The 53,970-nt window shown below is 45.0% G+C and overlaps 1 protein-coding gene across 3 annotated transcripts; it reads left to right on the top strand.

Annotated features, from left to right (window-relative positions):
* The first annotated feature begins 6,722 nt into the window (after positions 1-6,722).
* Positions 6,723-50,144, top strand: LOC142785089 (uncharacterized). 3 transcript variants are annotated; one of them, XM_075883497.1, is made up of 16 exons: positions 6,723-11,058; positions 11,424-11,590; positions 16,047-16,130; positions 19,972-20,081; positions 22,068-22,302; positions 23,645-23,743; positions 25,253-25,330; positions 26,235-26,350; positions 27,973-28,031; positions 30,015-30,066; positions 32,890-32,954; positions 43,988-44,091; positions 44,896-44,952; positions 45,585-45,690; positions 46,502-46,560; positions 49,353-50,144. In XM_075883497.1, the coding sequence occupies exons 3-16, from the start codon at positions 16,080-16,082 to the stop codon at positions 49,410-49,412; spliced, it is 1,251 nt and encodes a 416-aa protein (XP_075739612.1). In that variant the 5' UTR covers positions 6,723-11,058; positions 11,424-11,590; positions 16,047-16,079; the 3' UTR covers positions 49,413-50,144. The 3 variants fall into 3 exon arrangements, with proteins under 3 accessions (XP_075739612.1, XP_075739610.1, XP_075739611.1); XM_075883495.1 differs by lacking the exons at positions 6,723-11,058; positions 11,424-11,590 and having other exon boundaries at positions 14,804-16,130; XM_075883496.1 differs by lacking the exons at positions 6,723-11,058; positions 11,424-11,590; positions 25,253-25,330 and having other exon boundaries at positions 14,804-16,130.
* Positions 50,145-53,970: the final 3,826 nt, after the last annotated feature.

Genomic DNA, 53,970 nt, shown 5'->3' on the forward strand with positions numbered 1-53,970 from the left:
GCTGTGAACTACTTCACAACGTTTTTGATTGATGCTGTAACAAAATGCATCCCACAAACAAATGGACACCTTGGAAAACGATGTGTGCCATGGTGGAATTCTGAATGCCGAAACGCGCGCAAACAGCAAAACAGAGCTTGGAGGCTGCTTCGGAACTCACCGACAGCCGAAAATCTTGAAACCTTCAAGAAAATAAAGTCTCAAGGCAGGAGAACGCGTCAGCAGGCCAGAAGAGAAAGCTGGCAGAAGTTTTTATCAGGGGTTAATTCATACACACAGGAGGCTAAAGTCTGGAACATGGTCGGGAGGATAGCAGGAAAACAAGTATACACACTTCCACTCGTAAACACTCAGGGTGATACCTTGGAAGATCAGGCTAACTTCCTCGGTGCACACTTCGAACAGGTATCCAGCTCGTCCCACTATACTGAAACTTTCCAAAAATGCAGAACAAGAATAGAAAAGCAGAAACTCGAACACAAATCCACTAGATACGAGGCATATAACCAAGCTTTCAATCTAGCTGAGCTCCAAACATCTCTAAACTCCTGCAGTACTTCTGCCCCAGGTTCTGACCGTGTGATGTATGAAATGTTAAAAAACCTACCAAACGAAACCCGAAAAACCTTACTTTGTTTGTACAATGCTATTTGGTCTTCTGGCACTATTCCTACCTCCTGGAAAGAGGCTATTGTTATTCCCATTTTGAAAGAGAGCAAGGACCCTTCTTTACCCTCGAGTTATAGGCCTATAGCACTTACAAGCTGCTTGTGCAAAGTCTTCGAAAAAATGATAAACTGCCGACTTGTACATTTTCTTGAAACAAATAATTTGCTCGACCCATTTCAGTGCGGGTTTCGAGAAAGTATATCCACCACAGACCACCTTATTCGTATCGAGGCACAGATCAGAGACGCGTTCGTCCATAAACAATATTTCCTCTCTGTGTTCCTCGATATCGAAAAGGCTTATGATACTACATGGCGTTACGGAATTCTAAGAGACCTGTCCAACCTTGGTGTGCGCGGAAGAATGTTTCATATAATCAAAAGTTACCTGTCAAACCGGACATTCCGTGTCCGTCTGGGCAGTGTGCTCTCCCAAACATTTGTCCAGGAAACAGGCGTGCCACAAGGTGGTGTGCTTAGTTGCACACTTTTTATTATTAAAATGAATTCTTTGCACTTGTCCATTCCCCGCAATATGTTCTATTGTACATATGTCGACGACGTTCAGCTTGGCTTAATCAAGTCATGCAACTTGGCCATGTGTGAGCGGCAGGTTCAGCTGGGCTTAAACAAGGTCTCCAAATGGGCAGATGAAAACGGATTTCGACTTAACCCACAAAAAAGCACGTGTGTCTTGTTCTCTCGAAAGAGAGGCATGCACTCTGAACCTGACATTCGACTGAACGGCCAACGTCTGTCCGTCAAAGCCGAACATAAATTCTTAGGCTTAATCTTGGACAACAAGCTGACCTTCGTTCCGCACATCAAGAATTTAAAAATAAAATGTTTAAAACCCATAATTGTTATAAAAGTGGTGTCACGTACTACTTGGGGTAGTGATAGGCAATGCCTCATAAATCTGTATCGAAGCCTCATTCGCACCCGCTTAGATTATGGGGCCGTTGTCTATCAGTCTGCAACTCAAAGTGCTTTAAAGATGCTGGACCCCGTGCACCATTTGGGCATCCGCCTTTCTACGGGTGCTTTTCGCACCAGCCCCGTAGAAAGCCTTTACGTTGAGTCAAATGAGTGGTCGCTTCATCTGCAAAGAACCTACATGTCCTTTGTTTACTTCTTTAAGGTGAAAGCAGACAAGGAGCACCCCTCATACTCTACAAATAATGATTTGTCGAGCTCAACTCTGTTTCAAAACAGGCCTTCGATGAGGCAGCCCTTCTCAGTTCGTCTGAAGTGTCTAGCTCAAGAAACTGCAGTGTCACTTGAACACAGTTTAATGGCTCCTGTAGCATACCCACCACCGTGGCAATGGCAGACTATAGACTGCGATGTGTCTTTCCTAGAAGTTACAAAACATGCACCTACTGCCCATATCCGAACATACTTTTTGGAACTTCAACACAAATACACACGTCCTGAGTTCTTCACAGATGCCTCCAAGACTAACTCCTCTGTGTCCTACGCTGCTGTCGGCCCATCCTTTTCGGATGCTGGCCCTCTACATCCACGCACAAGTATCTTCACAGCGGAAACTTACGCGATACTTGTGGCAGCTAAACACATAAAACAATTACAAATACAAAAAGCAGTAATTTATACAGACTCCCTCAGTGTAGTAACGGCTCTGCACACTCTTAAAAAACACAAAAACCCAGTCCTTGTCTCACTTTACTCCATTTTATGCACACTCTACACACTCAAACAACATGTTGTAGTGTGCTGGGTGCCAGGGCACCGTGAGATTCAAGGCAACGTGAGGGCGGATCAGCTCGCTGCATCCGTCCATGAGAGCACCGCCATTACATCCATATCAATCCCGGCCCTTGATCTTAAGCCGTCTCTCAAACGAAACCTCCGGGACTACTGGCAGAGCAAGTGGGATACACACACACAAAACAAACTACACGTTATTAAGCCACACCTTGGTCGTTGGCTGCCTGTATCGAAATCGCGTCATACAGAGGTAACACTAACGAGACTCAGGATAGGACACACATACACGACACACACATATCTGTTGTCTGGTGGCGATCCACCATTATGTGACAGATGTGGTGAATCCTTAACCGTCCTTCACATGTTAATTCAGTGTAAACACTTAGAAACTCTAAGAAAACAACATTTTCCAATACTCTACCGACAACATATACCTTTACAACCTGAAATGTTTGTCGGTAGGGAACCACTTTTTAGTCATAATTCATTGTTAGCGTTTTTAAAAGAAATTCACAGCTTTCATGTCATATACCCGGGCATACCGTAGCATGACCTCTCCAGAGAGGTTTTTCCTGCGGTGGCTACACAAGAAAGCACATGCCTCACGGCCCTTGGACGCAAGGGTTTGAACGAGTGAGGCACTTGTGCTAATGCCATACATATCCACCATCGTCTTTTATTATCACCAACTTTTTTCATCTGTTCACATCACACACACCTTTCACGGCATGGTCATGATTTTATTACTTGTATGTTTTTACCCGCCTTACTGCGAGGAATTTTATGGCCCTTATACAGCCGCTTATCACAATCATTGTCCATATTTTTAGTAAGATGAACTGGCGCTCTTTGGTCGTGAATCGGCCCTTGCGCCATAAAACATCAAACATCATCATAGGATGTCCTCTACAAACAAAGTCCCGCTGCACCACGTGCGGCATCTTCCTTTGCATAACATCTGCCTGATACTGCTGAAAATTTTCACAACAGGTAAAAGTGCTTTTCAGAGCAAAGGATAAATCTTGCTTCAAGGTGAGCATTGTTTGTTTCTTACTCTTTGAGGCCCAGTGTGCATTATATAGTACACACTGTTGTGCTAAAGCTGTTTGTCATACAGTCACAATTTTTACTGTTATTATATTGTATGTGTACGCATTTCCAAACTGTGTTTTGATTGCACCTGTGTCGCAACAATTTTGCATGGATCTGAGAAGGAGCAGTAATTAGTACTTTTTGCCCCCCTGAAAATTATCTGTGGCAGAAAGCGAATTTGTTTTATCTCGACCTCGTACTTAGCACATACTTACGACATGTTCGATTTTCGCCCACTTTGATTCCTTTACATTTGCATCATACCAAATATAATCCAGCTAAATGAGTGCAAATAACACCTCCTTCCTTGGCTTTATTGTCTGTTGGTTTTCACAAAGATCTGTGTCTATAGAAAAATAGTGAGCTCTTCAAATGTTGTTTTTTTCGTTTGCAGAGACCATGAACTTCAACGTAATTATCACCTAATGAAATAACATCATTTTATTCAGCGCAGTCGGTAAACTATCTTTTAAATTACCTTGCAACCCATTTTCACTTTTAGAAAACAATTCGATGATCTATAATGCTATATTTGATGAAGGTGGCAGTGTTTTCTGTATAATGCGTATTATAACTCACTATCGAGTGGCATTTCATAGTTCTTCATCATTGATATCATTGATATTGTTGTTGTCGCTGTTGCTGTGGTCGTCGTTTTCCCGAGGTTTAATCATGAAATTTTCTAACTGAATGGAATGAGCGTACTCTTTGAAAATTTTGGATGTCGAAGTAAACACTATGCACTTCCAGATTGGGTATGCAAATAAGAACATTTCTGTTGAAGTCGACTTGATAAATGAAGAAACTTTACTTCAATAGACAACATTCTAACAAATGTTTTTTTTTTTCTAGCCGAATCATCTAGAACACTCAGAACTAGCAACTTTCTCTATTTACGCTCGTAAAACTATTGTTTACCGTAATGAACCAGCGTTAAGTAATTCTGGACAAATTCTGAAGCAAATTTTTCTGATCATTACGAACCGAATCGCACATCTCAATTGACATGAGCCACAAATTTAATCCGCTTATATACAGGTCTCACTGAATGCAAGGGCGCTGAACTGTCTCTTTCAAGCGCTTTTTTTTTTTCAATGGCATTCCACGGGCGTGAACAATGCCTTTTCTTACGTGTACAAGAGCACATATATTAAAAAACCTGACTTCCTGTGCGAATAGCTACGTTTATTCATATCACCATTGTTTGTGGCTATAGCTACGTAGCCGTATCAGCACTCTGATAATTTTCAGAGCAAACGTTCCACTACGCTGCGTCATACGTCGCGTCGCAAGACCTTGTGCCACGTGAGCGCGAGCGACGGGAGTGAAGGGGTGGCAGTCGAGACTTCACGCCACGTGAACGGCTGCGGAGAAGTTTGGCAGCTGCGCTCGCTATGAGCCTCGCCGCTGCTGCAGTTCTACTACACTATACCGCTTTGTTACCGCCTGACTAAGCAAAAGTTTATAGGATGTTTCTTCAGCGTCTGGTCGCCAACTGCTCAAGTCTTGCCGTGGACAGCGGACGGCTGGACCACCTGTGCGAGCGCTTCAGCTAGAGAGAGGCGGAATCCAGTGGTGTGGTGGATATAGCTAGACGGAAGACCACGAAATCTAGGGGCAAAGATGCCTGCTGAAAGACCGCCGAGAAGGAAGGCCAGATTAGCACTTAAGAAAAGAAGCTTGGCAAGCCAGAAGCGTGTCAATTTGAAGCTACTCTGACCACCAAGCCGAACATAGATATCACTCGTTATCACTAGATTTCGAAGAAATAAACTTCAACTGTATATAAAGATAATTAAAGCCGGGTGAGAGGTATGTATGTGTACGTGTTACTTCTTTGGAAATAAACATTCATAGTGCATCAAGGCCACCGCTTGTGTTTATCGCTTGCTCCGCGCAGCCAGCTACCTGTCCGCCATATTCAACAGCCCCCGAGACCCATGCGACAACTTCTACGAGTTCACCTGCGCTGACTGGCACGCCACCTCCAGCGACCTCCAGCAGTACGACAACGCCGACGACGGCGTTACGGGATTCGTTGAAGAAATGGCCACGACGGTGCTCAACGGTAATGCCGTAAACGTGCTATTTTAGGCGGTATCATCTTTAATTTATAAGCTAGGTGTTCGAGGCTCATTATATTACTGACGCGGACGCATTCTCAACATTGGCAAAATGAAACAAGGCTCATTTTTGTATAAATTGTAGCCTAGTAAATTTCCCTCACTTCTCATGATTTTCATTCTCAAATTTAGTGCATCCGTATGTGGACGCGTCAGTTGCGCAGTTTATCAGCGACAACCTTCGTAAGTCTCTCGGAAGCACGCCTCTTACGCGTACGCGCGCTTCACCTTTCCATTTATCGCAAGTGGTAGACCGGCCGAACTGAAGCCCTTATTCAACACCTGGAATGCCTGCAAACATACAGGTTTGTTACTCAGTTTGGCAGTCGAGGCACAATTATTGTGAGGAGGCAGAAAATGTGTGCCAACATTCGAGTTCTAAGCCCAAATGTACCCAACAAAAGTTGGTGCAGTATCTCACTAGTAGAGCCAAGCCTCAAAAAGTGCGGAATGGGTCAGCCATCTTGACTTCTCGTTGTTTCTGTCTTTCTACCTCTGTTTTTAACTTTTTTTATTTTCCAGTTTTGCCATTTTTAATATTTATTTGCATCAATGTCTATTTTTCTACCAACGTTTATTGTTTTCTTTCTATTTCTTGATTGTTTCCTTTTCCTTATATTTTTGTACGTGCCTTTCCCTGCATTACGCCAAGCGACCACGTCAGGTACGACAGCCTGGGGAACTAAAATGATCCGCACTTACAATTCTGCGCACGGAGCGTAGACCCGTACACTCTGTTAGGATGCGATCACGTGTTTCCCTGGCCGTCTTTAATACCCCTAGGCACATATTATCTATAGAGCAGGGGCTCTTTGAAATCGACACGTATTGTGTTTCCTAGATGCTTTTATGCCTCGCTTGTTTGCCTGCGTGGAACTCTTGCAAATGTGAACTCGCCATTCACAGAATCCTTATACCCGAATCGGTTGGTCCCTTTTAGTTTTCTTGGGTGTCTGCAGCATTTAATAACGTCCTATGACACTAACAAAACACAATATAATAAACGAATAAATCAAGTTACGTCCATTAACTTCTTTGACCGTCCTTTTTTACTGCTTCAGACACTCAGTACGGCGGAAATATCACGCATCATTGTTTGCAGGTGTCGTGACGGATAGCGATCTGAGGAGCGCCTTAGCTTCCCTCGGACTCAACGTCAGCAAAGCCGCTTCCGTCACCGCGAGTGACGTATTACATGCGGCTGGTACCCTGCTGTACAATCTGGACAACGCGTCCATTCTCTCCGTGGAGCTCGTCTCGAATCCTTGGAACGCAACGCCGAAGTTAATAGCGGTGGGCGTCTTCGCCTTGGGCATACTCCTTCGAGCTCATTTTCACGTTTTAAAGTATGCGTTCGGTTCTTATCCTCGCTATATCACTGCTAGCGCACTGAACCTGCCGGCGACTTATAGCCTCAGCACCACTCTGTCGTATATCAGCGTAGGCATTGAGTGTCTAGTGCACTGCGCAACGAACACTAACAAGCTATAGCGGCCATTCTAAAGAGCCAAAAAACGCAATAAAATGCATCGCACGTTGTAGTCCCTCTTGCGCTCTAGGAACAAAGGACACAGTGAATTGTGGAGCATACCAGAGAGGCATTTATTTGCGCTTTTAAGATGTTTAGCCCACTAGCCAAAATATGCAATAATAGTATGCCAATGTAACACACTGCGCAATCACCATACCTAGGAAATGAGCGACTAAAGTTCACCCGGCTGGAAATGTTGATGCCCTTGTATTTATATTTATGTGCACCGTTAGACAACACCATGTCGTCTAAATTTCCGTAACCCTCCACTCCGGCATTTCTGATACTCATAATATGGCTTGCGGACATTATTTACGGAAGTTCTCACTCTGGCCAACAACCCGTGCCTATATCGGTCATAGGTACCCTGAGAACGACTGCGTCTTTTCTGCACTGCTTCATAAGTATCGCGGCCCACAGCTTAGCCCATGGTTAAGTAAACTAAAACCTACGTTCTCGTGACCTTAGGCTTATGTTGATCATGATTGCTGACACGCGGCGATAAAAAGGAGCAGAGAAGAGAAATAGAAGGAGGTTGGGCGTGAACAATGAATGATAAGGTGGAGTTCTTGCTTTACGGCTAAGGTCTCGACAGCGTATACCTGTGAACCGAAAGGTGACCGCCGTATCTTTCCTTCGGTTATACCTGGTTGCGCGGCAGTCTTTTGTGCTCACCCCCCTCCCAGGCCGAGTGAAAAAGGCTTTTTCCTCACGGCCCCGCATGTACTCACCGTCAAGTGGCGCCACCCACGGAAACAATCGCACCATCTCGGCTCGGCCCGTATTGCCCGGAAATTGCGGCTTGCCGGACAGGCTAGCGCCATCGCAGTGGGCGCATTTTCTTCGATAAGATAACGGCTCTTGGGTTGCAGCTAGTTTTCTCTAGCGCAGAATTGCGTAAGTGGGTTGAGGCGGAACAAGTGAGGCAAGGGGATGAACGTTGATTGATTTGTGGGGTTTAACGTCCCAAAACCACTATTTAATTTTGAGAGACGCCGTAGTGGAGGGCTCCGGAAATTTTGACCACCTGGGGTTTTTTAACGTGCGCCCAAATCTGAGTACACGGGCCTACAACATTTCCACCTCCATCGGAAATGCAGCCGCCACAGCCGGGATTTGATCCCGCGACCTGCGAGTCAGCAGCCGAGTACCTTAGCCACTAGACCACCGTGGCGGGGCAAGGGGATGAACGTGCGGCTGAGTGAGAGGTGAACAAAAAAGCAGCTAAGAAAGTGGAGCAAATCCTTCAGCTGAAGCTAAAGCTTCAAGAAGGAGCTCCGAAGGTAGATGCAACAGCCCATTCTAATTGTGTGGTTCAGCCGGATAGTTGTTCTCCAGTACATCGTCCGTGAAAATGACTTCCATTGATGAGCGGATGCAAGCGTTCCCAATACTGAGGGTCAGCTTGTTGTCCACGATTTTTAAATTTTAACATATATATGCGTAAACTTATAGTGCATATGGGCACACAGAAGAATCAAGTGAGGCATCTCTTTCGTTTTTTTGTGTCCTTTTCGTCATATCCACCATCTTTGCTGATCTGCAAAAATCACTGTAACATACCAAGGGCTTATCTGTAACAATATTCAGAGCTTGTATTGCATTTGTGAGAGAAATTTGTTTAAATCCGGAAACTCGCGTGCTAAGATTTGTCACGACATATTACTCAACTGAATTTCAGGAATTATTCTTAATGGACAGCTTTTTATTGGTGTAGGTGGTTAGGAACAAAGCCAGATCACAGAGAAAGCTAATGTAAGGGTGGGCAGATTATTGTGGCATAGCAGCTACCGTATAATTACGGTGTGCGTAAGCGTAGACAATAGAGCTCACACGCAACAAGGCTTGCGTGTACGCACGCAAGAAACATTAGGGAGTTTTAGAATACCGTTTGCAAGCGCTGTGGGCGTAGTGGGCGCCATACGAGTTTTAGCATAGCGTTTGTCCTGCTGCGAACTGCAACGCACGATCGCAGCGACACCGTAGCCTCGAAGCCAGCGCTTGCGGGCCACATGCGGGCCGCCATCACCGCACGCAATATCGGATTTTTTTGCGTGCGGTCCGCGAACGCGAACGCCGACTTGCGTTACGATGCATGCGCAGTGGCGGCAGCGACCGCACCGCAAGCGCTCGCGGTGCGCTATTCTACAACTCCCTATTATCATAAGCAATTCTAGTTGGCCTCTTCGGGCACGCTATTAATGCACTCGTAAGATCTATGATCGAGCCACTTGGTATTACAGAATGTGGTCATCTTGCGGCAATCACTCATGCGATCTATGCTATATGCCGCTAACGCCGCTGTGGTATCGCAGTTAAGGTGCTGCCCTGCTAAACAAGACCATGCGAGTTCGATTCCCTGCTACAGCCACATGATTTCAGTGAAGGTTGGGTGGAATGAGTGCCCGTGTGCATTTTTTAAATCGTTTTGACCAGAGGGTCAAAATTAACCCGGAGTACACCACTACAGCATGCCTCGGATGCGTATTGTGCTCCTAGAACGTAAAACGTAAACACGAAAGTGTTTTATGCTGGTGTCCACAAAGATTTCAGTGAAGTACTTTCGTCAGAGAAATCACGTCCAAAATATTGCGCACACGGTCATAAGACAGAAAACGTTCCGTCAGTTGGTGTCGAACCTACGACCTCTTGGTCAGCGACAAGAGCTGCCGGTCATGCTATCCACTGCACCTCAATGGCATGCTTTGTACGCTTTATAGATGCGCCCTTTATATCTACCACTGCCCTCTCACAGTACTATTGGTAAAGTGTAATAATGCATCATGACCGTGGAATCCACGACTACTTCCTTTAACACGTCGTTTCTACGTCTCCACCGTATTTGGCGCGTTTTCAATAGGAGTAGTGAATTGTTTCAATGCTTTTAATACACTGCCAGGTGGCCACCTTACCCAAAGCGTCGGAGTCACTCATAGCCTCCATACATAGCCAAAATAGTACTGCAACGCATAGAGCAACGCACCTGCTTCACCCGGATGTAACTCCACGTTCCCCGCTTACGCTTGCCACGAAAAAAAAATATAAAAAATCGTGGCTGGTCAACACCGAAGACAACCTGCGTAGCGTTTCAGTGTAATCGAGCAGTGACGTTCAATACCACCAGTAGGTGACCTTATCCCAAGTTTTGCGAACAACCAGTCGTGCTCTTTTGGCTGTCACACCTCTCTCTTTGGTTCTGCTTTCGCTGAGTAACTACTACAGCTACCGCAGGCATCCGAGACCAAAAGTGCATGTTTAATCATTAATCACTCATTATTCATAGACGTTAGCTGTCGGGATGCAGATCTATCACTATAAGTGCCAACGTGGATGTATTTGCAAAAAACAGGGCTTTAACTGTCAAAGAGCAACAGATATATAGTATTAGTGCTCTAATATCAATGTACTCTGTAACGATACGTTTTACTTTCGTGTTATACCGATTCCGATGACGTACGGAACAACAATACTTTTTCTCTATTACATACTGATTTGGGTCAACTGTTTCCCCTCGTTCACCACCCGCAGATTTGTTAGTTTACCAATGGGTCATATGGTGCGCGTGGCGTGTAAGCAGAATATGAGGCATGCTGGAAATAATCAACATTTTTTTGTTATGTGGGCGCCATAGATGTACAATGCTGTAAAATATGTGACAAACTGAACAGTCGACCGTGAACTGGAGAACTCAGACATACATGCATTAGCGCCCGGTGGTGGTGGAAAAAACTTTATTGGTTATTCAGGAGCAGGGGTAGAAGGGGAAAGAGCGAGTAGGTGGGTCACTATTCTAGGACTCCATTGATCCTCGAGACACGCTCCGCCTGGTCCGAGAGGCCTCTTTGGACCTCCAGCCCTGGCCGAGCGAGGAGGTTCTCCCATGGCTCCCTAGAGTAGGCTCGTAACCCAGGTGAGTCTGTCTCATGTGGTATTGAGCTCTGATCGTAAAGAAAATGATGGCTTCTAGTCTTTTCTTTGACCGAGCTCGCTCGCCTGCAGGTTTTCTTCTTCTTGTGGGATGAGCGCGGGAAACTCAACAATGATTTTATAAGTGCCCCTATGCATACCTTGAAAACTCTGGCTGTAAGCGTCTCTTCAAGTTAAATACGTCTGCATTGTTGGTCTTCCCCTGCGAAAGCTTTGTTGTATATATTTGTGGCAAAAAACTTGTCTGTGCAAGCTAATATTTGTACTCCCATTCCAAAAGTTTTCAGGCTTGAAAATCACTATGCGACTATCTTCACTTTTTACGTGTTCGTCTATGCTTTTCCGCAGTTGTGAGAGCCGGACATCTTCGTGAGCCGCGTGGCAGTCCAAGTGGAAGCCAGCAAAAAGCAACTCTCGGCTCTGGCCTGCAAATTTTCAATGCGTGGGCGTATTTGGGTGAACGAAACGACACCCTCTGCGAAGCTGTGGCGGACATCGCGTTCGCGCTGGCTAAGGTTGTTCACTTTTCACTTTTCTTGCTTTTCTTTTCATAAGTGGTCTTCTAAACACCTTGGTGTGCTTCAGGCACATATTGATTGATTGATTGATTGGATGATTGGTTAATTGATTGGTTGGTTGATTGGTTGATCGATTAAAATTATAATTTGTTTTAGAAAATAAGAACGTTCTATGCATTCTACTGCGCTGAAATACAAACAGCTACATATTTGGTTATCGAAGTAAAAGTTTTGCAGAAATTACCAACGTTTGTCAATTCAGCTGTTCCAATTATAAAGCTGAAGCGTCTTGTCCTAACTACTGCAATGAAATGGGTAGGATTAACTTGTTGTTATAGAGCTTAACATACGCCTACTAATTAGCATTACTCAAATGCAACTGTTTGTTGAAATGATTAGTGCATATCGTTTTTGGCATTCTTGTTTTTGCAATCAATTATCATTTTTTGGTTGGAAGCGTTTGTTAAAATTTAACTGTATGATTAAGCTTTTCTATATGCACTGCTATTCACGCCGTTATTTATTTCCTAAGAGAACACTCGGCATGCATTCGTCTAATGGCACAAATATGAGCATGCAAATGTTATATATGCTGCTAATTTCACCTCTCAGACGATGTTTATGGTTTTCTTTCCGCTTGCTCGCGGGGTAGCACGGAAACATCTGTTCGCACAACTGGCTGTCTTCACTTTTCATAGCTTGCACGTGCGGTCAATGACGCGCAACATAGCTCCAACATAGCGACATAGAAGACGTCGTGGCAGTATGATCGCGTGGCAAGTAACCCACTTCAATGAGATAGCCACGTCACTAGAACGTTATTGGTCCAGACGCGAAGCGCAAGCCATAAGAAAGTGTGCGTGTGCCTCCTCTCGTCCAGTCCTTGGAATGTCCGCTCGATGGCAGTGCTTCTATATGAGGAATATATAATGAAAATATGCTAGACGGTGGTATTTGGAGTGTTGAATAGGTGGACGAACGGACACACAGACAGAGGCATGGACGGACGCATGGATGGCTGCACAGACGGATGGACGCATGGACGGATGCAGGAGCTGATGCATGGACGAAAGCAGGGACGGACGCACAGATGAACGTGCGGACGCACGAACAGACGCACGCACGTACGGGCGGATGGACGCACGGGTGGCCACACAGACGCACGCATGGATCGACGGAAGCAAGAACGAATGGACTGACGGATGCTTCGCCCCACTATCCATCATTTACTGCGTGGATATGCTACCATTTTTTTGGAACGCCAGAAGCTGCTGCTCGTGCTGCTCGCTTCAATCTCCTCTGTTGTGCTGCCGGCTATTAATAGCGACATTAGCTTCATTTCCAAACAAATGGCAGCATATCCACGGGGTGAATGATGGAGAGTGGGGCAAAGCATCCGTCCGTCCATTCGTTCTTGCTTCCGTCCGTCTATGCGTCCGTCTGTGTTACCAACCGTGTGTCCATCCACCCGTCCATGCGGGCGTCTCTTCGTGCGTCCGTCCCTGCGTTCATCCATGCATCCGCCCCTGCGTCCGTCCATGCGTTCATCCGTCCGTGCAGCCATCCGTGCGTCTGTCAATGCATCTGTCTGTGTGTCCGTTTGTCCATCTAGTCAACACTGAAGTACCAACATCTTGCATCTTTTCATCATATATTCCGCATGTAGAAGCACCAGCATCCCGCGGAGTTTCCAAGGACTAAACGAGAGGTGACACACGCACACTTTCTTGCGGCTTGCGCTTCGTGTCTACTTCCCACCTTTAACCACCTCGAGTTCATGGTATATACTAGCTCACTGTATTAATGATACTGCAGCCCAAGGCTCGCTAAACTTTTCTAAAACCAAGAAGGTTACGCCCAGCGAGTATAACGTAGCAACCCTTATTTGTCAGATAGTGGTCAATGTACATGCCAATGGCTGCTAATAGGGATTAAGAGGTAGAAGAATTCGGCTTTTAGTTAACGCGCACACGGCGAATTTTTTATTGTTCAACAATGCACAGGAGAAACCTCCTACCGGCCCCACTTGCCTATGCATTGTATTACGTGTTACCCTGGTATGCTGTTAAATCCAAGTGGGAATATGTGGCATCGGGGTTTCGGTACCGGTTTCAGAACTGGTTCAACGGCCCCCAGGTAGCGCACCACCATTGTACATATTGTCCATTAAATAGTAAAGAGAGTTTCCGCCCGGGTATCAGCTGTGTCACTTCTCTTTCGGGCCGCGCTTCGGGCGGCTTGCCGATTGGTTCTCCATGCGTCGCGTCCGACGCACGATAGAACAAAATTATGCGCTTCGAGGCTCTCTTCTTTAAATTTGAACTCCTTTTATCCGCCATAATACAAACGTTTATCAAACGAGAGCTTCTATCACTAAAACTTCCGGGCTTTCTTGAAAGCCTTGCTATCTTACGGAGTAGTCCAGGTTTTATAAGATTATATTGTCGCGTTCTAAACAAAGATGACGTTCACGCAGTCCAACTGCCGAAAGGGGTCGGCACAGTGCAGTCAAAAGAAAGAAAGTTGCGTGAGAACCACTGCGTCTTCGTCTGCCTCTTTCTTGCCGGCAGCCCCGCAGCGGTGGTCTAGTGGCTAAGGTACTCGGCTGCTGACCTGCAGGGCGCGGGTTCGAATCCTGGCTGCGGTGGCTGCATTTTTGATGGAGGCGGAAATGTTGTAGACCCGTGTGCTCAGATTTGGGTGCATGTTAAAGAACCCCAGGTGGTCTAAAATTCCGGAGCCCTCCACTACGGCGTCTCTCATAATCATATAGTGGTTTTGGGAAGTTAAACCCCACATATCAATAAATCAATCAATCAATCTTTCTCGCCGGCAGAATAAGCGCGTGGCAATATGTATGCCATGTGGTTGGTAGTGACACTTGGTCTCCCGGTGCTGCAGGTAATGATTACCACCACAAACACAATCATTGTGCCGATGCTGAATAGAGCTATTTGATATGATCCGTGCCCTGTGTTCACGTCGCATAGCATGTGTGCACAATATCGTGCGTGCGATGTGCCGATTTGCCTCAGACCAAGAACGCTGAAATGTGCAAACAGTGGCCAGTCTAGCGCTGTCATTGGCTCTGTTCACATAACAACAATAGAAAAACGCTGCTACCTGTTTCACAGTGTGCACTTAAAACGAGAAAGACAGAAGGGGGGGGGGGGGGGGGTAGGAAGCAAATGTTGTCATAAGCAGAGAACTCGGTGGAACTCCTAGGATAGATGGATCAAACGTTGAATGCTTTTCTGCGAACTGTCTGGAGCCCCTCAGTCGACATCTTCGTGAGTGTACGGCCCGTAAGAGTACGGTCCACCAGCTGGAGTTGGTCATCCGAGCAGGTGACCTGAGGAACGGCCTCGCAAGGTAAAATGTGCTCGAAACGGGGTCTGTCACCAGGCGTTCGAGGCAGCTTCACTGTCTACACGCAGCGCATATGTCCAGGATTTCAAAAGAAGATAAACAATGTGTGTCCTCCCTTCACGTCCTCATTGTTTGTACTGCATATCATTTTAATTATGAATCACCAACTCGTTTCAACCTCAAACCTCGGCCACAAAGACAGTGGAAAAGGCCTTGGTTGCTTGACGAGGTGAGGCATTTCATCGTCGAAGCTCAATACTCGTGAATAAATTTGGCATCGTATGTTGACGCTGCTTCCAGATCCTGTAAGGCTGATCATGACGCATACCTTGTGAGTAAAATTCGGTTGTAATGCTGAATAACGGTTACGTATGGTTGAGACATGCGCTCATCTCTGAAAGCTAGGTTGTGCTTGTGACAGGCGATACGAGGACGTATGGTGTGGCAGCACGCTAGCAATAAGATTCGCATGAATGCGACCACAAAAGGGTATATTTAAACGAGTAGTTCGACTTTAGCGGTAAAATTTAAAACCTTGCACACCTCAGCGAGAGAGAATAGGAGAGAGGATAAGTGAGACGGGCTGGCGGTGCGTGTGCTGCTGCACTCCCCAGTGAAACACACTCCCCAGACGCATGAAAGATAATGCGCCGTACGTATAGACGTTGTCGCCTGGCATGATTAATGCTTCACTGTTATGCGCTCGCAAAAGTGCCCTTTGTGCCGCATTCAGGAGACTCCATATAATTCACTTCCTATGCTCCACCTAAAAAACTCTGGCTTTGTGTATATTATCAATTTGGTGGACTGGGCGAGTTAGTGAATCATGATAACTTATAATACGAGTGCGTAACGGTAAAGAAATACAAGGAGACAATGACAACCGTACGTATCTGTGCTCTTTTATCTTTGTGTATTTACGCGATCGTATTTTACCTACCAGCTTATCTAAACCCACGTTTCACTTTTGCCGCCAATTATGCAGGATTCGGGCAGAAGAAAGCTGAGCGTGGCCAATAGCATAGCTGTCTCCACATGTAAAGACTGTCCCCTGCATTTGTTTGCCTCTCTTTTCCTCTTACAGTTGTCACGGCTCGACCAGCATGTTAGCCAGCAAATGAACTTGCACTGGGTCGCCTCGCATGCTTACATCCGTATGTTCATACCGGTAAGGAAATCCTTCACCATTCGCAATAATCTGAAACTGCTGTTTGTATACCTCAGTACGTGTTTTTTTTTTTGCAGGCAACTGCGTAATTGCCACCAGAAATCGTGATTCCGACTTAACATTTTTTCAAAGTGATCTATATAACGTGACAAAATGGTGCCACTCGTAGGGCGGCGAACTAAATGTTAGTTCGTGCAAACACATGCACGTCTACACGCGTGACTTCCATTTTCCCATCCGACTAAAACTGAATCTCCTGCCCAACTTCAACTTCTTATCACTACCTTCGTGTCTATAGATATAATGGCTTTGAAAACAACACAGCGATTTCTTGATAGGTACTTTTCTCTCGCTCCGCAGTCGCTAAATTTCTCCGATTGTACTACCTGCGGTTACACAAACCTCAAATACGCCTTGCTTGAGTAGCATGCACATAACACTGCACCTGTACAAAGTATCATGACAATACAAAAGTCATCTGCTCGTTTCAATTTATCTAACTGTAGTCGCAACACTAGCATCACTGGAATGCAAGCTATTCTTAATCTCTCTTCTCTAGCCACCTCATCTTTGAACGGTTATGAGACACTAGAGCACGGAGTTGCATTTTGTGAAAAAATTAGGAACTGAACAAGCCAGTCATCTCGTCGAAATGCGACTATAGCACATATGTGGAATCGTTGGACGTTTCGTGCACGCATATATCTGGAAATTGGCAGAGTATACTAAATATCTAAACGACTGAGCATGGTCACCATTTCAAACTTGGCTACCGACAACTCCATATTTTTACCATATGAAAATGTGAGATCATTACTTAGGCAATGTGAAGAAATATCGCAGAATGTGTAACGTGATAACGGTAAAGATACACACGGCACACTGTCTGCCGCATACACTATCCCAAGATTTTCAGCAGTCCTCGCTCATATAAACTGGCTGTTTATAACAAAAGATATGGCGATAATTATTCTAGAGGTGGAGCATTTCTTGCTCGTGGATACGTCACGAGTCCTGCGTCCGCACTAACACTACGCATGCGCGACTCTCCTCCTTCCCTCTCTCCAACAGCTGCCCATTACTTTCCCCACTTCTCTTCCGCTATCCGCTAGCGCTCGCTCCCCCATTGCGCATGTGCGTCCCCTCGCCTCTCTCTTCTCTCCTACGCTCTTCCTCTCCGGCCTCGCAATGCCGACGCAGGGAGCGCCTGTCAACCTACGCTCACTGATAGAGTTTCCTAAAATCAACCAGAGGGAACTCTGCCGCTGCGATCGTTCAGCGATCATGGGAATGATGGGTAGTACACACATTTGCCTAGTTTTCGTACTTTCTGGCGGTGCATTGTACTTGTGGCTTCGTTTATTGCTGTGTTTCGGTTTCGTTTCGAAAGAAACAAGAAACGCTTTGGAACTTCGTGACTCGCTTAGAAAAGGTAAGCCTAGAAGAATAAGGTTGTAAAGCCCAACGGCTGAACATTTGCTGATTTTGGTTTCGTGAAAAAAAAACAGCTCTAAGTTACACGAACACACACGGAGCCAGAAGTGCGAAGATTAGACGAATCCATGTACTACCCATTATTCCCATGCTCGATCGAGCGCCGTGCGTTGCAGCTCCCATAGACACTAGCGCCAGAGTTCCCTCTAGTGTATATTTAGGAAACTCTATGCGCTCACTCTCCCTTCTCTTCTAAGCATTCCTCCACGCTGCGTCTCGCAATGCCGATACAGGCAGCATCTGCTAGTGAGTTTCTTGATTGAAAAAATTACAGCATATCCACGGAGTGAATGATGATGAGTGGCCGAAGCTCCAGAGATACATACGGAACCCGTGAATTCTTCGTGAATTTTGGCCAGTCGAACCGCATATCTAGGAAGTGAATGATAATCGAAAAGCTTTCTTCACCTGTCTGCATGCCTGCCTGTCTGCCTGTCTGTTTATCAAAACATCTAAAATGCAGCACGCGCCTCCATGCCATTTAGGGATCAATTCGAGTACTAGCGATGCGAACGTCATCTAAAGAACACTTCACGCACTAAGGATGGCTACGACAGACAACTACGGTGGACAAGCCTATGCCTTAAGGAGATTCACCCCTGAAAACGGACTGCTCATGCTGCACAACTGCGATGCTCCACATCACGTACCCCAAGGGGAGATGATGTAATTTTTAAAAGCAACGAGGGAAAAGCTCATTGTTGTTTGCGGTACCAACTACAAAGACATTTCATGTTGTCGGTACTTAGCGCACCTAAGAAATGTCCCGAAAAACAGGCTCACATTCACACAGGCATTTATTCAAGAAAAACACCCCACACAACTCCTTGTGTGTGTTGTGTTGAACGTGAGCGTGTTTTTCTAAGTTTGCCAAATTGTTCAAAAGACCTGTGGTATAAGGAGTCACCAGCTAGACTAAAGGAGAAGTTCTGATAAGTACTTTCAGCCACATTCACGGAGCTGTCGCCATGTCACGGACTGTGGCCTTCCTAGGGCTTCTTACAGAATGCAGGACTGCTATTCAAATCCACGTCAAGCTGACCTCTTAGAACCATCACCAGGCTTTAAAATGCTTCGCGTTCCACAGCGGACGTAGTCACATACATACTGTGGTGTCTATGTAAGTATTGCGAGGGAAACTCAGAATCCAGAAACTGGTAATATAACTCAATCATTGCACCGTGGTTGTACGAAGACAGGGCTGGATGCTACAACAGCGCATAACCTACAACAGTCCTGTATGAGTAATCATCCGGCGTCTTTAGTCAGCATTACTTGGTGTTATTCAATATTAGCCATCGTTTTCACAACCCTATACTCAACACAATTCAGCGCAAACGATTGTGGTAGTATGCAATGAAGATTTTTCTTGAAATTTTTTAACTTGGTGAGATGCTTTGTTAGACGGCAGTGCCTTCGAGATCAACAGATCAACCAAAATTCTTTTTACCGAGATTGCTCATCGCACCCATGCTACAGGATGCAGGTGCGAAAGAACCGCGTTTCAAACAGCACTTGCGCATGCCAGACACAGATTGCTCGTATGACTAGGAAAACAGGAATAACCGTTACATAGGCCCTCGGCTGTCATGGAGGGGATGCTGCTGAAGGGGATGTTATGGAGGGGATGCTGCTGTGGAGTGCATTCTATAGCCGTGAATCGTGTGCTGCAATCGGTAACACATGAACGCGTGTCACATAGTGTCGCCACTGACGCCTACGTATACACCAGAACGTAGCTCTGCACAAGGGACAGGATATCGCTGTCACATTCAACTTTTAAAGGCAAAGCTTAAAGTTTCGCCAATTCCTTACTATGGGCCACATCACGTGATACGTGAACGCCATCTACGAAGGTTCACTCATATGACGTGGTTTACGTGAGTGTTTTATAATATTGTTGATTTGTGGGGTTTAACGTCCTAAAACCACCATATGATTATGAGAGACGCCGTAGTGGAGGACTCCGGAAATTTTGACCACCTGGGGTTCTTTAACGTGCACCCAAATCTGAGCACACGGGCCTACGACATTTCCGCCTCCATCGGAAATGCAGCCGCCGCAGCCGGGATTTGAACCCGCGACCTGCGGGTCAGCAGCCGAGTACCTTAGCCACTAGACCACCGCGGCGGGGCTTTTATAATATTGTCTCCAAACATACTGTGCATGCGCCAAGCTTCGGGTTGATAGTAATAGGCGACGCTAATTGCACTGTTGTAACACCCGTCACATCTCCCGGATGCTTCATAAGATTCGCAGAACGAGCCGAAAAGTGTTTTCTAGCAGTAAGGTATTCGTTGTTTAAGACAATACCGCATAAATTATACGCTTTCTTTTTCTTTTGCAGTTCCTGTCCGTGATGAAAGGAGCGGAAGATTACATAAGTGAAGACGCCACGTACGTCGTAAAAAATATCTTGCAAGTTGGAGCCTTAAGAGATCTTTTGACGTCGAAGCCGTAAGTGTAGACCCTTTCCACGTGACGCCATCATCTGCACGCACGCTACTGCTGGAGACGCGCCAGCATAACCTTTCCCTAATAATCTAAATAACTTAACACTGATGTTGAAACTGTTTCACCAAGCAAAATATGTTGCATTTAAAATAACTGAATGCAGATGAGGAATACACATGCATATGTAAGCATGCGAGGCAGTTTTGCAATTTGATGAAAGGCCAGATAACATTACCAAACACAAATATTTATTTAGTTTGTTCAACTATGCATGACAAATTCAAGCAGTTAAACATGTTCATTTGTATCAGTAGCCAAAAAGGGAAGTTATATTCGCGTCATGTGCTTAAAAATAGTGAACGGTTATTTATGTAACCGGCTGACTCTAGTAAAGACTTGTTGAGCTGGGATCTTCCACAGTTAACACCCGTTTCAAGAGCTAACCACAACAGTGAAAAGAACAAGTTACACATGCCAGCGGGATGCGTGAAACATTTTCTAGAGAGTGCACTGGGCCGTAAATTCAGACGTAATGTTGCATGCATTGTATATCAGATAAGCTGGCGGCACTTGATCACCATTGTCCAAGACTGACACCGTTGCTTAGTTAACGCCCTCATCTCAGTAAAATTAAAATGTCGACCACACGTGCAGACTACATCCAAGAATATATGACGTTTCCAAGCAGAACATGGCTCATCTTACCCAACTTTTCAAAGCCACCTTTTCTATGGACTACGCCTTGCACACACACACACACACACACACACACACACACACACACACACACACACACACACACACACGAGTATCTTAGCTACTAGACCAACGCGGTGGGGCTGTGTGCGTGTGCGTGTGCGTGTGTGTGTGTGTGTGTGTGTGTGTGTGTGTGTGTGTGTGTGTGTGTGTGTGTGTGTGTGTGTGTGTGTGTGTGTGTGTGTGTGTGTGTGTGTGTGTGTGTGTTAGCTGTTTGAATTGGAGCGAAAATTCTGCGCAACCATGCTTATAAAACAGTCGGCCGTGGAAAGTTTGATCGGCTGACTGATTAGACTTACCCTTCAGTTTTTCACATACACCTGGTTTATCGTCTGGCGTAAAACAAACTACGCGATATTTTCGGGAGGCTACCTCGGCAGCCTCAGGGTGTCCTAATGGTGGCGCCTCTAAATATAATTGTATTTAAGTAATTTAAGGAATTGTTTTTATTGCGTTTCTCTGATTTCGTTCCTGTGATGAGTAGTTCAGAACGCGTAGTTTTTTCAGGCAAACACAAAGATAGCAACACATAATTCGACTGTATACGACCAAATATATAAATGTGCAAGTAGCAAACTGTTGACTGTTTAGGATTTCCCAGTGGTGTCAGTAATTTCAACCAGGGCAATGTGTTTATCGAACGTCACACTCACTGCGTGATACCGTATAAATCTGCACAGATTCATACTGCGAAACTGAATGGAAAGATTCTGGTATTTGAAGACATGATTCGAAAATATTTGTACTCTTAAGACCCTCTTGATTTCTTTTAAAGGCATGAGAAGTCTATTGTCAGATTGCCGGTGCGTGAAACACTTTTTACTCACTTAAACGCCAGGCGCGAAAATGCCACACACTAGTTTTATGAGAGACGCGCTTACTTGCCCTAATGAAGTGTTTTAAAATATTTTTTTAATTGTGGCTGGGTGGTGCGAGAAATTATTGGAGTGCCCTGTCAGCACTACCTATCGTCACTATAATAGGAATATCTGACAGCATTAGGTAGTCGATGACAGCATTAGGTAGTCGCCTAACTTCTCCGGCGTATTGACATTGAACAAAGAACATAAAATCAACACTTCACCCAAGCTACCCGGGGCATCTACACCATAAGCAGATCTAAAGAATAATTATAAAATTGAAATGATCCTTTGTTGTTTTCTTGATGGTGACATATTTTGCCCCATTACATTTCTTTTGCTCTCTTCTCATGTGGCCTTTCGGTATGGCTAGGCGTGAGGTGCTAGCGTACATGGCGTTCCACACGACCGTCTACCTGGCCCCCTTCCTACAAGGCAAGGAGGATCTCTGGGGCTTCGCTATGTTCATGCTGACGAAGACGCAACGGCCGCAACCAGTGCCCAAGTGGCGGCTCTGTCTGCGACTCGTGGACAGGCTCCTACCCGGTCCCCTTCTGGTTGCTATAGAGCTGGTAGATGCCAGCACGCCATTCTTCGCTGACATCATGGCACGTATCACAGATCACCTCGTGTTTCTGCAACTGCTGTCTCAGACTAAGGAAAAGTAGGGAAATTTATCGGTACATTCGACCGACTTATGGTATACTCGGCTGCCTGCTATCGCACTTCAACTCGACGGAGACATTGTGGAGCCCACTGTTGAGCGGATCAAGGGAAAGCGTGTTAAAGCCGAACTCGCCAGAGCAATTGAAGACTGTTAAAGGATACACGTTCCAGTGTCTTCTCTTGCAAACAAACAAGTTGCATAGGAACCGAGAAACCCACGCAGGTATCACCGCTGGAGCGTCATGTCAGCAACTTAAGCTGTGGCAACCCTATCATATTTCTGTCGGAGCCTTGTTGTCGAAACTCAGAAGGTCTTAGAACGCTCTGAACTAGCGAAAGATGGCTTGATGTAACCAATTAATGTTCATCATTGACGTAGTGCCGTGAAGAGAGGTGCCTCCCTTCCCCGAATTTTTTACTTTAATTTCGCTAATCAACGAGTTCAATAGCATTCATACATTTTCCTCAACAACCATAAAATGACGCATATTATGCAAAATTATATTAACCAAACATATTTTTTTAAAAAGGAGGAAAATATTCACTCTGTCCGCAACTCATTTTCATTGAGCAACATTAAAGTAGCTGGTGATCTCATGCTTGACCTTCTTCTTGTCACCATCTAGAAGTAAATGCTTCTGAAGAGTGAGAAACAAGAGAGCGTGCCGAAAAATACGCGCAGAGCTTTTCATAATAGTCGTGATCCTCTTTCGTTGTCGCGTTACGAAATTTCGGAAGAAACTGCGACCGTATTTACCGCATCAAAATGTGCCCTTCGAACTTGAACTTTACCTTTGTTTTGTATCTATTGATGATACCGATAACAGGAACGCAGAAAAAAAGTCACGTAATGACTTAACGAGCTCTGTGTATTTTTTTTTTGTTTCTTATAAGGACGTTAGCCGGAAATAAAGACAACGTATCGGCCAAGGAACGAATTATGCAGAATCACATGAACGAGGTTACGCTATTTTCTCACTGACTTACAAATGCCCGCGTGATCGTACATGAAGAGTGGCTGAATTTCCGCACACCTCTTTTCAAGAAAAATTTCTGGTTACGGCCTTGGTGTTGGAGAGCTGGATTGTGACCATGCTGTATACGACGAGCATCTTCAAAGCGCTCTGGAGCGCTCGACAACGAGCAGACGAATTTGCCACAAGACACAATATTTCTTAGCTTCATTGCAATGTGATAAATGACAACAGATAGCAATTTTTCTCTGCTATTTGGTCTTTCCTGTTTTTTTTTTCTGTCTCTCATTTGTCCACTCAACCCGTGCAGGCCGAGGTGATGATCGAAGAAGTGCGATCTTCTTTTATAGAAGAGGTCATGGCAATCGAACGCCTCGAAAGTTGGACCAAGCATATGCTGACAGTCAAGGTGAGTAGAGATCACTACACGCGAAGGTCAAAAGCAAGTTCCACTCGCGGTTCATTGCCATATATACTATGCCGGTAGTTTATTTTTCTTCATTGAATAAAATATCTCGCTACAAACTATAAGATGACGTTCGACTCCGTGCTATTCTACACTGCTGCAGTGCAGTTAGTTTTAAAACTGCACAAACAGAAATGTAAACTAAGTGCAGCCAAGTCCCAATAAATCTTTCAAAGAAAAAAATAAATAAATGTGAAGCGAGAAATAAACTCCTGTCTTTTTCTTCTTCAGTTTATGACTTGATTTTGCAAAACAATCTAATGACGTCATTTCAGCATCTCAAGCTTCGAAATATCTCAACCTAATATACTACGTTTCTTTTATCATAAATTTTAAGCTGTTGTTTTTGGAGGTTCTAAAAGTGGGCACCTTCCGGTAGACCTTCACCTCGACACCACGCACCATATTTAGTTTGTTATATATTTAGTCATAACTGTAGCTCCACTACAACAGAAGGGGGTTATAGAATGCATACATATCAAAGAATGTGAGACACTTATGAGACAACAAATGACACAATAATAAAATAACATACATGTATTAGTGAAACACAGCATGAAACAAGTTATCCTCTACGAAAATTTCTCCAATTGCGGCGGCCTAGTCCGGGTCACATAAAATCCCTCCATCTTAAAATTCCACTTACATACGTAGAATGTCGTAATGGCAATGCTGCCCGGTTATCACGCCTAGAATTATTTTCATGGGGGCAGCTGAACGCCTGTGAAAATTCGTTCTTACGTATTCCTGCTCTTCATAGCAGAGCCGAAAAATATTAGGTTCAGGAACCACACGGGCGGTATGTCACGCCTGTCTGTCCACTACCTCGTCTTACGTTGCTTCACTCATCGTGTAGGTAAAATTAGCTTACGTAAAACCACGAACACATACAGAGGAAATGGGCCTGGGCTCGTTCTGTGTCTTTAATTACTATACTGTGTGTTTCTCCGTCGTTCTTGCCCTGGTTTTCTCAGTATGCCTCGTTTGCCGCTTGCCCAACTGTAACCGTTACTATAAAGCAATCTTTGTTGCTATTGGCGAAACCTTCTCCGAGAAAGAGAGAGAAAGAAACAACCTTATTTAACCCATCTGAAGAGAAAGGGACTGCGAGAAGGTGAAGGATTCAACTCACGGTAAGTCACCTATACCAACTCAGCCCACCTAAGGATAGGTAAGAGTAAACAGTCTAATCAAGTGTGAGCGTCTAAGCTTGCCTTCTAGATCACATCAAGGCAATGGACATCTACTGCACATCGTCCCAGTGCTGAAAAATTGTTTTTACCGTCGTGCTCATTCATGTAGCGTTCCTGCACAAAAGCAATTAGGTGTCAATAAGGTGTTTCTATGATGGAATGCTGTTGATCACTGCAGCATGACGACTGTTCATTAAAAATCTACTAAAGGCCACATAGTAAAATTCAAGCGTCAATTTTCATTTTCTCGCACCTGCAGGCCCAGAGTAGTAGAATGCACACGTTCTTCATGGCGCAGTACGCAATCAACGTGTTTGTTAATAACGCGATGACACAGGTGAGCAGTATATTCAAGTAGTGTCATATCCTTTCGACATGAGCTTTGTAAAGCAAAAGTAAAGGGTATTCTCTTCCCATCTATCATCTATTATGAGAGTTTTGTAGTTGTTGTCATTAGCCTTCCTCGATTTACAGTCGGCAGAAAACTTGTGCTGATCATAAATACATTACGCTCTGTAGCTTTGTCTTTGTACATAGCACAGCAGTCAGAAGGATATATGGTGCATGTGCCACGCTATGAATTATTGCATGAAATATCGCTCTCCCTCACACGCTTGACTTCTCTTGGAATCCAGTCTATTGCTTTAATCACGAGCGGTAATCCTGCCTTCTCGCTCGCATTGCTGGGGCTAAAGCGACCAATGAGAGCGCACCGAAAGCGATTTCATAGGGTTATCTCGAAAACAGATCTTCAGAAAATATGACTCAAGTTTTCCTGCAGCCGCCATGAACTCTGGTCACGTGAACGGTCGGTTATTGCCGCGTAATATAAACGGAAAGGGTGGTAGCGCCGACTTGTTGTTGTTGTTGTCGTTGTCGTTGTCGTTGTTGTTGTTGTTGTTGTTGTTGTTGTTGTTGTTGTTGTTGTTGTTGTTGTTGTTGTTGTTGTTGTTGTTGTTGTTGTTGTTGTTGTTGTTGTTGTTGTTGTTGTTGTTGTTGTTGTTGTTGTTCTTTAGGTGGAGTCCGCTTATACAAAAAAGTGTGCACCGGTCTGCTTAACTGCAAGCAACTTAATAAACGCGTTCCCTCTTTCAAACATATCACTTTCAGTGCACAACGATGATGATCGTGATTGCAAAGACGGTCCTCTTCTCAAAGTTAGCTTCAATAATCATTAACGCTAGGATTAATGTTCCCGCATTTAGCTGCCCTGACATAAAAATGCGTCATGGGACTTCCAGATTCAAGAAGAGATACCGTGGAAGAAGGAGAGTCCCTTCGAATACTTCCTCAATGTCAGTGCCTTCATGGTGAAGGACTGGGCAAGTCCAATACGCCATCCTCTCATAGAGCAAAGGTGAGAGACCGCAATAGAGAGAACGTCCTGAATACGGCACTTGTTGATGGCTTATTTTGGTGGCATACTTGCAGGCATCGTTTTTCTCATTCGCGAAGATTTAACCCCTTTCTCTGTGCGACAACTTCGTCATTGTAGCTAATGATGGAATAAATCTGAACAAAACAATAAGACATGGTCTCAACTTCCAAGAGTTTAGTGATTTCACGCGACTAGATGTTTACGCTGGTATACGTTCATCGTATACCAACGTAAACACCTGCACAAATACAAAAAGAAGTCGCAGACAAAAGCACGATACCGATAAACTTCTGCTTTATTGCGTACGCAAGCCTGATACACTTATTACTGTGGACACTTTCACAGGTAACAAATGTGCTGTCATCCTCAGAGTTTCAACAAAAAGGAATAATTTAAGCAGGACGTAAAAGCGCTGATGTAATCAGGCTTTTAGGACATGTTTAACGCGCACTTTTCCTTTGAAGTGCTCCCTATTAAGTCACTGTTAACGCGATAGCGTTACAGAGCTCACTTCACAGAAACTCCGGCGTTGGCATCGGAGTTGAAGCCAGCGTCGGCGTCGTTAGTTGTGAGCGAAAAATCTCGTCCATGACCAAAAAATTTATAAAGATTCAAATGAAAGAAATATTAAAAAAATCACAGCATATTCAGGGAGTTCATGTTGATGAGTGGGGCGATGTGGCCGTTCGTATCTCGTCTGTGTCTGTGGATATGCTGGGCTGGCTACGCTGCCAGATGTACGTGGGATAGCCCTAAACAATCACCAGCTTCACCCTTCGAAAAATTGTGTTCAAGTGAGGACAGAAACAGTGTAGTTTATTCTACCAAGCGAGTGTTCTACAAAACATCCGCGCGTCTGCTTGTGAATGCAATGAAAATAACTTCCTTTGCTTCGAGATGCCGGCAAAGTAACTTTCATACTTTACAAACACACGCGTCCTGTATACATGCTTCACAATTCAACATCGAATAATGCAGTAGTAATGTGAGGTATCAGCTTACATTACCATGAAGCGTCAGAACATGTGGTTATCATAATGACCTCGTGGTCTAAAACTGGTCACCTACTACACAAAGCACACACGTCACTGCACCTTTTCCCGCGACCAGCCACTTAGCGGGTGCATGGCAAGTGGGAATGTTTTCGTCCACTTAGTGTTTGAAGTACGCACTATGGATAGAATACTGCTTTTGCGTTCAACTCCTAAAATCAAAGATTAAGCATCCCCATTTTTTTTACCTCGTTAGCTACGTGTAGAGACAATGTGCAGATGAAAATCGTCTTGTCTGTTTTATTGTCGGCGTCATTGCTGTTACTTATCATTATGATGATGATGATGATTTTGTTTGTGTTGTTGACATCGATGATTTTGTTTTATTGTGCCAGTCACTGATGGCATCGATGATTTAGTTTTATTGTTGCTCTTCGTGATAAAATTCATGATTCTGTTTCATTGTTGCTCTTGCTCCTCCTAGTTTTGTTGTTGCTGCTGTTACCGTCTACATATCAGTGAAAGTGAGCTTGGAGCACTCAGTACAAAACCTGAACCCTTGAATGTGCACCAAAAGACACACTGAAATGTTTTTCATTATAATTTCAGGCGAGGGCTCTCGCTTTTTGATTCCGATTGCCAATTCAACCCCCACAGGAATGTTGAAGGTAAGATCACTAATCTTTTCTAACGCTCCTCCACACACACGAAAATGTATCACATGAACATCGATCTATCATGACGCAGAACTGATGTCTTCATTAGCATGTTGCCATTGACACAAGGTGCTAAAGGATTACTAAAGAATGTATGCAGCTTACCTGAATAAAACGTAATTATTGACACTAGGCAAGAAAGTTAGAAACGCACGGGTTATTTAGTGAAGTCATGAAACTTCGTTCATTGTGAAGTACGAAATAGCGGCTCTAGTTCATGATGGCTTGATGCCTGGAAACGCTCAGCTCTGACGAGAAAAGAAATGCTCGCATGAACTTGTTGGGCGGAGGCGTTCATCCTGGACTTGCCTTGTTTCCCTACAGCACGAACAACAGGTGTACGTATCAGCAAGCACTACTGATAATGGTGGTGATAGTAGTAACCTGTCGACGTAGCGGTGAGCCATGACTACCCGCTAGAAAAGCTGCGCGAGCCACCTGCGTACTTTGTATAAAGCCTGCTAGCCGCGTGTTCCAGACACCCGCTTTACGCGGCGCATGGGTTTATTAAATGCGAAGCATTTCTCAGCGAACTTCCGTGACTTTGAGCGTGTCTGTCTATCTATCTATCTATCTATCTATCTATCTATCTATCTATCTATCTATCTATCTATCTATCTATCCGCATATGACCTTTAGGTCTCCTGGCTGTTTTAATAATCGGATCTATACCCAAATTGGTATGGCATAACATACCTGCATGACGAGCATAACTGACTAGACATAACATGAAAATCGTGACGTGTATGGACGTGTATGCCATTGATGTCATTATTTACCTTTCATGGTCTTCGATGCTTTTGCGGTAGTTTCGTTCACATGACATGTTGCAAAACTGGTATGGCATGACATTACTCCTTGTCAAACACAAGTGACAAGCCCTAACATGGAAATCATGACGTGCATGTCATATAAGTCATGACTACACGCCACACTCATGGTGCGCTCGCGGTCGTTTCGCTGGCTTCGCATATGCCAAATTTGGTATTACGGGACGTAAACGCATGACGAAGGTACATGACTCTTGCAAACATGATTATCATGATATGGGTGTCATGTGAAACATTACTATATGTATGCTCATAGCGTGCTCGCAGCCATTTTGCTAGCTCCACATATACCGAATTCGGTATTACATGACGTGAATGGATGACGAAGGTAAATGACACGTCCAAAGAAGATTATTTTGATATGCGTGTCATGCAAAACATGACTACATGCTACGCTCATAGCGTGCTCAAGGCCGTTTTGCTAGCTCCCCCATATACCAAATTTGGTATCACGTGAGGTGAATAGACGACGAAGGAAAATGGCACGTCCAAACATAATAATCATGACATGGAAGTCACGTACGGCCTAATTTACGTCCGCCTCGTAACGTCGTGCTAATTTTAAAGTGACATACCGACCTTCCTCATTCGTGATTCGATTATCATTGATTCCCACTGTACGTGGGATCTGCTTTTTTTTTTCAACAGGCTGCATAAGAACCCCCACCAAGGAAGAGTTGGGGTTTTTATGCAGCCTCTTCAAACGCTATGGTTTTTCACAAGGTCGATTTCTGGTAAAACGTCAAAGTGCAAATCATGATTTCTGCAATGACCAGGCAAACCTCCATGTTTTAACCACTGTACAGTCCTGTCAAGTTTCAAATAAACTTTCAGTTAGAGCTGATAGAGCTGCTGCGATATTTTTTCTTGCTTTCCTCTTTATAGCGCTGTTAACTCTAGCGCTGCCTTTTCAGAGCTGACCGACTCCCGTTTTTTTTTTTCCGTTTTACCCTGTCATGTGTAACATGCATTTGCTACTGCAGTATCTTGCCTCACTCTTTTGCATAGTTGATTAAACATAAGAATGCGATTCTTCAGTAATTGAACATATCCATGTACCTGATTTCTTTGTCACTTTTAATATTTTCATGTCACAATCGGGCAGTGGTTCCGCTAGCCATGTTCAACCTCTCCATGCCAACATCAGCGAGAGAGAGGTAAGCTTGTGCCAATGGCACTTCTTCTATGAAGAAAAACTCACAGGGGCCTTTACTCATTCTTCTAAGACATTTGAAAGGCGAAAGCCCACCGACGTGGTTGTTTTAGCGCGCATTTTATATCGAGCTGCAAGCTTCCCCACATAACGTTCACTCATTAAACTTAGTTAGTTAACACAGTTCTTGTTTTATTTGCTTCGATTATAATCATAGATATTGTCACGGCACAAAAACAGCAGCAGTCTAATGCAGGACAGCTCACTCCCTTGCTGGGCGTGCACTTGGTTGTTCTTTTCGTGCTGCATATTTGATGTGACAATATATGCGCCATCATGTTTTCCTCATTTAGTGCGGTTTTAATTGCTTTGGCGTGACACGATAATTTTTGCTGCACTTCAGTTTCTCCGCCTTGTCATGTCCATGCCACACATAAAAATAATTAATTACGGTTGAATTTTCCAGCCCACCCCATAATTAGCTGATTCTTGAAACCAAAGAGAAAAAAAACATTTGTAGCACTTTCTCACATTTTTCGGAAGATTATTCTTAGGTCTTGCCGACCGCGCTAAAAGAAACCCCTAGCGCGCCTTTTATACACAGCAGGCTATCGCCTTCGTCACGTTGCGCGGTTTTTGGCATCGGCGTCAAACTGTCAAAAGAATACCACGCGCTCACTTTTCCTGAAACTGACCTTTCTTGTGAGCTTCTTTTGTAAATATTTTTGAGGCTTTATCTATGGTCGTTTGCGCAATGACTGTTTGCCTTCTCGCTTACGGTGACATCTATTCGTGCCATACGCTCGTAAACGCAATGTGTCTTATTCGTATTTCGTGGACGATTACGGAGAGAGTCATATGCCCTTACGGCAGTATTTATGACACGCGGGCTTCCCATTCTTTATAAATCAACGCCTAAGTAGAATCAAGATGGAAATAGGACCTAATTACATGGGGTACCTGTCGCCTTCTACTTATGATCGTCTTCAGAGTTACCTGCGTGCAGAGCTAGTACTTAAGATTGAAGGTTACTTGTTACCTTCTATATAGATGGCTTGGAACAGAAGCTTTGTAAAGTTTTTCAACGACTATGGTCAGCATTGTCAATATACATCATCCCTTATGGTAATGTCTATGCAGCTATGAGTTCATTTCGCTGGATTTTGGTGCCACTGTTATCTTCACTTCGCCAGTTACACAAACTATGAAATCATCACATTGATCATTAAAACAGCAACGTAACTATTCATATGTTGTTTACTTGGGTATAGCACTATATGCAGAGGTTAATGCAGTCTCCATTAATGACAGAATGAATGGCGAGTGGACGTAGAATCAAGGCACCCATCACACTCAACATGCGTCCCCAACGAGCGATCACGTTAGAAAAATGGTCATGATGTCGATGATAACGTACTGGCAACGTCAAAGTGCCAAAACATGTTAGCTGAACGCGCTATAGCCTTTATTAGGTATTTGTTACTCATCGCGCGTAAGAGCGCGACAGAAATTATGGTGGGCAGATGATATTGATAAGTTTGCAGGTTTAAGGTGGATGCAAAAAGCATATGACCGGGTTGATTGGCGGGACATGTGATAGGTGTTTGCCCTGCAATGGGCGTAGTCAGGGTGATGATGATCATAATAATGTTGCCTCAGAACAGAAGCAGAACCCACCATACTCTCTATATTTATTACTGATCTATAAAAAAACAGTGTATTTGTTCAAGAACACCCCCCCCCCTCCTCCTCCTTCCCGTGCCTCATTTCAAATTAGCATGGGAACTAAACACGTGGACAAAGTTTTCTCAATATTTTCTACCATACCGAAGAATTTTTTTCCCGAAAATCTCCTCCTGAAACTTGTTAATTTTGTATATAATGCATAAGGTCTCTCATTGACGTATGTCATGAGCCTGATAACAGAGTAGTTAATATGGGTCCGCGCAGAAAGCCAATTATATTCGACGATCGTCTCCTTCTCTTACAAAAAAGCAATCTTTGTCAAAAGCACGCTGCAGTGAGGAGAACGGCAACAAACTGATATTTTATACCATGTAAGGCTAGCAGATAACTCTCTTATAATGAAACTTAGCTTTCTTTTGGACACATTTGTCAACGAAATGTCGGCTTATGATATTTGTCCGCACGCTAAAGAACCCCAGGTGGTCGAAATTTCCGGAGCCCTCCACTACGGCGTCTGTCATAATCATATGGTGCTTTTGGGACGTTAAACCCCACATATGAATCATCAATCATGTCGGCTTATGAAAACATGGTCACCGGAGCAAGTGATTCGACCTTTATGCTCTTTTTCACTTCATCGCAAACCGAGGGGAGAAAGGAGAACGTAGGAAGGTATGATCCATCTGCTGATTGCTGTAACAATAGAGCTCGCGCGATCGAGCCCAATCAAGCAAAGTTCGGGGTATGCCGAGGCCACGCAGTCACCGCTTCAACCTGCGAGCCCTTCGCGCGATGAAAGAGGGCTAGGCGTGATTCCATTCTGTTTTGGCTGCCCTTGCTACTTTCGCTCAGACTTAGAGCATATGACGCTTCCGAAATAGTATCCGAAACCTCCCCATGGCGAAGGCAGCGATGACAAGACAAGCGCTGGGAAGATCTACACATTTGCTCTCACAATACAGTGGACCTGGGCGATCACGTTTCACGTCTGGTATCTTTTCCCACCTTCGTGTGATTTCTTCCATTGTCATCGTTCCACGGGGACACTGTTTTTCATGCTTATTTTATGAGACCTACGAGGGCTGGTATTGCAATATTTTTTATTGCGACATATACAACTATTTTTGCTACTATTTTGCAGGATGTTTCATATACCCAGAATCGGCACTCGGATTTCCACCTGTCTCTTCAGGGCGACATTTTCAGGTGAGAGCTTCATTGTATTGCTGACTATCAATGGGCGTGTTGAGTTTCTCTTTTTGTTTTTCTGAGAGGGGGGGATGAATACTTATCGGCACGTGCTTCCGTAGGGAGGGAGATGAAGAGAGGAAAGTACTCGTCAAAGCCTCGCATCCTGGGCCGGCGTAAGAGGCGACACTCGCGTGGACTCTCACATGCTGTGCCTTTCTCTTCAAACTGGGACTTTTAAACTCATCCAAATTGTCAAACAGCCACGTTTAGTAGTCGCACGCATTCAATCGAGCTTGTCTCGCCGGACTCGTTCAAACTCGTGCATCTGTTTGAGACCTAATGAGTAGTGGGACTTAGCGAGTCCACTTACGAGCGAGTTTCTACTCAACATCTGTAGTGCGCGTATGCCATATCCCCTTGAGGCCTAGCGTCCACAGGTGTGAACGCCACTTGTTCTTGCCATTGCCCTCGGCCTGGCGGGAAATAAAGGGCAAGAAACGTTGTGCATACGATCAATTGAATCTTCTGCATAGTCAACGCGTCTTGACTTAACCCCAAGGGGCTGCATATAAGTGCAGTTAATCACTTTTTTTGAAAGGCCCTGCGATGTTTGGCGGATAACTCGATGTTGCGCGTTCCAGAACCAATTCATAAGTATTATTTTTCTTTGCTCTAAAATAACAGCCATAAACGAACGGGGCATGCATTGTGGGCCTAAGAACAACTTCTTTTCTTGTAAATATTGAACATGTTTGGCAGCAGAATAATTAAATATTCAGATATATGCTAATGAAAGTTATCAAAGATTGCCCAAATAACGTGTTTCTTAGTTTTTCTTTTATTTATTTATTTAATACATACTGCGGACCACACTTCGGTCCAAGCAGGAGGGCATGGCGGAATACGAAAAGAAATACAATACACGCAAAACAAAAACAAAACAGTGCACAGTTACTCAGTATCGCAAGTACTAGATTCGATTGTCTGGTTCCAGTCTGAAATGGTGCGTGGAAAAAATGAAAATTTGAACGTGTCCGTTCTCGCGAAGTACGGAGTTAGTGCATTTGGTTGGTGATGTCTTGTCGGTCTTGTGTTTAATGGAGAAAGAAAAAGGGTTGGATCAAGGGAAAGTTTGCGATTATATAAAAGAGACGGAAAATCAAGGCGGGACTTCTTTCTATGATCCTGAAGGGAAGGAATATTATTAGCTAGCATTAGGTCTGTGGGGGAGTCCGTTCGCAAAAACCTAGAATAAACAAACCGAATGGCCTTCCGCTGAATCCTTTCAAGTTTTTTAACGTTTTGTTTAGTATGGGGGTCCCACACGATACTCGCATACTCCAGCTTCGGCCTAACGAAAGTGAAATAACTAAGAAGCTTTACGTTTGGAGGGGAATTTCTGAGCTTATATCTTAGGAAGCATAATTTCTGAAAGGCAGACGAGCAAATATTATCTATGTGCATGTTCCATGATAAGTTGTTTGTTAGCGTAACGCCGAGGTACTTATAACTGTCAACCTGTGTGAGAGAAGACGATCCTAATTTATACACGTGTTCACTAACGTTTTTCTTTCTCGTTACACAGAGATAAACACTTTTTTCCAAATTGAATTCCATTCCCCATTCTACACACCACTCCCGCACGTTTTCAATGTTTTTCTCGAGTTCGTTCTGATCATTAGTACATGTGACTTCCCGAAACAAAACACAGTCGTCAGCGAACAATCGAATTTGAACAGTAGGGTCATCAACAGTTACTAAATCGTTAATATACAACAAAAAAAGCAATGGTCCCAAAACACTACCTTGTGGAACCCCAGAGGTGACAGGAAGACACAGAGATTCTACTTCGTTAATTTTTACAAGCTGTTGGCGGTTGGATAGGTAGGCTGCAATCCAGGAAACAAAAATATCCGGAATGTGAATGTTTTTAAGTTTTGCTATTAGTTTGTCGTGTGGTACCTTGTCGAAAGCTTTTTTGAAATCTAAAAATAAAGCATCAATTTGGCCGTTATTGTCAAGACACGCTGCGAACGAATGAATTATTGTCACCAATTGGGTTGCCGTGGAATAACCTTTTCTAAAACCATGTTGAAAATTTGTTAGTACGGCATTTTCGTCTAGAAATTCAAAAATCTGTTTGGAAATAATATGTTCAATGATCTTGCAGCATTGAGACGTTAAAGGTATCGGACGGTAATTTTGAAAGCTGTACCGGTCACCTTTTTTAAAAACGGGAACAATCAGAGCCATCCTCCAGTCACTCGGCAGCTTCCCAGTGGACAAAGAAGTACGAAATATTACTACAAGAAACTTAGCAAGTATTTCGGCATATCTGCGTAAAAAGGCGTTTGGAATCTGGTCTGCACCACATGAAGACTTGGTTTTCAAATTTAACAGCATAGATAGTACACCAGAGTAAGATACAAAGTCAGCGTCATAAATGCCAGGATCTGATATTAACAGTGGATACGTTTGCGCAGGAGAAAACACACTGTGAAAATAATGATTAAAATATTTAGCAATAATTGCAGGGTCAGAAACGAGGTCCCCACCGATTTTCATTTCCCTTACAGGCTGCCTTTTATCAGTAATGTAATGCCAAAACTTATCAGGATCATTTTTTATGAAGTTTGGTAGGAGGGTTTGAAAGTAGTGGTCCTTTGAGCAGCGCACTGCGTTTTGCAAAAAATTTTTAATCTCAGTGATAACGTCAGACTGTGCCTTCTTTTTTTAATCTTTTAAGTTTTCGTTTCAAGTGAACAATTTTGCGTGTTATCCAGGGTGTACACTTGTGAATTTTTTTGCGCTTGCTCGGTATAAAGTTGTCAATGCAGTAATGGCACATGTATTTGAACCGGCCCCATAGGTTGCAAACGTCATCACCATCAAAATTAGCAAGACATATTTCTAGATGGTCAAGTACAGATTTGTCATTAGCTCGTGAGTAATCTTTGAAGCGCCGTGTTATCGACCTATCTTGGAAGCTTAACTGGAAAAGGGGTAAAGTAACGCATACTAAGTGGTGGTCAGATATCCCGGGTTCTATTGTAACAGAGTATCGGTCAAAATTACGGGGAATAAACACAAGATCCAGAAGGGAACTACAAGGGCCCTGTACACGAGTTGGTTCGTTTACTACTTGTATTAGGTTATGTGTAAGCATGATATCAAACACTATGTTTGTGTGTTTCAAAAATTCTGAACCAGCCATCAATCGTTTCCAATCAATCCCTGGAAGGTTAAAGTCCCCAATCAGAAAAACTTTGCTGTTCACATATTTCGACATGTGCTCTCGAAGTCTAGTTAGATATTCTGATGGAGAATCAGGAGGCCTGTAAAGCGCGTAAAGAATGAAAGAGTACCCCCAGCACAAAACCTTCATGCACAGGCATTCAAGTTCGTCGATATCAGGCAACAAAACGACCCGTATGATGTTCTTCAAAAGAACAGCCACGCCCCCGCCTCTGGAAGCCCTGTCTTTACGTAAGATCTGATAGGATGCGGGAAAGACGCTGTCATCTGATATGTCGCTTCGAAGCCAAGTTTCAGTCACTACGACAATGTGCGGGTCATTTTGAAGCAAGATAATTTCAAGCTGGTCAGTTTTATTTATTAGACTACGAGCATTCAGGTTCAGCAGGCGCAGTTGCTTTTCTTTGGTTGGGTTCGCATTACTGTTAGGGGTGTTCCTGGTTTTTCGGTTGATTGGCCTTTTGGAAGTATTTTTGATCATGATGCGTTGTTTAATGCCGGAGCCTGTTGCCTCGTCTGTGGACGATTTGGCTTTCGTTTGTCGTTTTTTCGTAGGAGTAGGCGTTCATCTTTTTCGGTATCCAAAGTGTAAACGTTGCTATTGATGAATAGTTTGTCGAAAACTAGCGACACTTTCTCTTTTTTGTCGTGGTTTGGTTTTGAACTTGCCCACAGTTTACGTCTGACATCTCGCACTTTGCGGGAGAATCTACACCAATGGATAAATCTGAACCTTTTAGCTTAGATCCTTGCTTAAGAATTGAGATCTTGTCGTGTGCGTCTTGCAGCTTAAAAATAACTGGTCTAATCTTGTTTGGTGCAGGCCTACCTATTCGATGGATGCGCTCAATCCTAATTGGTTCAAGCTCCAACAAGTCTTGAATTACTTCTTTGTTGACAACGTGTTCAAGTGTGTCACTGGTCTCGTTGTCCCTTTCCGGTAAGCCGTACACTATGAGGTTTGATCTTCTACTATGGTTTTCGAGCTGATCAACCTGCTTTTCTAGTTGATGAATTACGGTGCTCATAGAAGCTATTTGAGTTTGGCAAGCAGCAATTTTGTTCTCTAAAATAGTCAAGGCGTCCAATTTTTTTCTATATCGGTTAGTCGCTTTCCTTTTATGTCCTTTATGTCAGTAGCTATGCTCTCTAGTTGTTTAGCAATTTCAGCCAAATCAGAACCAGTATTGGTCTCAATGTCTCCGCCCAGAAGGAGCAGTTGTCGCAACAAGCTAGAAACATCATAAAACACACCAGAAGACCATGGGCACGGCAGCACAAGTAAGAACGGGTCGCCTGAGCGAAAGCATTTTCCGTAACGCCTGCTCACCTGTAGAAGGAAGACAAACGGATTTTGAGACCACCGCATACTGGCTGTGCCGCCGTGCCCAGTGGCCTAGGAGTGAACAGGACGCTCATATATAGCCGGAATCTGCAACGGCGCCACCTGGACGGCTTCTGATATCAGAGATGCCCACGTGGCTGATATTTCTAGAGGCAGGTGGTCCGGGTGTGCAGTTGATGACCGGCAAGGAAAGATGAGGCTGGTCGCAGGGTGCGGCGCATGCGCATCTCCCACTCGCAGATCGAAAGGTTCGGCAAAAAGGGGGCCCAGCAATCCAAGGAACTGTAGAAGGAAGACAAACGGATTTTGAGACCACCGCATACTGGCTGTGCCGCCGTGCCCAGTGGCCGAGGAGTGAACAGGACGCTCATATATAGCCGGAATCTGCAACGGCGCCACCTGGACGGCTTCTGGTATCAGTGATGCCCACGTGGCTGATATCTGTAGAGGCAGGTGGTCCGGGTGTGCAGTTGATGACCGGCAAGGAAAGATGAGCCTGGTCGCAGGGTGCGGCGCATGCGCATCTCCCACTCTCAGATCGAAAGGTTCGGCAAAAAGGGGGTCCAGCAATCCAAGGAACTGTAGAAGGAAGACAAACGGATTTTGAGACCACCGCATACTGGCTGTGCCGCCGTGCCCAGACTTTTAATATTGCTACGTAGCTGACGTATCAGTAGTGAAAAGACGACAACGAGGAAGTGGTCTGTCGGTTGCGCGTGCTGCTTCCATCTTAGTCGACGCCATACGCATCATTTTGAATATAGATTTTAAATAGACACACCTCGTGTCATTTTTACGTAACATCTTTGTGGTGGAGGTGCGGGGTACTTCCCCGTCTTCATCACGCAGCTCCGCAACGGCCGCATCATCATAGGTCCAACCATGTCACAGGTTGAACAACCATCGTCTTCGCCACCTGCCCCTACCGTGACTTCTACATACGTCGTTCTACCTCCTGCTCTTGATCCCGGTGTATTTTTCGGTCAGGATGGCGTTGACGTCGACAAATGGATCAACCGGTACGAACGGGTCAGCGCAAGCTATAGGTGGGACCCGACCCTCATGCTTGCCAATGTGCTTTTTTACCTCGATGGCCCACCGCGCGTGTGGTTCGAGACGCACGAAGCGGAGATTACGAGCTGGGACTCCTTTAAAGAAAAGATCCGCGACCTTTTTGGCGACACCATTGGGCGGCAGATCGCAGCGCGGAATCAACTGGCGGCCCGTGCACAGACGTCGACGGAGTCGTTCGTCGCGTACATTCACGACGTCATCGCCCTATGCCGCCAGATTGACGAGCACATGAGTGAGTCGGAGAAAGTGGCCCATGTGCTGAAAGGCATAGCAGACGACGCATTTAATCTACTAGTTTACAACAACGTTGCCACCGTCGACGCCATCATTAAAGAGTGCCGGCGGTTCGAAGAAGCCAAGAGCCGCCGTATTACTCAGCGATTCACCTGGCTGCCCAACACGGCCGCGACCTCATCGTGTGAAGCCACCCGCCAGTCCCACACGTATGACAACGTCACACGTATTGTTCGTCAGGAAATCGAAGCCGCCTGTCCGGCTCCTCTTCAGCCACCCGTTTTCGCAACGCTCGCCTCTGACCAACAACAGCCGTCAGTGGCGTTAATACAAGCTGTGGTGAGGCAGGAGTTTGCGAACCTCGGACTTCCATCAGCATGTCCCCTGACTCGCTCTGAAGTCCCGTCCTACTCCAGAGGACACGCTCGCCGTTCACCTCCAACAATTCCCTCCCGTAACCCTTCGGAATGGCGAACACCCGACGATCGGCCTATTTGTTTTTCCTGCCACCAGCCTGGGCACGTTTCTCGCTATTGCCGCCGCCATTGGTCAAACCAACCACGTCAGACTTTCTCTACCTTGGCGCTCATGCATCCGATGAGCCCTCGACGTTCAGACGCCACACCCTTCAATTTCTATTCGTCGTCATCTTACGAGCCTTCCACTGACGCCCCTTTGCCCGGTCGCCTCTACCCTGACGCCCCTTCGTCCGGTCGCCGCAGCTCTCACTCCCCGTCGCCGCTACGTCACCAATCCCGCTCTCCGCCACCTCGGCGCTTTTCCTCGCCGAGCTTCTCTGGACGACCGCAGCAGGAAAACTAGATATTGCAGCTTATATAGGTGAAGCTGCAATACCAATGACGACCGAAAATCCTCTACTGACGCTTCCCACGCACCATAGACTGCTTGAAGTACAAGTCGACCATGTTCCTGTGACCACCCTCATTGACACAGGTGCGCACCTGTCTATTATGAGCGCTTCTCTACGCTGCCGCTTACAAAAGATTATGACGCCATCTACTACGCAGGCAATACGTGTTGCCGATGGCGGTACTGTACCAGTAATCGGAATGTGCACTCCTCGTGTCAGCATTGCCGGTCGTCACGCCGTGGTCCTTTTTGCCGTGCTAGCCTGCTGCCCTCATGACCTCATACTTGGCCTTGATTTACTTTCGGCACACTCGGCCTTAATTGATTGTTCGTCTGGTACCCTCAGCCTTGATCTACCAATCTTTGCCGACTACTCTGCAAAGCCCACCAGCCGCTTGAGCCCAACCACTTTCGTTCGCCTGCCACCTCGAGCCGTCACGTACGTGTCTGTCATCGACCCCTCCCGTTCCTGACGGTGATTATATCGTTACGCCAATTACTGACGTTCGGCTGACGCGCAGTGTTACTGTGCCCTATACCATCGCGACCATAGCGGATAACTGTGTGTTACTTCCGCTCCTTAACTTTGGTTTCACCCCTCAAGTGTTGCCCTGCCAGATGTCTCTAGCCCAGCTAACTGCCATAACTGAGGACGATGTCAGTGTTGTCGCTGTATCTGCTCTTGATCGAAGCGCAGTCTCACGGTCACCCAGCTCAGACGATGGTATGTTTCGAAACATGATTGGATCGGAGCTGTCGCCTCACCAGGCCGACGCTCTCTGCCATGTTTTGGCCTTATACAGTGACATTTTCGACACCGACGATCGTCCCTTGGGCCAGACTAAAATTGTCACTCACCGAATCAACACTGGTGACTCTGCGCCCATTCACCGTCGGCCGTACCACGTGTCAGCATCTGAGCGAGAAGTGATTCAGAAAGAATTGGCCAAAATGCTAACGAAAAACGTAATCGAACCATCAACGAGCCCTTGGGCATCTCCCGTGGTATTAGTAAAAAAGAAAGACGGCTCATGGCGTTTCTGCGTTAATTATCGCCACCTCAACAAAATTACCAAAAAAGACGTGTACCCTCTACCACGCATTGACGATGCCCTTGATTGCCTCCATGGCGCCACCTTCTTTTCATCTCTCGACCTCCGATCTGGCTACTGGCCAATAGCTGTAGATGACATGGACTGAGAAAAGACCGCCTTCATTACCCCTGACGGCCTTTACCAATTCAAGGGCATGCCACTCGGGCTCTGGAACGCTCCAGCGACCTTTGAGAGAATGATGGACACGCTCCTACAAGGATTTAAATGGTCGACATGTTTGTGTTACCTAGACGACGTGATCATTTTCTCACCTACCTTTGCAACCCACCTTGAACGTCTTTCGACCATTCTATCCATATTTCGACGGGCCGGCCTGCAGCTCAATTCCTCCAAGTGCCACTTCAGTCTTCGTCAGATGACCGTATTGGGTCACCTTGTTGACGCTGCCGGCGTACGGCCAGACCCGGCGAAAGTACGCGCTGTAACAAACTTCCCAGTCCCACGCTCTGTCTATGATGTTCGCAGTTTTGTGGGCCTCTGCTCCTACTTTCGCCGGTTCGTGAAAAACTTTGCGGCACTCGCACGGCCACTCACTGACCTTCTCAAACAAGACGTCCCATTTTCTTGGGGCCCCCTTCAAGCTGACGCCTTCTCTCAGCTAATCACCGCTCTAACGACACCTCCTATTCTTGCACATTTCGACCCCGATGATCCCACAGAAGTGCGAACAGACGCGAGTGGTCACGGAATTGGTGCAGTTTTGGCGCAAATTCAGCGGGGCAACGACCGTGTAATCGCGTACGCGAGCCGTCTGCTTTCTAAGTCTGAAGGCAATTATTCTATAAAGAACGGGAATGTCTCGCTCTTGTTTGGGCGGTTTCGAAATTCCGTCCTTACATGTATGGCCGCCCTTTCCGTGTCATCACAGATCATCACGCGCTGTGTTGGCTTTCTTCTCTGAAGGACCCCACTGGACGACTTGGTCGTTGGGCATTACGCCTACAGGAGTATTCCTACTCGGTTGCTTATAAGTCTAGACGTCTCCATCTGGACGCCGATTGCTTATCCCGCTACCCTGTTGATCAGCCCGACGAACCAGACATCGAGCCTAGCCTCAGCGTCATGTCAATGTCCCAGTTTCTTCAGATTGGTGATGAACAACGTCGTGATGCTTCTCTGCGACAAATTATTGACGGTCTCGAATCTGCTCCGAACGGCACGTCACTTCGCATGTACGTCCTCCTGAATGGCACGCTGTACCGTCGTAGCCTCCAGCCAGATGGCCCTGAGCTCCTTCTTGTCGTGCCGAAAAATTTGCGTTCAACCGTGCTGCACGAGCTTCACGATGAACCAACTGCTGGTCATCAGGGTGTATCTCGGACGTACGACCGCGTGCGTCGCCGCTTCTTTTGGCGCGGTCTCGCCCTGTCCGTTTGCCGTTACGTGTCCTCCTGCAATAAATGTCAACGTAGGAAGCGACCTACTGCGCCCCCGGCTGGACTTCTTCAACCGATCTCCATCCCAACCGAACCTTTCTTCCGTGTTGGTGTAGATCTTCTCGGTCCTTTTCCCGAGTCGAAATCGGGCAACAAGTGGATCGCTGTTGCTATAGACTACGCGACTAGGTATGCCATCACTCGAGCGCTCCCCACCAGCACCGCTACTGACGTTGCGGACTTTTTGCTCCACGACGTCATCCTACAGCATGGCGCTCCTCGCCAATTACTCACAGATCGTGGCCGCGCATTTTTGTCTCGTGTGATCGACGATCTTCTGCGCTCTTCCTCGACGCACCACAAGCTGACCACTTCCTACCATCCCCAAACAAATGGCCTTACCGAACGGCTAAATCGGACCATAACGGACATGCTCGCGATGTATGTGTCCTCCGACCACCATGACTGGAACCTGGCGCTACCTCACGTGACCTTCGCGTACAATTCTTCGCGCCACGGCACCACTGGTTATTCACCCTTTTATTTGCTTTATGGCCGTGATCCGACGTTACCACTCGACACCTTACTTCCAACCACTACAACGCCGTCAACCGAATATGCACGCGACGCTTTTGCTCGTGCCGACCACGCACGTCAGATCGCACGCTCTAGACTTTCGGCTTCGCAAGCCACCCAGAAAGCCATCTACGACAGCCGGCATGCTGACGTTCACTTCTCACCCGGTTCTCTTGTTCTCCTGTGGTGCCCAGTTCGTCGAGTTGGCTTATCAGAGAAGTTATGGTCTCGCTACATGGGTCCTTACCGTATCATCCGCCAGGTAACCGACGTCACCTATGAGATCATTCCTGCAGCTGAGACCACAACCCTGCCTGCAACCACACCCAGTGATGTTGTGCACGTCAGCAGGCTAAAACCTTACCACCTGCCTACTGAAGACCGTAGTTAATGTGCACCGAGACGGTGCTTTTACCGCCGGGGGGGGGGGGGGGGGGTAATGCTACGTAGCTGACGTATCAGTGGTGAAAAGACGACAACGAGGAAGTGGTCTGTCGGTTGCGCGTGCTGCTTTCATCTTCGTCGACGCCATACGCATCATTTTGAATATAGATTTTAAATAGACACACCTCGTGTCATTTTTACGTAACAATATGATAACGAGTGCCTTACAACTATGTTGTGTAAAATATAAACATCTTCGAACACGGCATCACAATTTGCGCCTGAAGGAGATATGAAGTATAGTATAGACAGAACAATATTGTTTTAAGCAGCTCCTTAAAGAACGAAAATAATCAAATAATTCATTAACATAGAACTGTAAGGACAAATATTACCAAAAATATCTATACAATAATAATGCTATATTCATTAAGCTATCAAACGAAGCAATAATAAAAAACGAGTTTTAAACGATGGCCACAAATTTTAGTAAATAAGAATTCAGGTCTGACTTTTTTTTTCCACACACATTTTGACTAATGGCTCAGTAGGAACCTTGAATGCCAGACTTAAAAAAAATTGAGAAATCTTCAGACTGAAGTGCTGAATTCTTCATGTTCTTTGTTCGTGCTGTTATTTTTAACTTCTATAGCTCATAACAGGACGCAGCTGCAAATATAGTGAAATTGCTCAGCCATAAATTAGAGTTTAGTATTAAGAAAATTATTGAAAGCTATACGCAGTAGAAACAAACAGCATATCGAACAGTGCTTGCAGGTATCACTTCATTTATTGACATGTTCTTTGTTTTATTTTAAGATAACTTTTACAGACACACTGATATGATTCCGATGAAGCATACCTCGAAGCACGTCAATAACACCCTGAATTGTCTGACCCCGCATTACAAGAATAAAGGCCAGGTACAGTGCCTCTATTGCATCCTCTTTCGAACCACCAATAGGATAGCAACCGTTTCTTTCACACGAGCGACACAGCGTAAACCAAATTCATTATGTTTCCTTCACGCACTCCATTCCTTCAGCCGGTCGCGTCCGTCTACTCATTATCAGCATTGATTTTCGCGAGCGATTCCGTGTCCTGAGAAGTTTTTGTCACTATTGATTCCTATTCTCTTTTGTGCTGGTAGTTTTAATAAATGTAAATAAACTATATTTGCGACGAGTCTTTCTTTTTTAATATTATTATTCAGAGCCCTCGTCATTTGTTTATGAATTTTGTACATTTTTGTGCTCGCCAGTTTGCCCGAAAGTCGTGGATTTGATCTAGACAATGGCAGTGGAGTTTAAATGGAGGCGAAGTTTTATACTGTACTGCGTCAGTGCGCGTTACAGAGCATTAGGTGGTCCTAAGTCTATCTGAGGATAAGATGCTCTTTCATGCTTCGAGTCATGTGTTCCCTGAATCGCTAGCGCCATATAGCTGTCCCTAACAAAAAAAGTAAACTTAATCCTCATTTCGAACGTGTTCGTAGCGAAGGCGAGTGTATCATGACAATAAAAAATATCGTAGATGCAACGTTTGTTAGTTTATACCATGTTATTTAGTCTTATGTGTTTTGACGATATTGTCTAGTGGTCAGACGTATTGTCTACGGGTCATTCGGACATTCAAACTATTTGACTGGACTCACTGTTTTGTGTTAGCTTTCAGGCCACGTTTCCTGCATTGAGTTGTCACTAATAACACGAAAATTTCATTTGCAGGAAATGTCAGGATTTGAAAAAGTGGAAGACTGCACCGCGGTCATTGTGGCCTACAAGGTATGTCTTGTGCACTACCACGCCTTGTTTTAGTCATTCCTGGCCAGGTAGAAATATGTGAAATAATTGAATACCCTGGCGAAAGAGGAAGCAAGCCCGCTTGCTAAATGTTCGCTGAAGAATAAGGCGTACGTATCATCCGCTAATAAGGTTGGTGGGGGGCGCCAGGAGCGCTTCTCCTCAGTGACAGCTGTGAGGTGTACCACGCACCCTATCCGGCGAGTGATCAGCGGCACTTCCATAGTGTAGACAGCCGCATGGCCGGTCACTGTGTGGCTTCTGCCTTAAGGGGCCTAATGTTGCTGCTCGCGTTACCTCAAAAGAACTAGAGGCTGCGCAGTGCACTTGCCTCCCTCTGTTCAACCATCACTGGTTTATGTCAGCAGTGGCTATTTCCACCAGCATTGTGATTGTGTTCGTGGCTATTTGTCAGATGCGTTAGTATTTGCTTGCGCATGCATGACGCCGGATGAATTAGGCACTGTTTACAACTACAAACTTTTCTTTGCAAAGCTTCCTGATTCACTGATATCACAGTCAATTTATTGCCATGTGGGAAAACCTGTGACATATATTCTCCTTTGCTTTGCATTCCATTTGCTCTCTTCCATTTCTTTGCGTACGTACGGCAGACCTTCCAGACGGCTGTTCAGCAAGCAGTACCTAAATGTCGACTACAGACTGCAAGGCCTCGGAAATGTCACAGCAAATCAACTGTTTTTCGTATACTACGCACTGGTGAGACTTTCTGCGGTGGTAATTTCTGTATACTGGTTGGGTTTTCTAGTCTTTTTCAGAAAATCTTGATAAAATGAGCACCGTCGCTGCGAACAGGTCAAGGTTCAGTTCAATTTCTTTATATACGAAAGGGCATCTTATCCCATCAAAAATTAAGAAAACGTCTGATATAACAGAACATAAAAAAATTAATAATGCAAATTAGGAACTAGAACTGAAGGAATAACGAGACACTAAAAAACAAACCCGTGTTTCAAACTGCTATCCAGGCCACTGAAAGACAAAACTTTCGAAAAATAAGAAAAAGTAACAATGAAAAAAAGAACGTTTGTAACTGCCCGTAGCGCACATGTGGCGTGCTAAGTTCCCGAACTAATACGGCGATCTGGGCGAATCAGTATATTGACATCTTCGGGTAAACGTGCAGCGCGGCGCAGACAATGAACGAGGAACGGAAGACACGAGCGCAGTCTTTCAAGGGAAAAACTTTATTCCGTTCACAAACAAAATGCGTTTAAGTCACGTGGCCTCTTGTGTACCGGGCAATCACCATGTGACTTCAAGGCATTTTTGTTTGCGCACGAAATAACTTTTTTGTTCTTCGGTTGAGAGTCACCGCTCGTGTCTTCCGTTTCTCGTTTATTGTTTATGCTGTGCTGCATGTTTGCCCGAATGTGCTAGTTTCCTTGTCAAACATACCGCCGAATGAAAAAACGCCCAATGTTGCCCTCACATTTGGCCCTATAGGGAGTATCATATCAATCAATAATCTTTATTTAATATTCCTTTCACGTTGTTTTTTTTTTTTCAGAGCATGTGCGGGCGGCCCGACCTGAAGAAAGCTGGGATGACGGTGGTCCTGCAAGATCGGTACGTGTTAGGCTACTTTCTGCCCTAGTGGTAAACTACCAGGTGAAGCATCGGTCGAAGACTTGACACTGTAAATTATGCTTTAGCAAACATACGACCGCACAGGCATCCATTAACTCTCGCATTTTTAAGCCGAAAGCCTGAAATGCCCCATCAGACGCGAAGTTTCGCCGCCAGCATTTGCGGAGTAGAAAATGAGTGAAGCGAAAGTCATCATCACGCAGGGACATCATGATATGACGTAATGATCACGTCACAGATCTCGTAACGTTGCTTTGTCATTACAACACCACATGACGTAACCTTGCTTGATGACCCCGTCATATGATATTGTAGCTTAGTCAAAGGTCGTCTAAATACGAAGGAACAGCATACCCAGGTGGGTGGCCTACGATTTCAGAGGCACTCCACCTGGTGGTGACGTGTTGCGCACATCGGTACCACTTACCGGTGCTGCATAAGCGTACTAGGCAGGCTGCCAGTAGGCAGCTGCATGTGGCTAAATGCAGATTACTAGGCCTTGCGTTTGTCGTTCACTAAGAGTTGTACTAGCGTGTAAATGATCTAAATAAGCACGGAAAACTATATTAGGTGGTCTACATCATCCCCCCGTTCGCGCAGCTTGTACTTACAGCTGGGACGCATTGCCATGGCGTAATAGCACGTGCAAACACAGAGATCGGTAACACACCAATTCAAAAGTATTTACCTCGCTTGAAACAAAAATCAACTTCATAAGGGTTTCTGAGTAAGCAGGCAATGAAAGCGTCGAGCAAATCTGTGATTGAGCATATTTTACTAGGACCGCCTCAATATTGAATTCACGACCAAACATCCGCAAAAATGAACATTTTTACTACTTTGTTGCCACCTGTACACTTGATTTAGCACTATATACGCCTGAAATAATTTTTGGTCTACAGTAAAACATCTTGAAATATGCTAATCTAAACTGTCAGATTTCTTTAAAAGTTGTCTCTCTAATAAAAAAAATCCCAAAAGAGATTCTATTCTTCCTATTCGAGGCTGCATAAAAAACAAGAAAGCGTAAACGTTCGTAAAACTTAAGTAAAAGCCTACCATCGTTCTAAACGCAAAAATTTGTCTTGAGCAAATTTAGAAAGAACGAATTTTCTTTATGTGTGTCACGGGCCATGGCTTCGAGCCTTCCGAAATAATTCACATGAGGGTCGCGGTACTGCAAAAGTTTTTTTTTCGCAAAATTATGTATTTGGGGAACACTGTAATTTTACGTAAATTATACTAAATCTTTTGTCAAGCAACTCAAAGATGGTCGAGACCAAGGTTGGAACAGTTCACATGCAACGCCCCAAATGTCTTTCACATCGAGCATTCTTCAGTGAATGGCTGAGAAACTCTTCGGAGTTCTTTTTTTAAGCATCAAAATATATCTCTAACACATCAGAATTTTTACATTTCTTTCGATAGAGATATACACATGCGTTTCAACTGTACAGTCTTACACAGAAGTATTCGCTCGGCACGCTCGTGGGGGTATTCAGAAGCACAGGGCCACCTGTCAGCCCTGCTGTGGGAGGGTTTCATGTGTGAGCATTGCAGGAGAGGGACTGGAGTCGGTCTCTTCTTTCTTATTACAGTGCTTCCGGCCGTCGAACAACTTTCGTCATATGTGAAATTTTAGAGCTAATAGAAATTACTTTTAAATTTTAAAGAAATAATTGAAAATTGCGTGAAGTGTGTAGTTTTAGTTCAAGCCACGTTGTATACATATATCAGATAATAATTTCACTTTAGATAAGGGCCAGATAACTGTAAGTGTAATTATTCGATATTAATGAGCTTCCCAGAAGCTCAGACGGTTTCAGTTGAGATTGTGTGTCACCTGGCGGAGCAGATATGTCAAACGAGTAGTCTCTACAATCCGCTTCGGCAGCACGGCTGAACACTGTGTTGACCCAACGCACACCATCGCCAATGAAGCGTGCCTTGTCTTTTGAAGTAGGGTAGGGCCAGACACCTTAGCGAAGGACTAGGGTCACCTCCATGGAGCTTTTCACTTGCTTTTTCTACAGCAAAATTAAGCTCTCGTGAGATCACAGCAAGTGCCGTTATTGGCGTTGTATTTGTTCGCCGCCGGCACCAAAGATGTGTGTAACCACTATCACGCGAAAGGACACATCAATAGCTTTATAAATCGAATAATACCGACAATACAATGAAATTCGAACCTGGGCCCTTTGCGTGGCAGCCTAGCGTTCTACCACTGAACTACGCCGCTGGTTGACATCGTTGCTAACTGACGCTATTCAGGCCTCATCTCTGGCCTCATCGCTTCAAATGAACATGTATAATAAAGCGTTTTAGAACATAAAAGTAAAAGCAGGGCGTCCGACAATGTTAATTACGTGACGAGCGAGTCCTTGAATGCTCCTATTCGTTACAGTAGCGTCAGTTAATTTACTTCATATTCGTCAGCCTCAGCATCAACAATGTAGCGGGTACCACGCTTTTCCGAACAATGACCGAAAAATGGCTTAGTGGACGCTTCCATACAACAAAAAAGTTAATATTTACTATGTAGTGGGTACCATGCCAGTTTGCTCATAGTGGCTGCCACAAGAGTGTTTCAAAAAAACTTTCGAGAAAGGCCACTCTTTCAGCTTGCGGCTGTGAATGTGCTGCGCGTTACAGGCCCTTCTGGCGGGTTTATTCATCATTTATATGCATTTTGGGTGGTTGAGGGGTTGGTGGGTTGAACCGACAGCGCATATGCTATTCCTCTGCGATACTGAGCTCGCGCTTTTGTGCAGCGTCAACGTGCCCCTCATGAACCTGCCGGAATTTGCGAGCGCGTTCAACTGCCCAGCTGACTCACCGATGAACCCGAGGAACAGGTGCAGCTTCTGGAACTGAGCAGGACGGCCTATTTCACTTGCTTCGAACTAAAGAAAACCTAAATTATTTCGTGACATCCCCCCTGTTGCTATGACTTCTTTTATTCGGCATTGAGCTTTCCATTTGCTTATTTGCGTGTTTGTTTGTTTGTTTGTTTGTTTGTTTGTTTGTTTGTTTGTTTGTTTGTTTGTTTGTTTGTTTGTTTGTTTGTTTGTTTGTTTGTTTGTTTGTAGAACGTCTTTCGAATACCATTTGTGTGTATCGTCGATGACGAGCGGTGTGTGCTCAAGAGAAATACCAACGCATTTTTACATGAGCCAATGTGGCAGCAACTAGGATTCGTTACATGCCGTATTGCGATAAAAGTGCCAAAGTAATATTCCAGAAACAGGATGTCCGATATACTAAGCCGGGGAGCTGAAACTTGGACATCAATTCAGAAGTTCGACGTACCTGTGCAACCAGCCTCGCAAAAACATAGGACCTTCACGGTAACGTTTACTCAAACAGAAGTGGGAAGTGAAAATGAAACCAGTAAAAATTGTGCTTTATTTATGCAAATCGTCACGTCACAATCAAATATAGTCTATTCTAGTGTCCAAAGATTAGCATTTATGCAAGATTGCTTGTTTGAGCACGAGCTTAGTGATGCACCGGGTTAGGGTATAGGTATACTGCTGATTCTCGGAATAAACTACGTTCATGAAAGTTGGCGCTGTGCGTGTGTGTGTGTGTGTGTGCGTGTGTGTGTGCGTGTGTGCGTGTGTGCGTGTGTGTGCGTGCGTGTGCGTGTGTGTGTGTGTGTGTGTGTGTGTGTGTGTGTGTGTGTGTGTGTGTGTGTGTGTGTGTGTGTGTGTGTGTGTGTGTGTGTGTGTGTGTGTGTGTGTGTGTGTGTGTGTGTGTGTGTGTGTGTGTGTGTGTGTGTGTGTCTTCTGCTCTGTCCGATCCTGGATGCGCTATACATCGGATGCTATGCATAACCAACAAGCCCGCCTTACAACCTTAGTTGGTTTCCCGGGGGCTTGGGCTAGCGCCCTTGGCGGAGCGACAGCTACCTGTTCCTGTGCGCGGGTATGAGCTATACTGGGTCGTACGTTGAAATCAATATTTGGCTCTTGGGCCTAGTGCAAGAACTGGCTGGAGGCTCGGAAGCAGCTCGGCTTCGTTATGTCACAGGAAGTAATGGTCAATTCTTGAGGGGTCCTCTCTTCACGTAATGACTGGATTGTTTTCCACTCATTGTTTTGTTTCGTTTCGTGAAGAAAAGATGGCTCGTGATGATGATGATGATAATGAACATTATGGGGGCGTCTACCATGGCCCATACCCACACCTGGGTAATTGGCCAGAAATTTATGTGAAAGTTTTTGGCATTTGAAGTGTTAAGTGTCCATAACAAAAGAGCCAAACGCACCTAAGAATGGAAAGATTGCAGTACTGGTTAATTTTTACCATTCAGGTCGGACAGCACTGTCGTTATCTTCGATAAAAATTGCAGTAGAAAAAAAATAAAAATCTTTCTTGCATACATTTCTTACTTCTATAATCTTACCTATACAAGTAGAAATTTAGTCGCATTCATTTTGTTTTATGAAAGCAATTGCAAACAGCATCAAAAGCATTTCTGTGGTTGAAGCCCACAGTCGAAGTACCACAGGTTGGTAAATTGTCAATTGTAAAGTTCAGTCTTAAAGGTTGCTAATGGGGATATAAGTAGTGATTTTCTTAGCAACCTGTAACGGCGACATAAAATAAAACGGGGCTGATCCACCTGAATAAAAGTCAGCAAAACACGAAACTGAAACACGTCTTTATAGAAGTAGTTGAGCGTTTATTGTGCATTGTTCCAGAAAGAGCAACGAATAGCAAAGTCAAGTTAACAATGGCAAGCAGCTCTATACTGGCAGCGTACACCTCAAACAGAAAGCACGCATGAAGTTGGCACACACAGGACGAGCGCAGACTAACAACTGCCAGAGTTGCACACTTAAAGCACGCTCTTGAAACAGAATGAAAGACGCACGAAACGAGCGCAAAAGTAGACAAGCGCGAACAACTGTCACAATTCTTCCTGCATCGGGTGTCAGCGCGCTCCTTTCGCAAACGCGGTCACGGTAGCATGCGAAGTGACCTTAGTTCTCTCCTGAAATTGCGGGTCTGATTAGCGCGCGCGCAGGAGACACCACGCTCCGTGGAGGCTGCGCTTTGAGTAGCGGACAACATGAAGAAAAAAAAAATGGCCCGAATCTGCATGTTACACTGCAAATGTCGTCGAAAGACGATAGTCTTGCATCTGGAGAGTGAACAAAACGTTTACTTGAAGTTCTGCGCAAGAAACTCGGTGAATGGTATTCTGGAGGCGCTGCGTTAGAGTGCCTCAAGCATGAAGCGGAGACGAACAAACGCATCAAATCACGTCCCACTTGAGACGTGAGCGCCATCTGGCAGTTTTTTTGGAAAACTAAGCACGTGGCTTTGAAACGAGTGTGCGCACCTGTTTCAGGGGTGCTAAGGTTTAGAACGCAAGGTGACGGGTAGGTGCCACCACCGTCTCGTCTTAGCAAAGTGTTGGAAACACTCGCCTTTTCGTGCAAGCGTGGCATGGTGAGCGCAGTGTGATAAGCGCTACAGTCCTTCAAATTACTTATGTATACATTTTTCAGTAAAAGACGCACATGCAGAATATATACGTGTTGTTATGGTGCCCCAGACATGTGCAGTAATTGCTTTTTCATTGACAATTGCACAAGTATGAACGCTGGACCTTGAGCAACATTGGTGGGCGCTGCGTATGAGGTCGACCGTTTCAAGTACCCGGTGCCGTTTAGAGTGCTCAAACAGAAAATGTGCACACAGACAGACCAAAATTTTTGCGTTGAAGGTCACCAAGAAAGACGATCGTCTTTAAAAAACTTTCTCCGTGAGGGGACGACCTCGAAGCAAGCCCAACGCGTGACCATCGTGGCTTCTCGCCACTGATAACGAAAACGACCTAAAGTTTCGAAGCTCTGAGGACTGCCACACTGTGTATGCTCTATGTAAATGACTTGCCGTGCACATTCCAGACAACGTGTGCTCCTTGGCGTAGTGGTTAGCACCGCGCGCTGAGAATCGAGATGCTGCTGGTTCGATTCCGCGTGCCGCGCCGCGGTGGTCTAGTGGCTAAGCTACTCGGGTGCTGACCAGCAGGTTGCGTGATCGAATCCCATTGGTGGCGTCTGCATTTTCGATGGAGGCGGAAATGTTGTAGGCCCGTGTGCTCAGATTTGTGTGCACGTTAAAGAACCCCAGGAGGTCGAAATTTCCGGAGCCCTCCCTTACGGCGTCTCTCATAATCACATGGTGATTTTGAGACATTAAACCCCACATATCAAATGAACCGATTCCACGTGATTATAGCTTGCCTCCTAGCTTTTTTGTTTCTTTGCAATCTCTTCTTATATTTTTAATGTGACTTCCATGACGGATGTACGTCAGCGTAGCAGTGGTGGACCGCAGCATAAAAAAAACTTTAGTTTTAAAATGGTGATGGATTATTTGCACTTCCAAACAGAAGTTACGTCGCGGTGATATCACCATCAAGTTATTGTAATACGTCATCGTAGTCAAGTTACTATGACTTCCAGTAGTCCAGATTTACACCTCTGGGTTTTCCACGGAATATTTAAATGTCTACATTCTTTCCATGATAATGATTGCATGGATTCCGCACGGAGTGAAGAGGGAAAATAAACGTCTTTTTTTTCTTCCTTTTTGGTGGCCCTTTTCTCCTCTTCTTGTAGCGATGAAAATTTAGAAACGAAGTTTGTACAACTCTATCAGTTTTTCAGTATCCCGCTGTAAGGAAGTTCGGCGAGCGTTACAGTTGTTTGAAATACGAAATATATAAAAAAAACAAGTCATGACGCAATGCGATGATTTTTCTCTCCACTCGGCAACGGGGTGAAACAGTTATAAAAGGTATGTCTCGAGGAAGTGTTTTTCCGACTTTTTCTATAAATATTGAAATGCTTACTTGTACAAGTGCCAAGCATACTGTTAGAGCCGGGGTTTGACTGGATCCCACGGCTGCTCTCCCTTGTTTAGGTGTCGGGACTTTGCCGTTATCGGCACCGTGGACTCAGGATGTAGACACCGAGCATGAAGATACTGATTAAGAAAACTGTACAGTGGTTTATTTTACATTATTTGCAAGCGAGCATTTAACTCCACAAGATGAATATCTAGACGAAGATCTCGTATACATAGTGACGATTTCGTAGAAGGCTGTTGTGTTCTGTTCTGTTCAAACTGTTTTGCTGTGGAGAGGTTGAGGTCCGTATTGCCTCGGCTACTTCATATCACGGAGGCTCTCGCAGGAGCCCTCAGCACCTTGTTATCAAGAGTATCTTTTCTCTCACCCTTAGATGGGGGAATGGTTTTAAACTTCTCTGTCCAACCACCGGACACACATCAGTGACATCACTTTAGGCAATTTTTTCCGAAAGGCGATTGTTTCCGAAGACAGTCTGGGTCATGACGTCGTCCATTGGT

This window comes from Rhipicephalus microplus, unplaced genomic scaffold, assembly GCF_043290135.1.
Source record: "Rhipicephalus microplus isolate Deutch F79 unplaced genomic scaffold, USDA_Rmic scaffold_18, whole genome shotgun sequence".
NCBI classification, from domain to species: domain Eukaryota; kingdom Metazoa; phylum Arthropoda; class Arachnida; order Ixodida; family Ixodidae; genus Rhipicephalus; species Rhipicephalus microplus.

What these genes read in the sequence shown, in the direction of transcription:
- LOC142785089 (XM_075883495.1), top strand. Translation starts at nt 15,942, where the DNA reads ATGCAGGATTCGGGCAGAAGAAAGCTGAGCGTGGCCAATAGCATAGCT. An exon ending in CATCCTCTCATAGAGCAAAG is followed by an intron (nt 26,351 to 27,972) that starts GTGAGAGACCGC and finishes TTATAATTTCAG; the next exon opens with GCGAGGGCTCTCGCTTTTTG. An exon ending in CCAACATCAGCGAGAGAGAG is followed by an intron (nt 30,067 to 32,889) that starts GTAAGCTTGTGC and finishes ACTATTTTGCAG; the next exon opens with GATGTTTCATATACCCAGAA.